Here is a 72089-nt window from a genome sequence, read left to right as displayed (position 1 = left end):
GCTAGTAGAGCCTGGTTGAAAAGGCGAGCATCTAAAATTCCTAGACCTCCTTTCTCCTTGTCTTGAGTTAGAAGAGACCATTTCCTCCAATAGACCACTTTACCAGTTTTATTTCCCAACCACCAAAACTTAGCCACAATGTTGTTATAATTTTCTTCAAAATGTTAACCGGACATTTGAAGGCTGATAGAACATAGGTTCCCAAGCTGGAGAGGACCGATTTTATTAAAGTTAACCTACCAGCATAAGAAAGGAAGAGAGCATTCCACGCAGTTAATCTATCTTTTACCCTGTCAATTAGAGTACCAAAAATCTGTTGCTTCGAGTTCCCAAAGTCAGCAGGGATGCCTATATAGATCCCAAAATTGTTGCTTTTTTTAATACCAAGAAGCTCACTGAATTTGGTGATAGTGTTATCCTCTAAATTTGGACTAGAGAGAAGTACTGGTTTTTCTTGGTTTATAATCTGACCTGAGGCTCTGCAGTAGATATCAAGTACCTTGCTCAAATTTTGCACACACTTTTCCTTGCTTTGAACAAAGAAGACCGAGTCGTCCGCGAAGAAAAGATGACTAATTCTTGGAGCTCTTTGAGCCACACTGATTCCTACAATGTTGCCAATATTTTCCTCTAAACCAATTAACCCAGACAAGCCTTCCATACATAAAATGAACAAATAAGGGAAAAGGGGGTCCCCATGCCGCAATCCACATCTTGGAGCAAATCTTTCCCCTATAGAACCATTTATGATCACAGAGAAGGAAGTCAAACTAACACAGTTCATGATTGTTTTTATCATCAGACCAAACTTGTAAAGCACTTTTTCTAGAAAATCCCATTTAATACGGTCATAAGATTTACTCATGTCCGTTTTAATGGCAAGTTTTCCTCTAACGCCTTTTTTTTGTTTTTCTAATGTTTTCTAACAACTCATGTGCAATCAGGATATTGTCAGAAATAGCCCTACCAGGTATAAAAGCATTTTGAAACTGACAAACCAGATCACTAATCACCTTTCTTAATTTGTTTGTAATGCATTTTGAGATGATTTTATAACTGACATTACACAATCCAATTGGCCTAAATTTATCCATGGTTTCAGGGTTATCGCATTTTGGAATCAAAGCTATGTTTGTGCAATTTAATTCTCTTAAGATGTTACCTGATTTTAGAGCCGATTGTACCGCATCTATTATATCATTTTGAATCCAGTTCCAATTTTTTTGATAGAAACCTGTTGGAATCCCATCCGGCTCCGGCGCTTTCCATGGTTTCATAGCAAAAAGAGCATTTTTAATCTCCTTCCTTGAATACGGTTTGGAAAGCATGTCTCTCTGATCCTCAGTGACCTTTCTTGTTATTCCCCTAACTCCTTGTTCGATTTCGCCCCTCCTTGTGCCATCACTAGAGGCTTCACTTCCCCCGTAAATGTTCTTGAATTGGTTTGCCGCTAACTCCACAATTTCATGTTCTTCAGTAACCCATTCTCCCTCCTCTCCCCTGATTGCCTCGATCTTATTTCTTTCCTTTCTTCCTTTGACATATTTGAAAAAAAAATCTGGAACATGTGTCGCCTGCATAGATCCAGCTTATTTTCGCTCTTTGCCTCCAATACACCGCAAGATTTGAAGAGTATTCCTCTATTTTTTTTGCTGATTTTCTTGAACTCCTCGGCATTACCTTCGTCTTCCATAATTAATTGAGCCTCTAATAAGTCTTTTTCGAATTTATCCCAGGTTCCATTCCACTCTTCCCTTTTATCAAGAGTCCATCTCTTGATTTCCTTTTCTGCCTGCTGAGTTCGTCGCACTAACTTGTACATGGGGGATCCATTTTGATTTACCTGCCATCCCCTTTGCGCTGCTTCAACGCATTCACCATAATTGAGGCTCCACTGTTCTAGTTTATAGTTGCTTCTTTTTTTCCTTTTTGAGTGTTCAGTGTTAAAAATAATTGGGGCATGATCCGAGATTTGAATGGGCTTGTGTATGATGTGTGCGTGTGGAAATTTATTTAGCCAACAAGGATTAGCGTAACCCTTGTCTAATTGTTCTAAAACTAGCTCGTTACCCTCTCTCCCATTAGACCAAGTGAACTTAGGCCCCTCATAAATAATATCATGTAAATGATTTGAGGCTTTCCATTCATTAAACAAATTTGCACCTCTTATGGGAGATATGTTATCCCCGGATTTGTCTAAATGTGTGTCTACTTGGTTGAAATCGCCTACTAAAGTGATTGGCAAATTAATGTTTGGATTGGTCCATTCATTGAGACAATCCCAAACCACCCCCCTTTGTGAGGTACTAGGTTCCCCGTACACCAAAATCAACCTCCATTTTCCATTAATAATATCGTTGACGTCTACAACAATGAATTTGACACAAACAAAAACTACATCAAATAAAAAGTTGTTTTTCCATCCTAGCCACAACCCACCACTAAGACCCCTAGGATTGACACCTTTGTAGAAGTTAAAACCTAGACTTCTAAGACGATTAAAGACTACATCCGAATTACTTTTAGTTTCCGATAGAAATATGAAATCCGGATCAAAAGACCCAAAAAGTCTTTTTAAAATGGGAATAATCGGGGTAGTTGGGCTTTTAATCCCCCGACAATTCCAAATTAGGCCGATCACTGTGCTGGAGGTGGTTTAATTGGGTCAACCACCGCAAGCCCGTCTCCTGTGTAAGACAAAACAATGTTAGCTTCAAAGGTAAACTTCAATTCTGGCCTAGGCCCAAATCGTGTTGAATTTGATAGTCCCTCTCCAGCATTGTTCCCATCAACACTGGTGCATTTCCCTTTTTTCTTTTTCCTTGCCATATGCGAGTCAGCGTCATCCTCTTCCTCCTCTATAAATTGGATTGAGACTAGATCGAGATCTGAAATTGCCTTGCGTTTCAGGGGGCAATTTCCTTGCTTAAATCTTCTCTTACTCTTCCCTTTCTTAAACCTCCTGCTTTTTTCTTTCCTTCCCCTTCGATCTCTTTCGCCCCATCTGGTGAAAATAAGAGAACTGTCCGACATTGTTTCTGATGTTTGTAACACTTCCACTTCCCTGTCTCCCCCAATTTCAACAGCAAGTTGTTCAATTCTTGGTTGAGGTTGGACCTGAGTATTAGCTAGAGCTTCCACGCTGTTTTCTTCCGGAAAATCTTCTTCCTCGATGTCAATTTGTTGCTCACCCAACCACGGGCTCATAGGATCTTCAGGTACTTGCCCGATCGGAAACCCATCTGTGTTATCCTCTCCTTGATAATCCATTGGATCGTGAAAAGGAGAATCCGGTTCTCTAATTTCAACTGCCCTGGGTTGATTTTGGAAGTCGAATTCTATGAAGAATCGTTGGTTAAAGTCGACGTCATCAATTCTTCTCCCCGCAATATCATCATTTAATTCAACCCTAGATTGGATTGCTGAGCTCATAAGGACATCAAATCTAAGACTTTCAATGTCAGATCCATACCTTGGAATAGTTCCTGTGACTCCCCTGTTCTGATTCGGATCCAAGTTTTCACCTTGGCCCAGGCCTACAGCTGCTGCGCTTCTGTAAGGATCGCCACCAGAAGCGATACTCTGGTCGTGGACTCTGCCTTCCACCCCTGCATCTGTCTGTGTGGCCGTCACCCCTGGTTCCTGAGCATTGCCCTGTTCCTCGATTTCCATATCGAACCCTGCCTGATGTTGGTTGTTTTGTGGCGGTGTGCCATCATAATTAACTACTGGTCCCCTGAACGGAACCCCTCCACCGCTAAACCTCTCCCCAGGTTTGACAGTCTGTCCCCCATTTTGAACTCCGAGGTCAAAATCGACCATTATATCCGAAGCTCTAAAATTAGGGGATGGGGGATGATCAGGGTCTTCCCCAAATTGTTCCCTAGGGGTTATGGTGCGTTCAGATGCTGGAGTAGCTCGCATGTCTAAATTAAACATGGAAAAGCCTTCGTCTGTTTCAAGGGTAGGAATACCCCTTGATTGATATTGCATTAATTTGTGATTAACATCTTGTTGGATGAGATCCTCGTGTCTTCTACACCTAGCGAGTTTATGACCAATTCTACCACATCTAACGCAATATTTAAAGAGATTTTCATACCTCAACTGGATCCAAATGACAGCGTCGTCATCTAGTTTAAGAAAGAATCCAGGGACTAAAGGCTCTCCGAGGTTGAGCAGGACTTCAATTCTTAAGTAGTCATTCCTTGGCACGAACTGAGGTTCGAAATCTATTTGGAAAGGCATTCCCAGCAATTCCCCAACAGTTTCCGCCATGTGGGAGTTGAGATATTCACATGGAAGCCCACAAATTCTAACCCAAAATTTAGCCTTTTTAAAGCGTACTGTGTGTGGCACTTGGTTGGGCCACCATGGCGCAATAACCATCAATGTACCGTCAGAACAAGCTTTTGTCTTGTACCAAAGGTCTTGTCTATCCTCATCATTAGTACATTTAAAGACATATAGATCATTCATTTTAAAAACGTCAATGTAACCCCTCGTTCTCCATCTTTGATTTATGAAATCACGAATGGCATTAGGGCTCAAAGTACGGTAATAGATATCCATACACGCATTTTTGCCAAAAAGCCCTGCTACCATTTATTATGTAAGGCTCTATTTCAGCCAAGGCTGCTGCCTGTAGACACCCATTTGTGTCTCCCCAAAATCAAACCCAGTGATGAGTACCTTTCACGTCGAATCATAATCGAATGAAGTGAAAGTGTGGAAAGTCTAGTGTTGCGGAAAGTTTTAATTTCTTTTCTCTTCTCTCTGTTTTTGAAAACTTATTTTAAGAAAACAGAAATCTAGTTTGGTTGGTCCATGATATGGGTCCAATAATAGTGTAGTTGGATGGGGCTTGCAAAGAGCTTTCCAACGATATATTATAAGCCCAATTCCGATGAATATTGAGGAAGTTATGGCCAATTTATTAAACTGGACCCGGTTTGAGCTTTATGTGCGGCCCAATGATCTTGGGCAGGGCCTAATATGATTTATCATTCCTAATGCAATTAGGAATGGTTTTAGTCTTCTAAAATCTTCTAGAATGTTCTTTTCATTCCTAATTCAATTAGCATTGATAAATTGACTTTTGACTTTACAGAGTTTTAATCAAAATCAAATAGCATTTTCGAGGAAATTATATGATTTTATCCTCCAGTACGGCAAACTTATCTGATTTTCAAAAACGCGTTGAAAATAGGCTTGGCGCCTGGAACCAGGTCTGGCGCCTGGCGCCAGTGTTCGTTGGTGCCCGGGGCCAGTTAGCCAGGGTTTGCGCCAACTCTGTTTTCTGTGCGTTAGACTCTGTTTTGTTTATTTTATCTTTTTGGCTGATTTTCTCTATAAATAACGTATTAAAAACTCCGTTTTCATTCACCAATTCTCACGAATTATCATCTACATTCACCTACAATCAGTTTTCATTCGCAATCTTTAATTCTCTAATTCTCTCTTAATCATTCACCAATTCTCATCAAGTTTTCTTAATTATTTTCTCTTTCTTTCTTTAAACTTAGTTTTTTCACATACAAAATTCCGCATTCACAAGATCTAGAAACACCTAGCCATATTCGAAGTTGCCTTCGCCCTAGACGTGAAAGGTTTGATATTTCTGAGGGTTTGGTCCCAAATCTCTATTTCAATTATTTAATTTGATTGTTTGATTTATTATTTTCCTTGAAGTTACTAACGTGTGTATTTTGTTATTAGAAAGAGGTACGAGACATCAAAGTAAGTACTTTAATGGTTTTAATTGATATTATGATGTAGAAATCATGTTTACATTGTTATTATGATATTCCTAGTATCATGTCTAGGGTAACTTTAATATTAAATATGATTGTTACGATGCTTCCTATGTTCTTCCTAATATTTATGATTGTTAGTATCATGTTAGGGTTAAAGATTTGATTTTTATTGCTTAGTGACATGCTAGGGTTTGTTATTAATCTTGTTAGTATCATGCCTAGGATCTTGCTATTATTATTATGCTTTAATATTAACATGAACATGATTATGATTATAATTGTTGTAATTTATGTTGATTATGAATATTATTATTATTATGTTGATGATGATTATTTTATTCATGATTATTATTGTTTAGATTATAATTTTATTATTCATGATATTATTTAGGGTTTTTCTAAGATATGCCCCTAAGGTAGTCGAGTTTCTAAGGTGTACCCATGCTTTTTCAAATTTCTAAGTTGTGCCCCTCAACTCACTACCATTAATAAATGGTGTCCTCCTTGGGACTTCCACGTCACCTAAAGTTAACTATAAATTTAATAAAAAGATGATAAAAGGTAAGGAAATGATACGAGAAAGAAATCTTAACCACAACAACCCTAATAACGAAAACTAAAGCCACGAAATCACGCTCTCAATTAAATTTTAAATAACTAATAAGGGTACATTTTAGTATTGATAAGAAGTTGAAGGGCACGGCTTAGAAACTTGAAAAAGCATGGGTACACCTTAGAAACTCAACTACCTTAGGGGTATAGCTAAGAAAAACCCTATTATTTATTATGTTGCTTGATACGTTATTTTTATTATTATTGCTTGATCACGCCTTTTATACATGTTTCAAGGAAATTGGTATTTGTAATCACGCTTAATAAGATAATTAATAATCTTGTTTAGGGTTAATTGTGATTATAATTCAAGTGATCGCCAATAATAGATTTATTTGTGCATTAATATTCAACCAACATAGATTAAACAGGTTTAGGGTTAATCCTATTGATTGCATGTTAATTGAAAAGTGCACATGAATACGATCAGGATAAAGTAGAGGCCTATTATTAGGGCAGGTTCAATCTCTTTTAGGTTGGATTTGTACCTTCATCCCCGAACCCTTATTTGGTTCTAGACCTTATGGAGTTGACGATCTCTTGGATCGTTAAGGGGTGTAACCTTCATCCTGTGAACGGTTTACAAGTTCTTAAAAAACTTGTTGGCGACTCTTTTGCTCTATCTTCTTCCCTTTTGGACGCCACCGTACTTTAGTGTATGATCACAGTAGGGTTCAAGCTAGGGGTTAACACTTGAAATATATTCCCTACACTGCCCTATTGATGTTTCTGGTGTAGTGGTTTCTTTCACTCATGTTGAGAGATATAGTGGAGGTTTGAAGTACAAGAAAGGATCAGAAGAATTGTTTAATAAATTAACGAGTTATCTTTTTGTTTAAGAAGTTCCATCATAAACATAATAAGAATGGTTTGATTAGAGATTACGATTAAGGTAGGAAATGAATTAGCTCTATATTGTGCTTGATATAAGGAAGACATTGTTGGGGTTAGCTACCTTGGTAAAGCCGGAAGGTTAGAACGCTGGTAGAATTTGTTATATACATCCGGGGTGCATCGTAGACCCAACTAACTCAAGGTTAGTTTTTGCTATTCATTTAATGATTAAATGAAAATAAATGATCAAAATGAGAAAAAAAAAATACTCATGGATGATGTACGGTGCGCCCGGATGTATATAAAAAATCTCCCGAACGACGAACGTTGGAGGTTCCATTCTCGACTAAGTTCAGGTATTGATCAAAACTCTCTAGTTGAATAATTGTTACTGCGAAATATGGTGGGCTATTTAGCTGAAAAGTTAATTTATTTTGATATATAAGTAGTAGAATTGTGATAACTAGTACCGTTAAAAGTATTAATTGATAAAACATTAGTTGATACCAGCAGAGGCGGAGGTACGGGAGGGGCCGGTGGAGGCCCGTCCTTCCCTGCCCATCATGGCAGCCTTGTGTTTTTAATTGTTGGCACCCATAAGTTTTATGGATAAATTTAAATGTTAGCTCAAAATAAAAGTAAAGTTAGGCTGCTTAGTTGGTTTGAGGAGGATATGATAATGTTTTGCTGGCATAAGATCAAGGGATCAATCCTTCATCAATAGTTTTTTTTTTTTTTTTTTTTTTTTTTTTACTATTTTAAATGTATATATTTTGATTTTAAGGTTTTTTTTTTACAAAAAATATATACATATGAAAATAATGTGATCTCTTCTACTTCTTCTCAAACCCATTTCTTTCCTATTTTTCCAACTAACTTTTTATTATAATATCATTTTTTTATTTGTATTTTTTTTCCTAAAAAACCTATATACATATAAGATGATCAAGTTTTGACATTCGTATTTAAAATTTCTAATAATTGCATTTTTTTTCCTAATAGCTCTTAATAGTTTTTTTTTATTCTTAAAAAAAATGTATATAAGAATAGAATCGGCCCCTCGGTTCCTAAATTCCTGGCGTCGTCCCTAGATACCTACGTAACGACTTATACTTCGTATTATATAAAGGATTCATTTGTATTATCAAAGAAATTCCAAATATATATATATATATATACCAAATAGGTGTGTGTTGGTATACCAACCTTTAGTGTTTAGGGTAAGCAAAATCCTCTATTTTTCTTGCATTCTTTGTTGGTAGAATTGCAAGAAGAGAACCTGCATTTGAATGCACTGTTTCTTATTACAGAGTCGTTAAAGCATTTTTTTTTGTTCCATCCGGTTCACCCTTTGGGCTAATCCGGATTCGGGGATCAGTTCTAGGTGGTTAGGTTCCAGTCCCCTCCCGATTGTTGTTGTGGGAGATCGAACACGGGTCCTCCCTACCAAGTCGTTAAAGCATATGACTCTATTGGTTGGGTTCCCAAACTTCTAGGATGCAGCTATACTTGTTAACCCCTAGGAGTGGAACGATGTCCAAGGTTCGTTTTTCAGCAATATGGTGCATTCAATTTATGATTTTTCTGTCTATCTTCCAACAACTTCCATCATGAGTTTCCTTCAGTGTCAGAGCCATTTTCGGGTTTCTTCAATGATTATGTCCTGCGCTCTTGGTCCATCTCGACTATTTTGGTTCATTTGGCTTCTCTTGGTCTACAATGTGGATGTGGTACGATACTCGTGGTTTTCTAAGCTCCACAGCTATGCTAATCCTATGATGCTCAACTTTTAAAGTATTTTGTTCTTTTTAGTAAGCCCTATTTGAGGATTTGTTTATTAGGTGTATTGATTAGTTCTTTTAGGTTGTAATTCTGCTTTTATTTATATAGTTCTCTTTGTCAAAAAAAGGAAAAAAAAACATGACATTAAAAACAATATTAACCTAAATTTGTTAGAAGTGTCAATTTACAGAGTCCGCGTTAGGCCCTGTTTGGTGGTAGCGTTTGAGGTAGCAGGTAGCTTTTTGACCAGTCAAATCACTAGTAGAAAAAATTTAAGAGTGTTTGGCAAAGTAGCGATTCCAGTAGCGCTTAGCAATATATGTAGCGTTTAGGTAGCGTTTTTCAAATGTTAAAAATAGTAGCAGATAACGTTTGTCAAATTTTTATTACTTTTAAAATAATATTTATATGAATTTTGATATATTTTAGTATTGCAACCGCTACTTTTGCCAAATACTCATACTATCAACTGTTACTTTGACAGCTAACCTCTATCCACCGCAATTTCTATGTTACTCCTGGAGTACCATGCACATAGTGCTCCAAGTTTATAAAACTTATGTTATTTCAATGCTAACTTTTTATTATTTTAGTTTATAATATCTATGTTATTTTAAAATAAGTATATGTTATTTTATACTTGCATATTTTTTATTATTATTATATTCAACATCGATTATTTCATTGTACACCAATTCTATAAAATTCATGTTATTTTGATATAAACTTCTTATTATTTTAATTTATATACATGTTATTTTTGGATAAGTACATGTTTTTTTTTTGAAGGAAAGGAAGGAAACATGTTATACATGCTATTGAAGTATATAAGTAAATAACATACTATTTTAGCAAAATAACACAACATTTAAAGAAAATAACATGAGGTTTAAGCAAAATAACTCTAACATAATTGGCATGGAGTACATGATCCACGAGTATGTAATTGTAATACCCCGTATTTTTATGTATTTTTATAAAATATTTAAGTGTTAATAAAATGTATTGTCAAGGGCTTAAGTATTTTAATTAAATATTTTAAAGGGTTAAAGTATTTTAAATATAAAGTTTTATAAAAGTAAAATATGTTTTGGGCCAAATATTTATTAATTATCAGACAATATAAATTATTCCTACATACTCTTATTGGAATAACCCATTCCAAAACCCATAATTTAAGCCATATCCCATAACTCAAGCCCACATTTTTATAAGCCCAAATTTAACCCTACACTCTCTACTCTATAAATACCCCATGAATCCCCAAAAATTTCCCACACAAAAAGGTTAGTCTTATTTTCTCTCTCCTTTGTTTTATTAATTTGTGTAATTATAATTATTGATTTATGGGTTTTGATTTTATTGTTTGAAATTAATTTAATTAGTATCAAATTGTATTTTGATGATTAAACTTTATAATTTTCAGATTTTGTAAATTTTATAACCTAGGGTTTTTAATTATTGAAAATCATGATTTCAGGGTTTTTATGAATAATTGATTTAGGGCTTTTATAGTAATGATGTTTTGAAATTTGATGATTATAACTACTTATTAGTTTAACTTAATTCCAGATTATTTTGAACACGTAAATTCATGTTTTAATTGTTAGATTTTCGTTCATTAATATTAATCCAGTTTTATTCCCGATCAGGTTCTAAAATCCTCCGATTTTGATAAAAAAAATTAAGGTTTTTCGTGTGGAAACAACGTTTTAAGAAAAACTCACTACCTTTGGTAGTGAGTTCCACCCTCCCGTGGCCAAATTCAGCCTCTAAATATGATTTTCGGGTAGCTTTTGATTTTTAACGAATTTTTTTTATGCTTTAAATTTTATCCTTGAGTTTAAAAGGGGTAAGAGATAATTTAATGTTTCTATGGATAATTTAAGTATAAAAAAGTATTTTGATGAAGTTTTAAAGGGTTTTTGATTAGTTTAAAATGTTGGAATTTTATTTAAAGTAGTATAATTGTGATTTTTAATAAAAGGGTGTAATTATCCATTAAAAAGGAGTTTAATTAAGGGTTTTAAAATAATTTTTAGATTATTTTAAGTAGTCTAAAGTAAATTTAAGTTGCTGGAAATTGTGTATACAAGGAGAATTAATATAGTATTATTGTCCCTTTATGTAGGAGACTTGGTTCAAGAATTGTTGTAGAGTACTCGGTTATTTTAAGAGCTTATTTGAGGTACGTACATAGCATATTTTGATGATGTAGAATCATGCTAGGCTTGATTTCAGTCAATTACAAGTAGTATCATGCTAAGGTTTATGTATGGAATTGTGAATTAATGGTGTTGGTGATTGAATTGTGAAGCATGAATTATTTGTGATGGTTTATGGATTGGAAAATTATATTTTGGGCATGTTGTGTTTGAACCACACTTTTATTTATGGCATGTTAGAATGCATGATTAATTAAACTACATGTTTAATTATGTTAGAAATATTGAAAAGGAATTTTATTATGGTTCAAATAATTTTTATTGATGCTTTAAGCATGAGGAAGGAGCTATATAAGTGTCTATGTACACGAGGAATAAATTGTATGTTGGTGTCTTTGTGCACTTAAGGTGTTTTTAACACCGAGGGATAGGATTTTTGGCGCTTTATGCGTTTAAGGTGTCTTTGACACTGAGGTAGAATTAAAAGGGGTTCAACATTAAATAATATGTGGTCACTAATTATTCAAAAATTAAATTGGTATGTTTGGTTGATTGAATAATTATTGTTGATTGATTTATTATGCTTTGAGAGTCATCACCAAGTCCAATAACATGTAAATAACGTAAAGTGAAAGAGATTACGCACCAAAACTCTTGGAACGTATATACCTTGAGTATGAACAATGAGGGGAGTTATGGGGTTTTATATTTAACCATAACTTCTAATGGAGTACTGGACGTTGTGCATTCCTTTTTATTTATTATTATGCGCAGGAATTCCGCCACCTTTGAGTGGTTTTGTCGCTGGCACGGTTAGCTCCCGTGTCAGTTAACCTCAATTTATTTAGGGGAGGTATAGTTGGAAACTCGTTTGATGCGTAATTAACGCTAAATGAATTATTTAGTGTCTAGTTAATGTGTCATGTTGATTGTTGTGTGTGCTTGTAAACAGGTGCAATGAGGTAAGTGTGTGTTGATAGGTGAAAGCATGTTAGTGTGTTTAATTACGCTTATGTACTTAGCTTTGTTGATTGTGTGTGTTTGTGTGTTTGGTCATGTCTTTACTTTGGCCCTACGACGACCCATTTTCTAATGGCGAGTAGTGGGGACAAGTAGAGAGGAGGTTTTCAGGCGATGAAGCATATTCATGGATGGGCATGAGTGAAGAGCGAATCATTCTAGTTTCTATAAGTATATGATGTGTTTAATGCTTTAATTATTTATGATATTATTATCATGCATGACTAACGCAAAAGTTTTAAAGTTGGTTTGGTTTTAATAAGGCCCTACAATGGTTCCAAGTTGTAGGATGGTTTTATTTTACTTCGTTTGATTTTGGTTTTGACTTTACTTTTGTTGGTTGACTTTTCAAGTTGACTTGTTTTGAATGGTTTTGAAATTAGTTTTCCGCTGTGTGTCTTTGATGGTTGCCTTAGCCGTTTTCACGGTGGCGGTAATATCTTAGATATTCCTATTTAAATTTTTATACAGGGCAAAACAGGTATTTTAAAAGAAAGGAATTTCTAGGGTGTTACAGTAATACTAATTGCTACCCACTACTACTTGACCTCTAAAAGTTACTCGCTACCGCTACTTTTGCTAAACATGACCTTAAGTAGAGGTTTGAGAAATCCTCCCTCTTGTTATGAAGTAGGCAAAACACCCGTGACATAGTTTAACCCGCCCTTAACAAGTAGTAGGCAAAACCCTTGGTGGGAAAGGGAAGAGGGATTTTCTCACCGCCTGTTTTTGAAATTTTAGGAAACAGGCGATTGTTCTTTCTACTTTTTCAAGAATAGAACATACCCAATCTCATCCTCTCTACACTGTCACTACCATCTTCAGGTTTTCTTCCAAGGTTACTCAAATTTCCATATACTTAGCTCTAAACTCACAGATTTTACAAAAACATTCGCGTAATCATTTTATCCTTATAATTTTCTTTTTGATTTACTGATTTGTTTGGTTAATTTTGTGGATTAATGTATTAATTTCTCAGAAATTGTGTAATTTTTCACCAAAATTGTGCATTGTATGATTTTGGTTTTGTTTGACTGCTTGCTACTGATTTGAATATGTCGAAATTATTCTCGTTATTTTTTTCCCCCTTTTTAATTGTTTTCACCCATGTTAGTATTATTTTATATACGAATTTCAATTATTTTTCGCTTGATAAACTTTTGGATGATTTCAATTTTGTAGGGTTTTGGGAACCTGTTTGATTCGGTGGTTGATTATTCATTGATATTGTTTAACAAACATGGTGAGTTTTCATTTTGCTGTACTTACAAATAGCTTGTACTCGTGATAATACACTGGATATGTACTTCGATAGGATCGGATTAGATATAGGTTGAATGTGGGGAATTATGAAAATTGGGAAACGAGATGCTTGTCAAGTTGCCAATACACTGCCCCATCTCCTTGTCATTATACTTTAATAATTAATATGGAGTAAGCAGCATCACGAATTCTTATTATTGTCATTGATTGTATCCTACACTCTTGCTGCAAATTATGGCAATGCCCCGAGCTTGAGCTATATCAATTTGTAGATGAAATGGATGCCTGTGCTGTGACCTACATCGCTACACGCTTTAAATTTTTGATAATTTTGGTACTAAAAGGTGCAAGAAACTTTTAACAAACTGGACTTGACTTCGGATTTTCCATGTCAAGATGTATTAATAGAAAGAAAGAAAGGAAAATTGAGGTTTGCAGAGCCTATCTATGCACTCATATTATCTGATCAGGGGAGTGAGGTAATTTTTCATAGATAATAAGAAAGAATGAAAAGTTAGAGATGGATCATGGGATGAGGGATAAGAATGTTCATATTGAGTTGAATCACTATTGATAATCCCTTAAAGCCTTACCCATTTTGCATTATAGATTTATAGTCTAGAAGTGTGAATTGTGTATTTAATCAGAACTGGGTTTTGCAATATTGCAATCATTATTTATTGTGCCTTGTTTTGTATTCTTTTCTTTACATTAGAGCTTGTTTCAATTTGTTTTGTTGATTAATTTTTTGTTTCAAGTTATAGAATCTGCCTACTTCTATAGAACTCTTATCGTTTATTTTCAAAATGATGGTGGTAGTCCAAGAAGAGAGGTCTTTCACTCGAAGAGAAGCGTGAGAAAATGCTTCAGATATTTTATGACTCGCAAGATTTCTTCCTTGTAAGTGCAAAGCCTCTTTTTGTATTATCTCTTACATCCTCTTTTATGATATTTGGATTCAAAACAATGCAAAAGTGTGGACTATTGTTATGCATATAACTAGGGTTATGTTAGCAGCCATAAAGAAGCAACTTAAGCATCTTACAATCCTCGCTCTTTAAGCTAGGCTCTATATTGTTGAGCTACTATTGTCTTCCTCAAGCTTAGTTATCTGTATGCTTTTCAGGATATTCTTCCATTATATTAACCTGCACTTTGAATGATTTTGCTGTTAATTCCAGCTTAAGGAACTTGAAAAGATGGGGCCAAAGAAAGGTGTCATTAGTCAATCAGTGAAGGATGTTATCCAAAGTCTTGTGGATGATGACCTTGTCTTGAAGGACAAGATTGGAAGTTCTGTAAGAATGTCTTAACTTGAAAGTAATTTACTTAAGGACTCAGAATAATAACAGGACTTGCCATGCTTTGACACCGAATAGCAATATCATGCTTGACTTAGTTTTATTTTATTATTTTTTTTTCCTGGCTACATTAAACCATGATTGGCTGACCATCTTTCTTTTGCTAGATTTACTTTTGGAGTCTTCCTAGCACTGCTGGGAATCAGGTAATCTTTAGTAGTGCATTTTACAATGGATCTTAAGTTGAACTTTTAGAAATTTAGGGAACATGTAACTTGGTTCAACAATTTAATCTGAATTTATGGTTTGACAGCTTAGGAATGTGTCTCGTAAACTAGAATCTGATCTTCATGCCAGCAAGAAACGCTATGGTGAATTGATGGAACAATGCGCTTCCCTGAAGAAAGGACGTGAAGAATCTGTCAGTCATTAGCTTTATCATTGAGCTGTAATAATGTTTTGGCTGTATTAATGACATTAATGCCTTATTATGTGATTTGAATTTTCAAGGATGAGAGAGAGGAGGCTTTAAGCGAGTTAAAATCTGTTCAGCTGAAGCACAATGAACTGAAGGTTGGTTTTTCCTAATTTGTCACAGTGCATTGGTAAAATGAAGTATCTTTTTTTGAGAGTTTGATAACACTACTTGATTATTATTTTCAATAGGAGGAACTGGCTCAGTATGCAGATAATGATCCTGCTGCTTTTGAGACAATGAGTAAAAAATATTTATTCTTCTCTATGTTCAATTGTGTAGTTCTGAAGAGAATACTCTTGCTCTATATATTTTGTCTTCTGATCCTTCTGGTGAATCAGTTTTCTGAGGTCCATTTAGAAATGACTAATGTCTGAATTGTCAATATGACCTGTGGCAGAAAAAGCTATAGAAGTTTCATATTCAGCTGCCAACAGATGGACAGGTTAGAACCCATTATTTTCCTTTATAATGCTATTGATAGATTGTACTAGTTGCTGCCTCCTGTGCTTAAAACCCCTCTCATAAACAATGCACAGATAATATATTCACGTTGCGGCAATGGTGTGCAAACAATTTTCCACAGGCTAAAGAACAACTTGAACACATGTACCAGGAGGTATATCTTTTTAATATACTCAGTTTTTGACTACCTGCATTTAATAGTATTACATTGATTGCCTGTGACATTTCATCTTAGCTACTTTGTACTTGCATCTTCTAAAGTAGTTTTTACTATTACGGAAATACTCTTGTCTCTAGTTCTTTCAATAATTTTAAAGAATATTTAGACTGATAATCTGAACTTGCTGCAGATTTTCTTTTTTCTTGGTTGTGTCATCCAGAATCCTATATTTGACCTCAATGTGGCTATATTTTTCAATTGCTTATTTGCTTTCATGAACATTATACCGCTTAAAATGCATTGGCACGGTGTGCCTAAAATGTCAGTCCTTATGTAGCCAATCTGAGGCTATAAAAGTATAAATTATAGGATTTTTGCCTGTCGTTTTTACGGCCTTGTTCTACATATAATATTCTATGATGCTTTTCATTGTGCTGCAGGCTGGAATAACAGATGATTTTGACTATATAGAGTTACCAAATCTTTCTTCACTAGGAGCTCCAGATAACTAGTTAGAAGGTGAATTTATCTTGATGTTGCCTGATATAGAATCCTATAGATGCATTTTTTTTTTGTAACAAGGGCATAAACCGCTTAATTAAGCATTTTGGTCAGTATGTATACTTTTTACTATTTGTTTCAGTGATTTGATTTTTTGGCACTCATGCTCATATATTAATGCGCTCTTCTTTCAATTTTAATACTCCGTATTATAGGTATTTGTTTGCTTCTCCTTTGTTTGCTAGTGGGTTGGGATTATGGGTGAAGGGGAACAGAGAAAAAGAGAGAAAGGGGGGGGGGGGAGCGGAAGGTGTCTATAGTCTGGGCAGACTCATAGTTATGTAAAAGGGGAAGCAAATTTTGAGATTAAATCTTTCTGGTAAATGATCTCATTTGGAAAAAAAAAGTGAAGGTACTCAAATCCAAACGATATTATTGTTGCATTTGCCTTTCTGGTTGCGCATTGCTTTGTTGTACTGTATTTAATTACCAGATGCATCTACAAATGTCAATGCTCATCACAATATTTCTTCTATTTGACTACAGTAATTTCTATTTTTTTTGTCATCAAACATGCCATATCAAACTTTTGGTGCAGATCGTGCAGCTTCTTTGCCATCTTTTTTATTTTCTTGTGGCTTGGGCTTATGGAGTTATGGTAGCTGATGCAAGATTGCTTATGTAGCTATATTAATTGATGTCATCAATGTCTCCTCATCTGTTTGTCTGTTTCAAAGCTTGTCTTCCTCAGTTTTCCTGAAATTTTATGATCGTCAATGTCTGGTGTTAACCGAAATTCTGTGTTTCATTGCTGACAATGAGTTTACTTTTTTGCATGCAGACTGGAAAGCATAATTTTTGCTGGTGGCTAGTTGAGCAATTTCCTTTGAATAACCAGACTTGAATGTAATGTGTATCTCAGTATCTGCTTGTGTTTGCGGTTGAACAATTTGCTGTGAAAACTGCTTAGCTCTATCCATTTCCCTAGAACTAGCAAACATTGTTTAGCTTATAGTCTTTGTCAATATCATTTGACATACATATTGACAAATGTACATATTTCGCTTGTAATGGGTCGTAGCATACTAGCATGTACTTCCTACTTGCCCTTTTCTATCCTTCCCGTTTATTCTTGTATGTAATGATCTCATGGAAGTCCTATCACTCGTATGAAATACTTCATAGCATTTAGCACCGATTTGTCATATTGCTAAATCTTTTCATTAAATTTGGAGTGTTATTTAATCTTTATTTAGGTCTCGTTTGGTTGACATGGGAAATAAATTTTCACGGGAAGTTGTATTTCATGGGAAATTATTTCCTAAATGGAATTTCTATAAGTTGTTTGGTTGTGTAATAGAAAGTTGTAATTTCTATGAATTTTGAATGACCAAGGGGGTTAGATAATTTATTTCATATATTTTGTGGGAACTGGATATTCTTATGAATTCCAATTTCCCCTTTTTTGTTTGTATTGTGTCAACCAAATAACTACCTAAATTACAAAATCTCATGAATTTTCACTTCTCTCATTTTATTTTGTCAACCAAACAACCTTTTACTGTAGTATTTTAAGATAATACTAGTTTAAATCCCGTGCAACGCACGGTTTTTACTTAATCAAATTATGAATCAGTGAATTATAATGTTAATACAACAATAATTTTTTTTTTCCAAAAAAAAAACAATATTTTTAATTGAAACAAATACTTGAATTTCTTTTCAAAAAAAACAAAACAAAACAAAAAAACTTGAATTAATATTATATTGTTATCAAAAGTTATTGATTATTAAACATTAAAAAAAAAACCACAAAAATTTAATGATTATAGCGTTTTATATGAGAATGCAATTTATAATTATAACCCGTGCAATGTAATTATATACCCATATGTCCCTATTTTGTTGGCATGTTTTGACCGGCACAATATTTTATAGCATACTATAACTGGCACAATGTTTTACAAATTTAATTGACTAATTTTTATGAAAATTAATAATCATGATTTTTTAATTTTGTTTTATATTTATGTTTATAGTTGTTGGATTGTAATTGTTTTATCAAATCCTGGTTATAGCAAAAAAAAAACTTTCAAAGAAAAAATACATTGTAGAATGATACGAAGTACGGGAGTAATACATTTTATTATTCTAATATATTACCTTATTATGTGTTTGTTTATTATAGAAAAATACATATTATAAAAAATACGAAAGATATGCATACAGAATATATTTCGTATATAGTTGCCAAATTGAAAGTTAAATATCATAGGATATATAAAATATTAATGAAGATTTTGTACAAAAAAAGAAAAAAAAATGGAAAGAAAAAAGTGGCGGGAAAATTTTTAATCGGAACATGACAAGTGTTATGTCAGATTCGCTTTTAGTATTATGTAATTGAATCCCGTGCAACGCACGGTTTTTACTTAATCAAATTATGAATTAGTGAATTATAATGTTAATCCAACAATAATTTTTTTTTTTCCAAAAAAAAAAACAATATTTTTAATTGAAACAAATACTTGAATTTCTTTTCAAAAAAAACAAAACAAAACAAAAAAAACTTGAATTAATATTATATTGTTATCAAAAGTTATTGATTATTAAACATTAAAAAAAAACCACAAAAATTTAATGATTATAGTGTTTTGACCGGCATAATATTTTATAGCATACTATAACTGGCACAATGTTTTACAAATTTAATTGACTAATTTTTATGAAAATTAATAATCATGATTTTTTAATTTTGTTTTATATTTATGTTTATAGTTGTTGAATTGTAATTGTTTTATCAAATCCTGGTTATAGCAAAAAAAAACTTTCAAAGAAAAAATACGTTGTAGAATGATACGAAGTACGGGAGTAGTACATTTTATTATTCTAATATATTACCTTATTATGTGTTTGTTTATTATAGAAAAATACCTATTATAAAAAATACGAAAGATATGCATATAGAATATATTTCGTATATAGTTGCCAAATTTAAAGTTAAATATCATAGGATATATAAAATAATATTAATGAAGATTTTATACAAAAAAGAAAAAAAATGGAAAGAAAAAAGTGGCGGGAAAATTTTTAATCGGAACATGACAAGTGTTATGTCAGATTCGCTTTTAGTATTATGTAATTGATTCTTGAGTTTGTTTTTAAAATCTTGCAAGAATTTTCAAAAGGAAACAAAAAGAAGAGGGAGAATTCTCTAAAAAAAAAAAAGGAGAGGGAGAAAAAAATAATGAGAGACTTCTTCAACTAATAAATATAAGGGTGTATTCTTTTCACCTTATTGAACCTGAAGTTATCTAAACTGAACTTATTAAACTTATTGGAACATGTTATACCTGATTGAACGGACCTTATTGGACCTTATTATTAGAACTTATTAACTTATTGGAATTAATTAGATTTTTGTAATTAAACCTTATTTAACTTATTGGAACTTATTACGAGATCTTTTTGAACATATAATACCTTATTGAATTTATTAGCCCTTAAACTGATCTAAGCCTATTAGACCTGAAATTTATTTATACTACCTCCGTCCCCGAAAGAACGATCCATTTAGCCTAATTTTAGTCCCAAAAAGAATGACCTATTTGCATTAAAACACCCACCAATTTGCAACAATATTTGTACAAAATTAGCTTCCCCATATAAAAATTTGATTTTCCATATAATTTTATTACTCTCTCTCTATTTTTTTACAAACCCCATGTAAATTTATCTTTCAATATACTTTTACTTTTTTTTATTTAACTTTCTTAATACCCGCGTAATCAACCCAAATGGGTTGTTCTTTCGGGGACGGAGGGAGTATATATATATATATATATATATATAAAAGGTGAAGAGAATAAAGCTAAATGTCATACGAAGTATAAATTTTGTACGGAGTAAAAAACAAGTCAAGAGTGAAATTTAGAATAAGTTAATATTACTATTAATCCATGAGAAATAATTGTTCACCAAAAAAAAAAAAGTACGAAGTACTCAATTCCCAAACCACTTTTTAATAAATTCCATAAATATTGTCCACGTAAGCGAGAGGCAAAAAACCCGGTTTTTTTTATTGGTTCAGAGAAAACCGCTATTTGAAATGGCGGTTTTCAAAACTGAAGGCCACTACTTGAAGTAGCGGTTTTCGAAACTGAAAAACCGCTACTTGAAGTGGCGGTTTTCAAAACTGAAGGCCGCTACTTCAAGTAGCGGTTTTCAAACTGAAAAACCGCTTGGGTTCGTTTGGCATTGTTGCGGTTTTCAGTTTTTTGGTTTTTTGTATTTTAAAAGTGTATGATATATGTCATATAATAAATAAAAAATTAGTCAAACTTATTAAAATCATGCTAATTTTGAAAACTGACAACTGAAAAGTGAAAACACCTTTTTCTTGTTTCTTGTTTTTTGTTTTTTGTTTTCAAAAAAACTGAAAATTAAAAACAAAAAACAATACCAAACAAGCCCGAAGTGGCGGTTTTCAAAACTGAAGGCCGCTACGTAATTCAAGTAGCAGTTTCTATTGTAACTTAAAAAAAATAAAGCAATAGCATCCTGCAACCTGATTTTTTCAACAAACAAATAATCAAAAAAACAAAAAAGATCACATAAGTATAATACTTCAAGATTGATACTTGGAAGAAAAGAAAATTGGACCCAATTAAGATCGATAATACTCCAAATCAAACAAAAACAAAACTTAAAAAAAAAGGGTAAATTCAGTTAAAACTTAATTTGATTAGATCTAGATTACATAATTACAAAAATTGAAAAAATTAACAAGTGAATTGAAAAAAAAAAAATATGAATTTAGCGCTTATATTGACAATTAGATTGAAATTACTACCTCCGGTCCAAATTACTTACAACTTTGAAATATTTTATATCTCACAAATAATACCCCAAAGTTGTGAATAATTTGGACCAGAGGTAGTAGGTATAAATTATACTATTAACCCTCCATCCCTTAATTACAACATCAACGGTGAAAAGTATTGACGATGGCGGCCGCAGCTATTCTCCAACATCAAACGGGGCTTTGAGCGGCGGCATCAACAGGAACTTGAACGATTATTCTTATTCTCACTGTCTCAAGTTTGAATTCTAGAAAAAAAATCCATCTCTTATTGGCGGTTTGCTAAGATAAAAACCCGATTAATCTTAATTAACCAACACTTCAAATAGCGGTTTTCACAAAAAATCGTAAAAAAAAAAAAAAAAAAAAAAGCTTGAATCGGTGACGTGAACAGTAAAGTGGGAATTTATAAAAAAAATGACAACATTTGTGGAATTGTAACTTTTGGTAGCATTATTTAGGGAAAGAGCTCTAGAGAACTTACTACGGAGGATATTACGGAGTATGAAGAATTCTACATGGAATGTCAATAAAATAGAAAGACACACCTCGTAATTCGACCATTTGAATAATCCGTAATTAATATCCTAATTGCAAAACTTATCAAATAAGTCAGCAAATATCTACACATGTTTATAATTTTAGAATACTCCATGATTCCTAATATCCTATTGCATTTTGTTTCAAAATGTATAGTTTCAAAATATTAGTGTATTATTTAACTTTCAATCATTCATATTTCCTTCGTTTTTTAAAGTGTCTCATTTAGTCTTTTACAATATTCACATATATCAATTTGATTGGGTGATTACTAGAATCATTTTTTTTTTTTTTTTTTTTTTTTGACAAAGGATAAAAGGACAGAACCTAAAACAAATTACTGCTAAAGCAAATGAGATGGACAGCAGCTTCCCCTGCAATTTGGTGCGCCCTGTGAACGCGTGCCCGATCAGCTTTATAAATACTACACTGGTGGAAGGTAGACCCTACACGTTGGATTCGTTGCACCAGCCATAAATACCGAATATCCCCTCGTCCATCGCCGCGCAGAAGAGTGACAAGATTGTAAGAATCTGTAAACAGATGAAACGATTGAATGCCTACATTTGAAGCCCATTGCAAGGCATAGTAACAGGCTAAGGCTTCCGAGTGAAGAGAAGAGGAGCAAAACTCAAAATTACTCCCACCAACAATCCTATCATCCAGAGGATCTGTATTGTCGAGACACCAACCCATTCCTGCTTGTTGTGTGTCTTTGAACCAAGAACCATCTACCTGAATCGTTAAGAATGATGAGCCTGAGTGGTTGTGCCCTAAATGGGCTACATGAAACCCAGGCGGGGGCAAACCAGGGAGATCAGCAGGAGAGAGAGAAAGCTCCCTCCCTGTGTCCCCGTCCATATAGATAGTATGAGAGTGAAGAATATCCACTAGTTGCAGATCAAAGGGTCTTGTGACAGAAGTGTCAGGATTGAAAACCCTGTTATTTCTAAATAACCAAAGACCCCATTGATAGGTTGTCGTACACCTGTCAAAAATAAATTCCTAACAAACCAACTAACAATGTAGTAGGGTAAGTAGGGTCGAATCCACAGAGAGATGGCTATTTAATATAGCTTTCAAGGTATGGAGAAACTAAACTATGTCACGAAATTGGGATAGAAAAATAGTCTAAATTAAAATAGAAATAAAACAATTAATAAAAAGACCTAGGGTTATAGTTCACCATGTTTATAGCTCTAAATCTATCAAATATCAATAACAATTCAATCAATCAATTATCTAGAGCAATTGCTAAGCCTACGGTCGGGTCTTAACGCTCTCAATTCAACATATGCAGTACGGTCGCTAACATAATCAGAATTGCTAATTGTAGGGAAGCCTCTAAAAGTAAGATCTTTCGATTCATACTCTTATTAACAATAATTAATCAAACAATTGATCAGGTTGCAAGATTAACAACAAAACACTATCAATTAGAGAAATCAATTGTCAAAATATTAAAATTATCAATCAAGATTCATCATATAAACATGGATTCCCAAACCCTAGAAATAAACTACTCAAACATGGAAGAAATAATTAAAACTGGATCTAAGGAATAAAACATAATTAAAAATAAGAAATAGAAATAAAATACCTCAATGAATTGAAATAATAAACCCAAGAATCATCCATGGAAGAATCCATGAAGATGCCATGAGAAACTAGGGTTTGAGAGAAAACTGAAAAGAACGTAAAATAATAAAAAGCATAAAAAAAAGGCATAAGGGAAAAATAATATCCCTTGAGTATTTATAATATTCTAAAGATAATTAAAATAAAATAAAATCAGAAAAATAGCAATTACAATAGTCGTGATATGATTGATCGATTGAAAGAGTTATAATCGATGTAGGATTTCTCGTGGCTTGCGCGCACACCCCACCCATTGGGCGATGGATGGCCGATGGTCAGAACGACACCCAACCAGCAGCTCACGCTCGAGCGTACATCACGTCCATCGCCCGATGACTGGGTGAGGGGTTGGCAGCTTCGCAGGATTGACTTCAAAGGGATGTATCTCGCGTTCTAGGAACTGTATAGGGGCGTGTGACCTATCAATGGAAATCTCTTCAAGTCTAGTTTCCAAAGCAATTTGAATCACCTCAATCCAATCTGTAGAACTCAAGTTATGATCAAAAGAGTGAATAAGAGTCAGTTTTACCACTTTGTAAAACATCGTTTAACTTCGTTTCTAACTCAAATTCAATTCCGAAAAGTGCGTAACGATCATTGTGGATGCTATTTTCATTTCTCATGCATAAAATACTCATAGTCAACATCCACAAACATGAGATCTTCGATTAATAAGCTCAATTCATCGACTTTTCATCTAAATATCATCCGAATCAACTCCAAACACTTCGAAAGCGTCCAAATGACTATAAAATCACCTGAAACATCAAGACAAACACAAACGGAGCGTAATAGAGCACAAAACAAACAACTTATGCATTTTACGTCCTAAAAAGCAAGAAAAGACCTAAAAAGCTACTATAAACTTAGCATAAACGTGCCTATAAACTCTATATAAATATGATTTATCACCTATAGAGTACCAACAAAGGTGCTAATACTGGGACTGAAAAGTCCATCCTGACTAATGAAAAGTCGGATATAGTCTTGGATCCAATCTGAAAGAGAAAGGTGTCCATGTAATTCTGAATGGATGCCCACGGCACCACTCCTCCAAGCTGTTATTGCAATAGTGCAATCTCGGAACAGATGGTTGAAATCTTCCTGCTGTGTACTGCATTGATCACAGGACACATCCTGTATGGGAACCCCCTTGCGTTGAAGCTCACTTTTGACCGCTAGACCGTTGTGGAATAACTTCCATAAAAATAGTTTCCACTTTGGCTGTAACTGCAGGGACCAAAGGATTTTCCAAAACGGACTTACTGAATAAGAAGTAAGCGGCTGAGTGAGCATTGCATAACCTGTCTTAACCGAGTAATTCCCTGACATAGTGCTTGCCCAAAAGCGGAAGTCCTCCTTCTGCAAAGTTGGAAATTCCATGGCAAGAATTGTGGAAGCATCCGCCGGTATAAAACACTGATGTACTTTGTCCACATCCCAAGTGAGGGTCTGAGGATGAATGAATAAATTAACTGTCCAATCCTTCGCAGTGGCGAGGAGGACCCCTGGGTGGAAGGTAGGCAATTTACCATTTACCCAATTTGAACTTCCAGCTAGAATGGAATTTCCATTGCCGACCTTCCAATTGCACCCCGTTGACAAAAGAGAATCTGCATGAAGTAGACCGCGAAGACCGTAGGACTGTCGACCTGAGTAGCGTCTTTCCTGAGAAGGAGTTGGCGACAAGAAGCGAGCACGAGCAGAATAAACTTTGGAGATGAGCAGCTGAGGGTGGGTAACAATTCTCCAAACTTGATTCATAAGAAGAGATTTATTTAGAGTTGAGATACACCGAATTCCTAACCCACCCATTCCTTGAGGAAGATGCATCTTCCTTTTCCCTACCCAATGCAATTCCCTGAATTCCGGAGTGGGACCAGAAAAATTTTAATAATAAGCAATCGATTTTCCCAGTAATTGAGGTTGGGATTTCAAAGCATGAGAGGAGATGAGAAGCCATGGCCACCGAGATGGAGTTAATGAAGATTAACTTTTGTGACTGCGAGAGTCTGACAGCATTGAGCGTCGTTACGCGACCAACAATTTTGTCGACAAGAAATTGGAAACAATCTTTTTTCTTTGCCATGAAATCAATGGGGGATCCCAGATGATGATCAAACCCTTGAACTTGTGTCATACGGAAAATCGCTTTAAATTCATCCTGAGCCAGCGTAGTAGTGTTAGGACTGAATTTAATCAGAGACTTATTGAGATTCAGCTGTTGACCCGAAATCTTAGTATAGCGACGAATAATCTCTATAATATTCGTACAAGAAGGAGCAGACGCTCTGAAGAAGACCATCGCATCGTCAGCAAAGAAAAGGTGGGAGATAACAGGACTTGACCTAGAGATATTTATTCCTTGAAACAAATGCAAATCCTGACCCAAGTGTAGCATTCTGGAAAGAACATCCATGCAGAAAAGAAAGAGGTAAGGGGATAACGGATCCCCCTGACGGAGGCCACAGTTAGGCTTAAAAGCCTCAGAAGTATTACCATTGATTAGAGATTTATAGGAGACTGTGGAAATGCACTGGTGAATCATTTGGAGCCATCTGGCTGGGAACCCATAGGCTTGAAGCACCCGTAAAAGGAAACTCCAGTGAACTCTGTCATAGGCTTTACTCATATCGATCTTGAGTGCAGCAAGCCAATTAGTACCAGTCTTGGAAGAATTGATTTTCTCCATTAATTCATGGGACATTAGAATATTATCTAAAATAACCCTCCCTTGGACAAAGGCATGTTGAGAATCCGAGATTAACCCAGGCAAATACGGACGGATTCTAGCAACCAAGCACTTAGAAGCACATTTGTAGATTGTATTACAAAGGCTAATAGGCCGAAGGTGGGAGACCTCCAAAGGAGTAGCAATCTTTGGAATCATGACCAGGAGTGAATGATTCCATTCTTTAAGAAGGAACCCCGACAGAAAGAAACTCTGTACAGCTGCAACCACCAAAGCACCCACCGTGTGCCAATGAACTTTGAAAAATTCTGCCGTAACTCCATCTGGACCTGCGGACTTACAATTTCCCAAATCAAACATTGCATCTTGAATCTCAGTTGCGTTAAAAGGTCGTTCTAGATTACTAGTCTGCGAAGAAGTAAGAGAAGGGAGGTGCAATTCCTGAAGAACAGTGTCAATCTCCAGATCATAAAGAGGAATAGCATTACATTTGAAAGTCTCCTTTAGAGAGCGAACTACGATGTTCTGGACCTCCTGATGACCATGCTGCACAAGACCTTGGTCGTCAACCAGGGAACAAATAACATTCTTCTTCTGACGATACTTAACTTTTGAGAACAAGAGTTTAGAAGAGCAGTCTCCTTTGAGAATCCAGTCCTTTTTGCATCGCTGTCTCCAGAATTGGAGTTGTAATAAAATATTTTCCTTAGAGGTAACTATATTCGATAAGTAGTTCGAAGCATCCGAGATAGAATGCAGTGTCTCCCCTTCAATCGACAGATCCTGAGAGAATTTTTTCCAGTCAACACCCCAGAATTTCTTATTATTAAGACATCAGTTTCGAATTAAGGATCGAACATAGCTCAGTTTTTTGGAAAGAGAAAACATGGGAGAGCCTGTATTATCGAGTAGCCAAGTGTGGCTGACAAAGTCATGGACCTGTTGAAAATTAAGGCACCAATTATCCAATTGGTAAGGCCTATTTGAGATATGTTGAAAAACAGAGTCCTCAAAAATGATAGCAGCATGGTCCGAAACAAGAATAGGTTGGTTGAGCAACCTACTTTCCGGGTAGTTTGTAAACCAGGTGGAAGTCATGTAGGAGCGATCCAGACGTTGGAGAATGAGTTGACCCCCCTTGCGATTATTAGTCCAAGTAAACGGAGGGCCTTTGAATGGCGTGGAGAAAAGGCTTGATTTTAGAAGAAAATCAATAAAGGATTCCCACCCTCTAATAACAGCAGAACCACCTAATCTATCAGAGTGATGTTCGATTTGATTAATATCTCCAATAATCAAAGTATTAAGTGCTATGGCTAATAAGTCTAAAATTAAACCCAAACTTGGGGTCGATATTCTAGTACTGGATCTCCATAAACAAACATCACACACTTATCTATTTCATTAGGAGTCTTTACATTACAAAGGATAACATTAGAGGAGCAAAAAACATAAGAGACAGCTTCCGAGCCGTACGCAAAAACAACTAGACCACCACTAGTACCTAAGGCATCCGAGCCCTTCACAAAACTAGGATTAGAACAACCTAGCAAACTAGAAACAACCGACACAGACACTTTAGTTTCACTAAGAAACAAAAAGTTAGGCTTGTACTCATGTAACAACCAAAAAACATAAGGGAGCTTGGGTGAGTTATTGTCATTTAGACCCCGACAATTCCAAGATGTAACAATCATAGGCACCTTGGGAGTTGTGAAGGGCCAGCCGCCAAACCAAAATTCACACAAGTAGCAGAAGACATAGAACCCGCAAATGACGTAGCATTCGAGCTAGTAGCATTACCAAAGGAAGCAGCAAGACCCTCCATTTTTTGGTATTTAAGAGTGGAAGAAAGCCAAGCATCTGTAACCTTCCTTTTGCAGCTAGAACGAACCGTGCCTGCCTTATTGAATTCGGCATTCAAAAAGGACGATGAAGATGAGCCATAGAAGCCCAAGTGCTCAGCAGCCGAGACATCCGAGTAACATTTTTCTTGTGGCACAGAAAGTGTAGGCGAAGGAGGAAAAAACAAATAGTCGCCCTTGCTGTATAAATTAAGAGCTTTTATTTTCCTTGTTTTTTGATACCAAGTGGAGCCTGCATATCCGAAAAAGGGGAGCTGATCGTAGGACCTGCACCGAGTAAAAGGGCCTTGGCGACTTCGCTTTTTATCACAGCCCGTCTAATTTGAATGCGGGAACTGTGTTGCTTGAGCTGTGGGCTTAAAGGCCTGCCCTGCATGGACTTGGTAAGTAGAAGTAACACAATGTGAGTCCACATGTTCATTAATTGATAGCGTTGCAAAGAGACTCGACACATCTAAGTCCATGGGAATAGAAAAATCAGAGGCTGCAGTTGAGATATCAAAGCTAAAATTCGAAGGAATATCAGAGCTTGCATTCGAGCTTTCAGACAATAAGCTATCTTCCAATGGAGCAGACATACGAAAACCCCCACCTGACTGAGCAGCTGCACGGTGAAAGGTATAAGGCTCGTAAGGGTCACCAGAAGGAATAGGAATCCTTCCCTGATGTGCAGCTGCGTTAGCAGCAGCGAGTGCAGCAACTAACTCATCCCGATTCTCTTCAATGAACCTTGTTGAACTCGGGTTATGGTAAGAATCCAGGGTTGTATGATCTGTTTCAGAAGAAGCCGAATTATGAATCCCCTTAGAAGAAGCAGAATCATAAGTCGTTGAATCCGAATTAGAAGAAGAATGCACATAATTCGAATGAGATAAGTAACCATTTTCATAGACTCCATTTATTGGAATAAACTCAGGGTCTATGTTTTCATTGTTATCCCCTGTAGGAGCCGCTGCTTGCACATGCCCATTTGGCATCCCATTACCCCCTGCTCCTAACGACCCAGAATCAGAGTTATCAGGCTCAGAACCATTATCCGAATCTTGATTGTCATCACCATTTTGATCATCATCAGGAGGTTCCTGATCGTCTTCATTCTCATCATTATCCTCATTATAATTTCCATGGGGATTATTATCATCATCATTATCATTCTCTTCATCATTATCATTCTCATTAAGTGCATGAGCAGAACCCGAAGAGTCTTCATCATCAAACTCAAAATCTTGCGCTAAAATCAGCAGATTAACTCTTGTGTTTCGATTGGTGAAAACATCATGAGTACCCTCAATCATGTTTGTGTAAAAAGGCCTGAGATTTTGATTGTAAAGCACCGTTAATCCCAGCGCCTCGAAAGCTTCTAAACGGGAATTAATTCTTCTAATCCGAGCTATGACAGAAATCAGAAAAATGACCAACCAGCCCGCATTTTTTACAGAACATAAAAACTCCCTCATAGCGAAAATACACCCATAATGGCGCACCATCACCTGGAACAAAGCAGCCAGGAATTAACGGTTTAGAAAGGTCGACCATAATCTGACCCCACAATTCAGGCTCGGCAGGAAGGCCATCACCATCATATTCAAGCGTTTCGACTAACCCTACAAGCTTAAGGGTTTCAACAGCCCACTCCGGGTCTAGAAGCCCTAAAGGAAGCCCATAAACTCGAATCCACAGCCTAGTAATGTCAAAATTCACATTGGCAGGGACGGTGTACCTATTACATCTACGAGTATTGCAAATACGGCCATCCAAGACGAAGGTGTGTTGCTCAAGAAGTGCTTCTACGTCGGCTAAATTTGAACATGCAAAAACATAATAACAACCAGTGCGATGAACAACAATATTACCTCGTGAGAGCCATTGAGAATCGACCATCTGTTGGATAAGCGCCCTACAAGGAGGAGTGGGACTAAAGAATCTTCCAATAACCGCTTTGTTCTAGTCAATATTCATAATATAATTCTCCAACGGTTGATTTAAATAAACCCCAGATTGGTACACGGTCCAATGATTATTATGCGCCATAATGAACTCAACCACCAAGAACAAGGTAATTAAGAGAGTAGGGTAAAAGAACAGAGTAAAAAAACAGAGCAGTAAAGAGTGGCAATAAATGTTAAGCAGTAGAAAGAGAATAGGAAGAAGAAGTCACTAGTAGAAAAATAGTAATAGGCACCCCCTATATGGCACCGGTTTAGGCCAAACCGGTGCCAAAAATCGGCCCAAAGTTGGGTGGTTATGCCCCGAGCAGTTATCCACTACTAAAATCATAGGCAACCCCCATGACGTGTTGTAATATGTTGAACAGAGTATAAGGGAATCAGCGCGTGCGGGAGACAAGTTCATATTCGCCCCATGTTATAGAGAGTAAGTCTAACCATGTCAAATTCAATCGATTTGGCCTCATTATATGTTGACTCCTAAATATTAATTACCTTGTCTATTGTGAACTTATGTAGGGAGCATTGGAGCCTCATGGTGATTTGTAATTCCACTAACACAATTTATCACCTTGATTCAGCTCGATCATCGGAGAAGTGGCTCGTGAAGTCTATATTGCAAAAGTAAATATATATAGCGACCTAGTGATGATTATTGCTAATAATAACTAATTTAGTAATCATACGACTAATCAAATTTGAATGTACTTTTTTATACTACAGTGTTATGAATAAGCTACATTGTCGTGCTCCAAAGGGTCCAACATGGAAGACACCGTTGGTAATTTACATGATATTGTGATTATCTTGAAAATCTATGGTAGTAAATATTTGCTCATTTCCTTTGCATGTTTCACTGATGTGATTTGTTTGTCATATGCTAGTGCGCACAACAAGAGAATGGACTTGATTGTGCTTTGTATGTGATGAGATTCATGCTTGACATTGTGACTCATTGTACGGACACTCAACAGCTTGATGAGGTAAGTCCTAAAACTTATTGAAATGCTATATTGATGTGATTTCACGCCTTAGACACCTAATATTACCCAACAATGGCATGTTATGAGAAACAAAAAAGCTATTTCACAAGAAAGGTAGAAAATGGGCTGAATAGAAGTCATATGGGCCATATTAGGGCCATTTTGCGTTAATATGCTCTTTTGATGTGATTTCTTTCCTTATACACATATAACTAGATAATATTGACATGTTATGAGATAAATAAAGTTCATTTAATAAGAAATGTAGGAAATGGGCAAAGTAAGGTCATGTAGGCCATATTCGGGCCATTTTGAGTAAAAATCGTCATAAACCTTAATAAAATGCTCTCCTATACAATTTTAGGGCTTACACACATACAACTACCCAACATTGACATGTTATGAGAAAGAAATAGTTCATTTGATAAGTAATGTAGAAAATGGGCTACATAGAAGTCATATAAGCCCTATTTGGGCCATGTTGAGTAAAATGCGTTGTTAAACTTCTTGAAATGCTATATTGATGAGATTTCTAGCCTTAGACACCTAATATTATCCAACAATGACATGTTATGAGAAACAAAAAGGCTATTTCACAAGAAAGGTAGAAAATGGGCTGAATAGAAGTCATATGGGCCATATTAGGGCCATTTTGTGTTAATATGCTCTTTTGATGTGATTTCTTTCCTTATACACCTATAACTAGATAATATTGACATGTTATGAGATAAATAAAGTTCATTTAATAAGAAATGTAGGAAATGGGCAAAGTAAGGTCATATAGGCCATATTCGGGCCATTTTGAGTAAAAAGCGTCATAAACCTTAATAAAATGCTCTCCTATACAATTTTAGGGCTTACACACATACAACTACCCAACATTGACATGTTATGAGAAAGAAATAGTTCATTTGATAAGTAATGTAGAAAATGGGCTACATAGAAGTCATATAAGCCCTATTTGGGCCATGTTGAGTAAAATGCGTTGTTAAACTTCTTGAAATGCTATATTGATGTGATTTCTAGCCTTAGACACCTAATATTATCCAACAATGACATGTTATGAGAAACAAAAAGACTATTTCACAAGAAAGGTAGAAAATGGGTTGAATAGAAGTCATATGGGCCATATTGAGACTATTTTGTGTTAATACAATTATCCAATATTGACATGTTATGAGAAAGAAATAGTTCATTTGATAAGTAATGTAGGAAATGGGATATATAGAAGTCATATAGGTAATATTTGATAAAATACATATTGTTTGCCTAATTAATTATTTTTAAAATAATTTTTTTGTATTTCAAGTTTTGCAAGGTCCAAAAGGATGGTCCGTTGACAATCAAGGAGCTTAATGAAGTTCGTGACATGTTGGCGTCTTTTATCATCTTCAACATGTAAATGGCATTGTAATTGTAAATTATTTATGTTAACTTTTGAACTATATAACTTATTATTCATTATATATGTACGTACTTACTATTATTTGTATATTTAAGCAACTTTTTTTTTTTTTTTGTATTGCGTTTGGGATATTTATATCTATATATATAATTGAATTCTTGTTTTTAATATTATTTTTGTATCTTATTGTAATAATTAATAATATTATTATTATTAGTTATTATAATAATAATATTATTAATTATTATATTTAATATAATTGCTGGAATTACAGGTTATTATTATTGCTGGAAACATGTTTTTTTTTTAAATATTATTGCACGATGGACAAAAAAAAAACAAAAAAATAATAATTTAGTGAATAGGCACCGGTTAGGCAGCAACCGGTGCCTAAAATATCTACCACCAAAAGAAAATTTGGCGGGAGAGCAGTTTTAGGCACCGGTTAACTGGTGCCTATTTTACCCTATAGCACCGGTTAACCGGTGCCTATTCTACTCTATGGCACCGGTTTTGAACCGGTGCCAAAAACTGGGTTTTTGGCTCCTCTCACATAGGCAGCGGTTCAAATCGGTGCCTTAGACCGGGTTTGAACCGCTGCCTAATGCCTTTTTTCACCTAGTGAGTAAAGGAATACTGAAAAATATTTTTAAAAAGAATCCCAAATTTAACTGAGATTGACACAAATACACTAAGCTTACTCTTACAGTTGCATGATTTCCACGTGTAGAGCTTAGGAACACAAAGAACAGGCCACGTATAAGAAGAGGCCTCAAGAACAAACCTTTGAGAGCAAGGAAAAATCCCAGAGAGATAAAAAGAGAATAAAATAAACCAAAAACCAGATTGGTTAGAAGTAAAATGGGGCCCTAACACCAAAAATCAGCTTGACTATAGAAAAAGAAACCTTAAAAAGAAGGAATTTGGAGGAAATACTCAAGAACAAGAGGTGTATCCTAGAAAACTAGGAACCGACAAGGTAATTGTTGAGAGAGTTTTAACCTGCTTGCTTGAGTTAGGGTTTTTTTTGTGGCGTTTAACCTTTTTACTAGAATCATTTCAATGTATAGTTTTTAAATATCAATTTCTCATACTTAAAAATATTAATTATTTTAAAATTATTGGTAAAAGTCCACTTGACAAATATGCTGGTTAAATTAATCAAATGCATATGTGTTGGCGAAATTGAGACACTAGAAAAAAATAGGAGTAATACTTTATGAATTATACAAAAAAATTTCCTTTCAAAAATTAAAATAAAAAATTGCACAAATAAATTAACAAAAAACAAAAATACAACGAGTGAGTCAAGGAAAATGATTAAGCAAATATGCTATACGGTTTCAGACAGGCTGTTTCAGAATTATTAGTTTTCAAACCAGAAGAAATCGAACATAATTTCCCCTCATTCCCATACTACCCTTCTCATGTTTCCCAAACTCCATACCAAGCCCGTAATTAAACCCATTTTTCAAGGGTAAAACCGTCAAAACACCCAAATTCCATACCCCCACTACCTCCTTCAAAACAATCATCAACTCGAAAAAACACCTTCATCTCTTTCTCTCTCCTCAAAATCAGATCTAAAACTCAAACCCTAGAAAAAAATTCATCCCCAAATTTAGCAATGGGGGATTTCAATCTAGCATTGCTTCTCGTCGCCATTATCGTAACTGTGTTAGTCTTCGTCTTCAATGTCTACCTTTTGATCAATTACCAGCACCCTGATGATGTTAATCAAGCTTACTTCCCTAAATTCGTCGTCGTTTTGGGGCTTTCTGTTGCTGTTATCTCCATTCTTATGCTTCCTGCTGACGTCGCTAATCGGCATGCTTGTCGTCATGCTCTCTACAATGGCGCTTGTCATTTGACGTTGCCGATGAAGCAGCTTTGGCTTGCTATTTATATTATCGACGCTATTCTTGTTTTCTTTGTGATTCCCTTTGCTATGTTTTACTATGAGGGAGACCAGGACAAGTATGGTACATTGCTCTGCTGATTTATTGAGTTTTTGGTTATGAATTTGAATTTTGTTTGATGATGTTGATGGGTCTGATTTGGGGTTTTTGTTGTTGTGGTTGCAGGAGTATTGGAAAGCGGGTTAAAAGCGCGGCGATCTGGGTGGGTGTTACTGCCGTCGTGTGCGGTCTTACATTAGGAATTCTATATGGTGAGGCATTACTTGAATTTGATCCTAAGTATTGACTATTTTGTTGCCTGTTTGCAATTGTATATTTTCAATGTGATGTGAGAGGAGTTGCTTTTATGCTGTGCTTGGAATGAGGGAAATGAATTGGGGGTGTCGGGAATTGACATTTGAGGGTAAAATCAGGGGTGGTTGGTGTGTGGAGGAACTATTGTGATCCTGCATTTATCTTGCGATGAATGTCTTAGATTTGGATGTGATCCTATATTATGTATGTGTGTTGGATTTGGACGCTGTATCTTAGTCCGGCACTCTTGGCATGTCTGAGTAACATAGAATCTTGGAGGAAGTAGGAGAACCTAATCACCTATCACCACTGTCCCTCCATAGTTTATTTACTAGTTTAGCATTATACCCTTGTTGATTTTCCTCATTTAAAGCATGGTCAGTGGATATCAAAGAGAGTCTCCATGTTATATAGAAGTGAGGTAGTGTATATCCAACCAAGTCTCTGTCTTTTGTCCCTTATAAAAAAGAAATAGCACCTCCAATATGGCCCCGTGGATCTAATAGCCCGTGGTCAACTGAATTGAGCAGCGATGTAAACATTAATCCTATAAAATATATTAGATTCTTCCCATCTCACATTGGCTATTGTAGTGGCTGTTTTATAGTCAGGAATTGGAAGCCACTTAGATTATTATTTTCTCAGGAACTGAGAACTGAAAATTATCATCTAAACTATAGGACTTTGGGGTATCTTGGTTGGGAACCACTGAACCAGCCACTTGGTCTAGAAACAACATCCCGTTTCCCTTATGATTTAGGATGTTTCTCCTTAATGGGAATGCTTACCCTTTATTGTCCTTTTAGATCTCTACTCATCAAAACATATTACTTGTAAAGTAAAAGGGTTAATATCCCTAGAAAAGGGAGAGGGATTTTGTGGACATGGAGCATTGTTTGTAGGCTCATAAACATTTAAGTGTTTCTTCTCATTTCTGTAATTTGTCATTGAATCTGGTTGTTTCCATCCTTGTTGCCTGCATGACTGCAATTTTTTTTTCCCAACTCCCCTTTTATAAATTTATATCTATCAATGTAGATGCCAGGTCAAAGACTATTTGGTCAAGTTCTCTGTTTTTGGTTACTGATCTAACTTTTTGTTGGGTGGTTCTGCCATGTGTGACTATATGAGGAGCAATTGGTGCAGTTCTTTCCGATTCTTCCTCATTTGTGGATTTGATCTGTGGTGAAAAATGTCTATGACACTTTTGACTGCGAATAAGATCTCAAAGGCAGGAGAGATCCTGGAAAAATTAGATTTACATTAATGTCCATAGGATGTGTATGTAGCCTTTTTACTAGTACAAGGGTGAGGCCCCCTACCGCCCTTTGTGTGGTCCCTAATTGGAACTTTATAGACTTTGCATAATGTTTAAGTTGCTCTATGCATGAGCCATAGGCCTACAAGCTAGAAAAAGAGATTTGGATAGATGGGAGATAGTTGATGCTAGTTTTGGGTTGTGTTGGTGGGAATGGTCTTAGGTAAACAACCCATTATGGCTTGGTCCCTTATTTGTACTAATTTGCTTGTTTGTACCCATTGGGTACCAAGAAAACCTATTTCTTTTTAGTTAAAACGTTTTTTTAATCATGTTTATCAATTATTATCTCTAATCATTGAAAAGTAATAATTACTAAAAAGTAGGATTATTAAAAAGTATAATTTATCAAAAGTAGATATTAATAAATTGTATATTGAATGATTCAAACAAGATTCCATATGCCTATATATTATCATAACTATAATCGCACAATCTAGTCAAATTAAAGTTTGTAAATAATGCCAAAAATCAAAATATGTCAACTTAAAAAGAACGGAGGAAGTATATTGGCGAGCCTTGAATTTTGATTGATACAAATAAAAATATATATTGGTATTTAGTTGGGTACTATGTTTTATGTTAGTATTAAAAAGGACCAATAAAAGGTTTTTGCTTCTTCAAAATGGGTGCGAGCTATTATTGACCAAGCCAACCACACAAATAGTGGACAACTGAGGGTGTAGATGTGGGTAGGTGATATTGTGGGAATGGTGATGGGTTTAGGTGTGGGGCCTTTGGGTTTATATTAGAGATTTTTTATTATTAATTCTTTCTTCTAGGCAAAGGAGTAAGAGTCTTATAACTCATTAAAGGAAACACCTTTGACAAGTGGTGGGTTGGGTTAAAGTTCTACAGTTGCCACCTCATATTTGACTCCATAACTATTCCAAATTAACTGCGGGCTGAGAATACTTTTCTAAATGGGTATTTTTTTCACTGAGGTGTTGATGCAAGAGAATCTTTGAACTTCTTGACAATTATTTTTGCGCCCTTTTGGGCTGAAGTTTTGGAGGGCTCTTGTGAATTTTAATTGTTGTAACTTGTAAGTTTGCCCTGTAAATATTTATTTGTTGAACAATACAGAAAAAAAGCTGTGCATAGTTATTATGTTTGGTCTGTTGATTTATTTTTAGAACCTAAATATTATAAAACTCAATCTGTTGCTCAATTGATTTGTAAAATTTAATCCTAAAGTCCTTATTGTACTTTCAAATTAGAACTGAAGAACAAACCTCCTATCATTATGTCATTATGATTTAGACTAGTATGAATATGTTGTTTCAATCTATGTTCGTGGAAAGGTTTTTTTTTTTTTTAGTTTATCCATTATCGGCATCTGACTTCAGTCTTAATGTCTCAGGTGTTGTTGGTAAGGTGGACTTTACTGTTCGACATCTTTCTTCTAGCACAACTACATTTCCCGGCTCATGGAATGGAATTGTTTCTAGTTCCTCCCCATGTATTGGTAATTCGCGGCAGGTTAGGAACATAACTTTTTCAAGTATCTCTTGAGCTTTTATGTGCTGGTAATTCTAGTAACCCCCCCCCCCCCAAAATAAAAAATCTGGAAAAAATTAAGTAAAAATACGTATGGTCAAATGCATGGACACTATCTGTTTTGACATACACGTGTCATTATTTCATAAAAAAATTTTCCCACTAAAAAGTTTGTTACTTTTTTTTTTATTTATTTTTTTTTATTGAAAGAAGTTTGTTAAGTTTTAGCCTTATATTTAGGGAAGGAAATTAAAAGGTGTTGTAAAGAATAAAAAATGTTACGTGATATCACATAATACTACTTTTATTTGAGAATAAGTGCATACTAAAAATATTATTGCACCATACTCCTTCAATTTCTTCTCTAGATCACATTGCTCTTAATATATATATATATAATGTTTATTATACATTTTTTATGTTTTTTTTTTTTACTAACAATGATTTCGTTTTATAACGTTTTTAATAAACGAATAATGAAAGTATTATTATACTGTAAAACTGTGCAGAGCACGGGCTCTAAACTAGTATGTTTCTGATTACTTTCCTCTATGTTTACTTGTTTTTTATTCAGTGCTCTGCATATTCTGCTAGCCCTTCATCAGAGACTACATGGACTATGCGTACAACCTTCCCAGAATACGTTGTTGCTCTTGCAACTGTTGCAGGATCTGTTCTTTTCACGGTATGTTCTTCCTTTTTCAAATGCCATTATATATTAGTGTTCTTGATAGTTCCTCACTCTTGTTATCCCCTAAGACCATTAATAGTGAATGACTTATTTCTGACTGTCTTCAGTTTTTTAGGGAATTCCTTTCTTTGAAATTTCTTAGGGATGGTATTTTGCTGAAATACTTTGATCTTATCTTCCTATTCTGTCCTACTGTCTTCTTGAGGCGTCACTTACTTACATTGATGTGTTACTTATAATTTTAAAATTAAGTCTGAATGACTTTGACTGAACCTTGTTTTCTTAATTAGATATTTGGTGGTGCTGGTATTGCTTGTCTACCTTTGGGGCTCATATTTGCATTCTTTAGGCGTCCGAAAGCTGTTATAACTCGCTCACAGTATATTAAGGTATTCTCTTTGGTCACCTAATTTTGAAAACATGTTGAGAATTTTATGACCCTATTGCAAATTGTTTCTATATGTGCCATTCCATCTTTGTGTGCTTCTCATGTCCTGCTGATGTCTATTAGGAAGCTACTGAGCTTGGTAAAAAGGCAAGAGAATTGAAGAAAACTGCCGATGCTCTTCATCAGGAGGAAAGAAGTGGCAGCAAGGGAAGGAAATGGCGTAAAAATGTGAAAGCAGTTGAGAAGGTAAGGTAGCTGTTGTTTTGGATTAACTTCAGTAATCTTTCTTCATGATTTCATGCTTTTTTCCAAATTACGCTCCACATCATATCTACTTGATGTTTGTCTTTAGCAATTGCTTTTGGGGAGTGAGGGAACTTAGTCGTTTTTAAGGCATGATGGAACTGGGGAAATAGCTTAAGTTTCTCATATTTTTGCCAAGTCGTGTAGAATTGTACAAGTAGTATATAAAGCTTTCAAATACACCTCATTTCATATAGTTTTGAAATTGCTCCTTTAAATTTGTCTTTATATCCAAACATTCTAGATGTGAGTGCACTGGTGCGGAATTGCATTTTGATAAATACATGTCTCAACATTGGATTGGAAATGAGGCAAAGATGGCTGCTTTCATTAATGGGTTAAAGGGTAAAGTGATTTTTAAAAGAAAGTGCTGTTCACCCCTCTCTTTTTGGAATGAAAGAAGTCATGATCACACCAAGAGGTTTATGTTGTTCTATGTAGTTCTAATGTTAAAAGTGTTTTGGTTTTTGTTAATTGTAAACTCTAATTAAATTGTTTTTCTTTGTAGGAGTTGCTATTACTGGAAGAGGATATGAATGCTTTGGAAGAAATGTATCCTCAAGGGGACAAGGTGGGGTTTGTTACTTTGAATTGTTAGTGTCCATATCGTTGATGATTGTTTTCTTTTTCTTTACTATGTGTCTTACTAGTACATCCTTATGGTTCATTCAGGCTGAGACTGCTTGGGCTTTTACTGTATTGGGATACTTGGCGAAGCTTATATTGGGAATCTTAGGGTGAGTGGATTTTATTGAAATTAAATACTGCGTCTTGAGTTGATTTACTCTGGTGTTGTTGGACGCTATTCTCTCTCATGGCTGCTTTCCTCTTTTTTGGGGTGATGCGGGGGTTTGTTTGTGGTGGTTAGCTTGCATCTGGTTCAGATAAATGAAGTTAAGGAGCCTCAATTTGATTACTGAAAATCCTGTTTCCTCTTAACTCTGGCTCTGATGAAGAATTTGATTAGGTTACATATAAATTTTAGTTCAGAAATGCATTCTCTTTTAGTAAACAGACTAAATGCCTAGTAAGATAGCATTTTCTTTGTAAAATTTCTATTCAGACTTCAGAGTTAGGTATGTGGTTTCTCATGGAGGTGTTAAGGTAAGTAATAAACCAATAATCAGTACTACTACAATAAGCCAAAATAAGAACATTATCCTTTGATATCACTGATAAATGTCTTCATGTATGCTTATATCACAGTTCTGCCTATCCTGTTAGTCTTGCATTGATGTTGAAATGAGGCAGACTGATGTTCCTTCCTCTTCATTTGTTGACTCTTTGTCTTACTGGAAAGTATTCGTCCTTTTGTCATATACTTGCTGGTTTTTCATAAGGTTGGGTTCATAACTTCATATTGGCCTTTTTAGTCTGCCAGTGGTGCTCTCATTGCTGTCTCTTAATTTTTTAAGTTATAGGTTGTCCCCTATCGGGATATTGTGTTTGTTATTTTGTAGGAAAGGGGAATTGGTTATGGCAAAGTAGCTTTATAAAAGCAGGGGGAGTGAGGGGAAGTTGTATATACTTTTTCACCTGAGTGGTTGCTATATGTTGTATTAGTTTGGATTTGGGAATCGTTTCTTTGGGGTTTTCCAGCAGTAAGGTTATTGAAACCAATAATATTCCTTTTTTTTTTTTTTTTGCATTCATTTGTTTTTAGCAACTGTAAAGGAGACATTGTCAGCACATTTTATGTCTTTAGAAGAGGGTTAGCTAAAGATGAATAAGACCATAAACTGATGGAAGAGTAATATGGTAAACCGCGTTACTTGGAATCTGTGAAGCTCGGACTCGACCAACCACCCAGCTGTACCTGTGTCGACACGGAGTGACCTGGGTGCGGACACAGAATCCGAGTTGGACCCTTGGGTGAAAAAGTGGACTCGTCAATCATGAACCCTAGATCTAAAATAGAAGGGTGGATTCACCAAACCAAGAGCCTAAATCTTAGGGTTTTTGCTCTAAAGTGAAAAACGAGCAGCCTGACACCAAGAAGTTGCCGGATTTCTTTGCCGGTGACGGGAAACTGGTTCTTTGAGTCTTCGACTATTCAACTGCAATTTCTGTTTTCTTTTGATTATTTTTTTTAATGGGGGTGGGGTAGGGTGTCTTGAAAATTGAAGTAGTGAAATACTCGGTATAGTGTGGGGGTAGGTGGGAGACTCAAATGATTCATTTTTTTTTTTTCTTTTTCTTTTTTGTTACTTTTATTTTTTTTAAAAGCTGAAGAATACATACTACTCTTTACTTTTACTTTGACCTATTTTTACTTACCTTAAACTCTGTAATTTTTTTAATTGCCGTGTCCCCGAGTCCAAATTCAAAATATTTTGGACTCTTTTAAAACGTGTTCCCGGATCCTTAATTTTATAATATTCCGAATCGGACACTTGGACCCATATCCGAGTCTGACACCCGCACCCGAGTCCGAGCTTCCTAGCTTGGACTCGGGTACCCATGTTTGACATGGGTATGTGTCCAAGTGCCTTACTCAACTATTTTATGAAAATTTTCCACGGTTTTTAACTAAAGTGAAGTGTCTAAGTGTCCTACCCACGCTCTAGTGTCTAGGTGAATTGAAGAATCTGAGTAACATAGTCAACATGTATACGAATGGATTATGGTTAGACTGTAATTTTGCCAACTTAATCCTACTGAAATATAACTTCAGATTGCTATCTTTTCGATCCTAGCTTTCTAAGTATGGTGGAATGCAAGTGGAGAGCTGTTAGGAGTTAGATATACGTCCTTTATCTTTTTTTTGGTTTTTCTTTTTGGCAACATTTCTCATATCATGATTGCCAATGCGTTATTTTAATCACAAACTAGTGTGTGTCCCGGGCGATGCCCCGGTTTGCTAGTTTGTATTTTGTACCTCTTTAATTTGATAATTATGCCCAATGATGTTACTATTTTATTAACCTCATATGTATTTAGTTTTTAATCTGGTGAACAATAAATAAATTAAATAACCTCTAATTTGAAAGGAATATATAACGGTAATTATGTAGAATTTAAAACACTAATAAAAGTTGGTTAAGATGGTAAGTGTATAACCTTTATTTGTTGCAGGTTGCGGATTCGAATCTAGATCAATCCATAATTTATTTATTTTGTTAAATGAAGTTGCAAGCTTACGTGTCACATGTACTTTGAATAGTGACGTGTCATATATGTTGATGAGTGCCACGTGGCACCGTTCCTTTAGGAATGCCTTTTAATATATAGTACAGATATATAATAACTAATAATTAAAAAATTATAAAAACTAGATATACTATATTATAAACCGAGACAAATCTAACAAGATCCGACATGACTATGTTTTTTTTTAACCATGAATCATCAAAGCTAGTCAAAGTAGAGTATGTGATTATTGCACAAGTCTAAGTGCTGTTACCTGTTAGGAAATAAATGTAGTAAGTATTATATATGATACGTATTAGGTTACTTCCTCTTTGCTTCTTTGGAATTATCAAGGAAGTTTCTTTCTGCATCAAACTGTTGCTTATTTATTATTATTGGATCTGTATTCATTTGTCAAATTGGATACATTTACATAACATATTGTCTGTCATGTGATTGACATGGTCAAGTTCGTTAATTTTTTCTGCTTTTTGTTTCAGGTTGATTGTTTCAGTGGCTTGGATTGCACATATTTTAATATATCTGATAATTAGGCCTCCTCTATCTCCTTTCTTGAATTATATCTTCATCAAGTTGGATGATGTTTGGGGTGAGTTTCTTGGTGACACCACTGTTTTTATTACTTTTTTTTTGAAAGGACAGTTTTTATTACTTTTTGTTTATTTGATTGTTATCTAAAATTCTTATTTTGTTGCTTTCCAGGACTGCTCGGTACAGTGGCATTTGCATTCTTCTGTTTCTATCTTCTTGTGGCAGTTGTTGCCGGAGCAACTATGCTTGGTCTAAAATTAGTTTTCATCACCATCCATCCCATGAAGTAATAATGAACTCTAATGCACTTGTTATATTCACTGAGTTTTGGAATTTTATTGTAATTTACATGATTGACTTGGTTACAGGTGGGGAGCGACTCTCATGAATTCCTTTTTGTTCAATGTTGGTTTGATTCTTCTTTGCTCTATCAGGTTTGAATCTTGGCTTTGATATACTTGTTATCATTTCAATGTCAGTTTTGGCACCATGGTGCTGTAATGAAAATATTGGATTAGATGAGACCAGCCCATATTCTCTTAACCTTATTTTTGCTAAACTAAAATTATTTTTTGTTTTCTAACGATTCTCTATTATTTGTATATTTGTTCTTTAAATTTACTGATTTTTTCTAATTAAACTGTTTATTTTATTTTAAACCGAACTTTATTTTACTGAACTGAAATTAAGTTTACTGAATACTATTTGAAGAAGTTGAAGAAAACATGCCTGGAAACTGGATTCTGATTTTATTGCATAGAGGTGTTGTAAATCACTGTTTTCAGATATGTGCCAAGAATGTGTTTGCTGCTCTGATTTAACTGTACTTTATCTCTCAAAGTGTGCTGCTTTTCATCCGTTTTCTCCCCCAACTAAGACCACTAGCAGGCTTGGATCCCATACCTCTGCATAGGCCTATTGGGGCATTGGTTGACATTTGTTTACTCTTTATGTTGGTAGGATGGGGAAGAACCTATGAATATTGCATATTCTACATACTCATCCGCCAGTCATTTTTCAATCCTTTATCTTTGTTTCTCTTTTTTCTACCTTCCTGCCTCTTTCTACTCGTTTTTACTTCTAGTTGAGCATCTGTCATTGTTAATCATTTGAATGCTATTATCTTTGATTCAACTTGTGAGCATGGTCTCTTTTCTTTGGTTTCAGTGTGATCCAATTCTGCGCCACTGCATTTGCATATTATGCCCAAGCAACTGCTGCTGGTGAAATATTTGGCCACACGTTGCAATCTCTTCGTGGCATCAAATATTTATACAAGTCCGTTTACTCAATCCTTGTTTAATACTCGGTAATGTATTGTTTATGGTTTGTAAATGCTGACCTTGTCTGTTATCTACAGGTATAATGTGTTTCAGATTGCTTTTGTTGCATTAGCTGTATTGACATTCCTCTACTATGCGGCCTTTGTAAGCTCATGAAACTTTCTTTATTCCCCGTGGTTTTAGGCAAATTCTAGTTCTATTATTTAATTTTATTTAAAATTTTGAAATAAGTTCTTCTTAGGGGTCTTAAGCTGACTTCTTGTTGTATGTGCTTCAGGGTTGGCGGAGGAAGAAAACTTCTGGCAGGATACAGATCTCCTCTTGATAATGTATATCAGCCACTTGAAGGTCTTGAAGTTGCAAAGAACTTAGTTTGTTCTTGTTCAGGAGTGCTTTGGCGTACGGTGTCACAAGACTCTGAATCTGGTTGTGGTTTGAGCAAGTTGAGAGTGATGCTGCATTATGGCCAACTATATTTACTCTTTATTCTCATTGTACGTATTTTTCTTGTTTGATTTGTGTAAAACCAACTCTAGGACTTGTAGAGAAATTTTTTGGGGCACAGTGAGGCTGGGTGTGGGGTTGGTCGGGAGGGTACAAGCGTCATGCTGTTGTAATATAATTGTATGGGAGAGTGTACGATCGTCTAGTTGCAATGTGACTTGTCCTTTTAGATTCATTTGTTGATGATTTTATCCACTACATTTTGTATTATTTGTCCACAAACGCTGATTAATGGTCAATGCAATTACTAACAATTTTTTAAATTGTGCATAGCTTTCAAAAGACCTCTATTGAAACAACCTAAAATGAAGAAAAGATGCTTGTAATTCGATCATTTGGTTGTCTTAGTTCTCAATCCAGCCAGTTTTTACCTTGTAGTTATAGATTTATAGATAACACCATAAGTAGTTTCAGAATCACAAATCACATAAGTTTCCCATGTCATAACTATCGCTTGATTTTGTAATATTACGGTATGATTTTTACAAGATAAAAGCTTGAGTGCTCAGCTTTGCTATAGAAGTGAAACTAATTGGAAAGTCAGAATGGGAAGTCTTTGTAGCTACCTCTATACAGGCCGAGGAACTTGGTTGCTCAGGAGGGCGGATCCCCATTAAGGGTGAAGAGCAGCCAAACTTGATTATGAAACTGTAAACAGGTTTACTTCCATCACCCCTTTAGAGTCCAAAGAAAGTAAAGAATTGTCTCAAAGAGGTGAGACATTGGTGTTTACGTAAAAATAGGTTACAATTCGGTATTGATTGGCAAGATCTAAAATAATCGCTAGAGGAATACCAAGCCTGTGATTTTTTGCTTGATAATGCAAACGTGAGGATAGAAATTGAAAAAAGGAAAGTTTTGAAAGCTGGAGCAGCTTTAAGGTGGTAGTATTGGAGACAAAGAGCTAAGTCGAGGTGGGATGCTTTTGGAGACAAATCTACGACCTTTTTCTACAAGAGTGTTAAAGAAATAAATTTGAAAGCTGATATAAGGTACAAATTTTTACCTAGACTCTAGGGTAGGTAGAAGTCCCTACACCCCCTCCCCACTGTATAACCCTATACTCTTCCCCACTACATCCCTCCCATCCTTTATCCACCTCTTACAAATTATTGCAACTATCACCGCATCTTATCCCCAAATTATATATCTATCTATCTTTATCAACTCTAACTATAGCATAGTCCGTCCATTTCTGGCGATTTCACCGCCATTCTCTTCTTCTCCGGCGATATTCTATAACTCGTCCCGTCTGCACTATGAGCTCCGGTAAAAGCTCAAAATTGATCACTTTAAAACACTCGATTTGTATAAAGAATCTCGGATCTTCGAAATTAAATTTAGTGGCAGTTTCAGTCGTGCTTCTAGTGGCAACAGTTGTGGTTATGGTGGTAGTCGTGGTTATGCGGCGGTAAGCGTATTGAAAGCAGAGAATTAAAAGAAGGTTTTGATTACATGGAGTGATGGAGTAAAAGTAGATGTGGAAGATGAAATTCCATCGCATCATGACAGGGTAAAAATAATTACCTAAATCACTAACTAAAGTAGATAGGGAAGTAGGGTCGATCTCCACAGGGAAACAAGTCTTTTTACTCCTAATTAATTATTATAATCTAAATTATTTAAGTAACCAATATTTATAATTAAGTAAGAAACTAAACTACTAAGGTTGAGAATAGGAAGAAAACAATATATGAAAGGATCTAGGGCATAGGTTCACCAATAAATAATACTCCAGGGTAAACATAGTAATCAATCATTGACATTGCATAAATAACATGATTAACAGGCTCTCGCAATTTATTAATCAACATAGATCTAACAGGCTCTCGCAATTTACTAGATCTAAGTTCTTATTGAAAAAAAAGCCTTTAATATCAAATTAACATCTGCTCGATTCATCAATTTAATATTGCTATACTTTTACAAGCCGCAATTGTAAAACATTAAAACAATTCAATAAGAAATTATCATGCAATACCAATAATCAATAATAGTCAATCATCAATGCATCAATTAACCAGATTGTAAAGGGCTTTCGCTACTTATTACAATCACAGAATTAATCTACCGGTATTAAATCTCATCTCTCGATTCTGTTTTATCACCTTGAATTTCAGACATTTGTACTAAATTTTAAGTAATTTTGAACAATTTTTTGCTGTAAATGCTTCTTATTGTTTTGAATTTTATGAGAGAGAAAATGGAAGAATGTTTGAGAGGAAGGTTTTAGAGAGAGAAAATGCTGGGTTTTTTTTTTTTTTAATATATATATAACGTGGGGTAGAGGCGGTTACTGTGCGGTTAGTTTTTTACTGCGGTTATTGTGGGGTTAGTGGGGTTCCTGGGTTGCGTGAAACGCAGCGTATGGGGGGGGGGTGTAGGTAGTGGAAGCTACACTAGGGAGTTGGTGTTAAAATTTTTACACTAGTCCCCTGTGTAGCTTCCTCTACCTGCACCCCCCCTCCCCACGGCGTCGTTTTGCTGTGTTTCGACTTTGATGATTCTTTTTTTTTCTTTCCCTTTTTTTTTCCTGCCATTTTTGGCTAGTTTTTTTAATTTTTTTTTTATTTCTTTTCTTTTTACTCAAGCTATGTATATATATATCATTTTAAACATTTATTTTCTCTCTCTTCAATTGATTTTGTTCTTATTTTTTCTCTCTCTTCAATTTTATTTCATCTAATTGATGCGTTTTTCGTGATGGATGATTCTTCTACTATTGATTTTGATCGAGATTGTGAAGCTGTTCTTCCATCTGGTGTTCCATTGGTTGATTCATTTGTTCATCAATGTGAGTAATTATGATCCTAATTTTATTTTTTTTATTTTTTTTTGTGTTTATGTTATGCTCTGTTTTATTACTTTATTTTTTATAATTTCTGGATTTGTTTGTATTTTGATGCTCTTTTATTCTGTAATTGATGAATGTTTCCTGTAATTTTGATTTTGTAATTGATTTCGATTTTGTAATTGATTTTTATATCGTAATTTATAATTTCTGCATGTTCATTGTGATTTTGATTATTCATCAACGAATTCTGATTTGTTTGTATTTTGATGTTCAGTATTTCGCTAATAATTTTGATTTGTTTATCGATTTGATTTTTTGCATGTTAAGAATCGTAGTACATTTTAGTACATTTTGTTTTGCTAGATCTTAATTTAATTTGTTTTTATGTTGTAATGTGTTTTAATTTGTTCAATTTGTTAAACATTTTATAGGTTTTTTTGATCAAATGTATTATTCTAAATAATCATTTTTATATTATCATTTGTTACTGAGTTACTGACATATTTTCATATTGTTCATTTTAAATTGATAAATGATCATTTGTGTACATGATCATTTTTAATTATATTAGATTTTAAATTTATTTATAGTTGATTATTTGTTGTTTTGTTATTGTACATTTTATTTTTTGATGTTGATCATAATTTTATTTCACATATTTATGTAGTGGGAAAAAAGGATGGTATTGTATATCAAGAGGCAGAGAAGTCTGAATTATTGTATAAAGAATTTAAATCTGAAGACGAAGCTTATGAAATGTATAATGAGTACGCTTTTAGGAAGGGTTTTGGAGTTCGAGTTGGGAAGTATAAGTGGAGAAGAGATGGCTCATTATTGAAGAAACGATTTCTTTGTGCTAATGAGGGTTATAAGGATGATAAGTGTAGGAATCGTAGGGCTTATAAGAAGCTTGATTGTCGATCTGGTTGTAATGCCTTTATACAGTTTTTTGTTGATCATGATGGTGTTTGGACATGTTCAAGACATGAAATGGTTCATAATCATGATATGATTCCTGTTGAAAAGAGGCATTTAATAAGGTCTCAAAGGAGTGTTAATGATGAACAACTTCGATTTATTTCTACATTGAAAATGAGTGGAGTAAAAGTTGCTGATTCTTTGAGGGCTTTAAAAAAGGAGGTTGGTGGGTCTCCTAACCTTACTTTTACGGCTTCGGATGTGTATAATGCATTATCATGTGATAAAGCTGCCAAACTTGATGGATGTGATAGCAATCAGTTGATTAAGTATTTTGCAAAGAGACATGTAGATGAGGCAGATTTTTATTATGATTTTGAGCAAGATGATAGTGGTGCCTTGGTTAGCTTTTTTTGGCGCGATGGAAGAATGCTCAGAGATTATCATTACTTTGGAGATTAATTGGTCTTTGATACAACATATAAAACTAATAAATATGGAATGATTTGTGCTCCTTTTGTTGGGATGAACCATCATGGTAAAAATGTGATGTTTGGTATGGGTTTTATTCTTAATGAGCGCACTGATTCTTTTGATTGGTTATTTGATACATTTCTTTATTCAATGGGAAAGAAAAGTCCCATTACTATTATGACTGATCAAACACAAGCCATTGCTGCGGGTATAAGAAACACCTTTTTTAAAATTCCGGTTGAATTCTGATGTGTGGGGCCCTCCTAACGGCTAATAACGACTAGTTCTTGCTTCCAAATTGAAATCCCCCCCCCCCTGATTTTTACCTATAAAACATATTCCCTACCCTAATTTATGATTTCTACTGCAAATTCTTCCCAAATTCCACAAATTCAGCCACTTTGTAATTGTATACGCATCCTCAACAAAGCAAGAAGGTGAATTCGCATCAGGTAAATTCAATTACTCTTTAAATTTAGGGTTCTTATTGTACTTAAATTGGGGAAAACTGGTTTATTAGTTAATTAGGGTTCTTATTCTTCGCAAATTAGGGTTCTTATACTTCGCAAGTTAGGGTTCTTATCTTATTGTAATTGGGAAAATTGGGTCAATAGTTAATTAGGGTTCTTGTTCTTCACCCATTTTATCATTTTGCTGTCAATTATTTGCTGCTTATTGTGGTGAAATTGTGTTTGCAATTAGTTTACTTACGTAGTGTTAGGATGGATTTGAACATGTTGTAAGCTTGTATGTTTACTTGTTTTGGCAGAAATGGAAGAGAATAAGGTGGTTTTGAGATTTAAGTACTTGAGTGTTGTTATTGACCTTGAATATGAGATTGGCAAAAGTAACTTACAAGATACATCAATAGAATTTGAAGATCAACTTCGTGATATGGATGGTCCAATAGAAGGATCAATTGACCTCTTGTACCCCATATTCCAGTATATTTATAAAGGAAAGTATAGGACTTTAGAAGATGATGGAGATGTGTTCAAGATGATTAGGAGGTTACCTAATCAGGACATATACACTATACATGTTGGAAGCACAGATGACCTAGGTTTCTTGGCTGACTGTATCCTTGAGCATAAGATGAAGCAAAATGGGACTTGGCCACCCCTTGGTTATCCCCATTTTGGTGGCCAACCACCATAGTGAATAAGTGTGTCTGAGTAATTAGTTTGTAATTGGTTGTTTGTTGGTATTGTTGCTTTATGTAACATGTTTGCTAATTTCAGGTTTCATGATGTCTTGGAATAACACATCTCCCTCAAATTAGAAGAAATGCAACTGTGGCTTACCTTTTGCAAAGTTGACATCTTGGACCAGGGAGAACCCAGGCAGGATATTCAAGGCTTGCAAATTTTATGATCCTAACACTGAAACTAGGGGTTGTAAGTGTTTTGAATGGATTGACAGTGATGGGACTGAGTGGCAAAGAGATGTGATTAACCAACTTGTGCTTGACAAAAAGTTGATGAAGGGTGAAGTCAACACACTGAAAGTTCATGTGGATGAGCTCACTGCCCAAAGGAGATGCTTACTAAATGTGGTTGATACTTTGGGATTGAAATGCAAGGCACTAAGTGGTGACAGGAAGAAGATGATCAACATCAATGGGTGTTCTGACAGCAAGCTTATGGTTGTTGTAGTCCTTATGTGTTTAGTGTTTTTAGTTTTAGGTTGTGTTGTATTAAATAAGGTTGTTTAAGGGGGAGGTGGAGTGAATGCTGCTTGTAATGCTATTTTTATTTAGTAATGAATGAAATAAGTACTTTTGGTTTCAACTTTGTGCATTATCCCCTGGTTATCCAAGATAACCTTGTGCTTTCTTATGAATTGTGTTTTGAATTAGACAAGCAAACATTTACACACTGATAACAAAAATTTTGACTTAAAGAACACAAATAACACAAAACAATAGCATATATTAATCTTGCAAGTGCATTCAGCAACTAATCATTCACCAATGGATAATAGAACCCAAAAGATTGTAACAAAAGCATTCATCATTGTTTAACTACTTAAAAAAGGGTCATGCACCTGATCAACTACACAAAACAAGGGCATGCACCTTACATAAACTGTTACTTAACATTGTTCAACTTAATTAGTCTAAGTAATTTATTCCTTAACTCCTCTAACAGGATACAACTTAGTTCTTGGTGGTCTAGAAACTGGTGCAGGGGTTATGGCAGCTGTTGTAGTCGAAGCCTGGCTTTGTTGAGTCTGCTAGTGATCATGTCCTTATGCCTGATGCTGACTGATCTGCTCACTGTGATGCTGAGCCTGCTGCTGACTCTGCTGCTCAGTATGCTGTTGACTCTGTTGCTGCTTCTTCCTCTACTCTTCTTGAGGGAACTTCTTGCTGGAAATACTGTTTAGTCCAAGTGTACCACAAAGAGTAGTCTGCAAAACAGGACAGAAAACATTTAGGGCTTTAAACCATGAAAATCACTTTTGTCAAAAATCAAGCATAATTACCTTTCTTAATGCCCTTTCCGCTTTCTTCTTTATTTGATCATTGACCCACTCAGTGTTCAAATGTGGTCTACCTCCTGCTTTCTTAGGGGATGATACATCCACTGGTGTCAAAGTTGGGTTTTTGCATGTCTTTGCATAGTGACCAAGCTGGCCACAATTCTTATATGTTGCCCTTCTTTTGACTGGTTTCTGTCCTTGCTGGTTCTGCCCTACAACTTCCCCCTGTTCCAACTTCCTTTTCTTAGACTTAGGCCTCCCAAGCTGTACTTTCATTGCTGGTGGTAGTGGCTGCCTTAGCTTTACCTTCTCCCAATGGTTTGGACCAGGCATAAGAGCTACCTCATATCTGTATGCTAAAATGTATGTGGAAACAGAATAAGCATTGTCCACATAATCCTCAGGGTCTGCTCTTTTGTCCATGATGCATGCATATGCATGGACACAATGGATTCTAGTGAGGTCCCAATGGTAGCAAGTGCATGTTCCCTTGCTTAGATCTACTGTAACTATGTCTGAATTAAGCTCAACCTCATAGGTGTCACCTCTAGAAACTTGCATAATGCAATGCCTTGCTGCTGGTCTATTCTTTGGAATGCTTTTTTGACATAGGAACCACCTTTCCCTCCATTTTATGATAACTTTCCCATTTTTCATTGTTTCTTTTCATCATATACCTCCTTAGCCACTCCATCTGAGTCAAAATGGGCTTATCCCTAGCTTCTTTGATTACAACATTAAAAGTCTCACATACATTGTTAAGCAACATGTTTGACTTTGGGAAAGAACTAAAAGCATGTCTAGACCAATGCTCAGGTGGGATGTCAGCTAGGTATTCAAATGCATCCTTAGATAAGAACCTTATTGACTCCATTGCCACTTCAAAATCAAACTACAAAAAGGAGAACAACACATACACAAATAGATTCAGCAACACACTCACACTCATTCAAAACAATGCACAGGGTTATCTTGGATAATGCACATGATTATCTTGGATAATGCACAGGCACACAGTCACACACACTGAAACACAGTCAGAAACACTCAAACACACTGTTTAGAATTCCATGTGCACTGACACCTCCTCCTACACTAAATGGTTAACTTGCTGCTATCATTTTGCAAATACCAATATTCATACCTATTCTCCACCGCATGAATCCTTAATGCTTTCCTAATCAGTTTATTGTTGAGGAACTTCTGCCCTTTCAGCAAAACAATTGGTTTCTTAAAGTTTATTGAGGCATGAAACCATGGATACTTGTCTTCCTCATCATCAGATTACCTAGGACTATCCAACTCCTCAGAATCGGAAGTGAACTCTCTCTGTAGAGTCACTTCTTTGCTCAGCAATTCACTTTCAAGGGAAAAGTCATTGGTCTGCACCTCATCATCTCTCTTGTCTTGCACACACTCTAAACTTGCATTGACATGATGAATTATGCTCTTAACAGTGTTGTCCAAATCTTCTCCAAGCTCAGCATCCTCATCTAACCCTTTATCTTCCCTTATATCCCAATCAGGATCAGTGTCATTGCTGTTAGAGATGGAGTTGCCATATCCAGCTTCTGGATCCAACTCAACCTCTGTCTCTGTCTTTTTCTTCCCCCTACCCTTTGCTTTACACTTTGCCTTTCCCTTTCCCTTCAATGTATTTCTCCCATATGGACCTTCCTGTTCCCCTTGCTTCTTCTTCCCTTTCACACTCTCAGAGAACAACCTTTTTCTTGATGATTTCTTCCCTTTCACACTCACAGTTAGACCTCCCTATTTATTCTGCTGCTCAACCTTATCTTTTTATGTATTTTCCACATTGACCTTAAACCTAGGGCTTAGCCTAACTTTTGTGGGCTTAACAGTTTTGCTTTGAGTGTTTTGGGTGGGTTGTACAGTGCTGGGTTGTTGGCTAGTACAATAAAAAACAACAAACCCATTCTTAGTCTTTGTCTCCAAAAAGCCCTTTACATCATCTTCACTCAGAATCTCCTTTTTTCCATTTGACCAAGTCTTCCCCTTTTGTTTGTACAAAATATTCCACATGTTAGGCACTTCTAAATCTAGCTTCACAATCTCCTAAATGCAAGATTCCCTTACAAACTCCACTGACATATCACTCACTTTGCACTTACACCTCCAATATTCCCAATCACCCTCATAGCCACACAAAGTCTTCCCCCTTATTTTTTTTTGTCCACAAAAACACCACCTAATCTAACCTTTACATCAACTAATTCAACAAAAGCAGCAATCTGTACATGTAACAGCAAAATTTAAAATTTACACAATATTTCATTTCTTTAATAAACCAATATACATAGCAGCAATTAACAAATCCCCTAATTCACTGTCCTACACACATCCATACTTAAACAATTCACCAACAATTAAAGCATAATTGACCTCTATTAAATAATTCATTACAGTACAAACTGAACCCTAAATTTCAACAAAATTGCAATTCTACCATCACCAACCAAAAGCTAACAAAATTAAAGGCAAGGACCAAAATTGCTTACCTCAGACGTCACCATTGCACTCAGCAATTATCAGGTGAATGAACTCAGCAAGTGGTCCCCATAAAACGCCCTAAAAATGCCGACTTTTGCAGTCAACTTCCAAGCAAAACCCCAATTACACAGCAGTATCTTCTTGCTGAACTAAAAATAACTATTTTAGGGTTCTAATCTGCAATTTAGGATTCTAATTTGAAGAGTGGGTGAGAATTTATGGAGATAGGTGGATTTTGCAGAGAGAATTGAATGAGAGATTGGGGAGAGAGTACACTCAATAGCTTAGAATAGAGAAATCGAAAAAAAAAGAAAAAAAAAAGGAGGGAAGTAACGACTGTGGGCCTCACACATCAGAATTCAACCGGAATTTAAAAAAAGGTAGTAATCTGCGTAATTAATTAATTTAATGGGTGGTATTTTAAAATAAAATTTTTAACGGGTGGTTATTTACAAAATGAATCTATTTTTGGGTGGTAATTTTAAAAATTTCCCAAAATTAAAACCCCCACCTGAAAAAGCCCCAAATTTTCTCCCCCTTCCCTGGCGGAGTAGCACCACCAGCCAACCCACCGAGAAAGCCCCATCATTCCCCTTTGACGCTAGCAGCCCTTACCACTTCTGTCGCCGTCGACGATAGCAGCCCCTACCTTCCGTCCCAATCAACCATAACAATCCCCACTCCTTCTCCATCAACAATAGCAGAACCCACCCGTTCCTGTCGACGAACATCCTCTTAACTCTAAAATTTTAAAATCTTGTTAGTGGATCCCTCACACATGATTGCAACATCCTCTTAATATGTGAGAGTGTCTGATTAAGGGTTAATTAAAATGAATGTGTCGCTTAAAAATTCCTAATTAAACTTCTTTTGTGTTTGTTTTTTATAATTATGTTATGATTAATTGTAACTTAAGAATTTAAACACTTTTGATAATTATCTAGACAGTTATTAGTGTTGTTTATCTTATTGGTTTGTGATACATGTAAATTGTAAACGTAGGTAAGACAAAAGTAAGATATCTCACAAGAAGTTTGAGCACCCCAAACATGGTTCCCTTGAGTGAGGTTTGGTGTTCGCATGGTGTGGGTCAGCTTGGGTTTCGAGATCCGATGAGGTATGGGTCAAGTGAAAGAAGGTAGGGTGGGGTTGGGTTTTTGTGGTAGAAGGGTGTAGTGGGCGGACCAGGTGAGGTAAGGTGGGTTAGGTGGTGGTGTGGTGGTTATTGTAAGGTGGTGCGCAGGTTGTGGTAAGGTAGTGGTCATGGACTCATGGTGAACAACCATGAAAGAGGTGGAGGATGGATAGAGGAGAGAGATTAAAAAAAATTAACCTGATATACAAGTTGTAGGTAAAAAGGCTTATTTTAATCGGACGAGGGTCAAAGGTGGGATTGTTTCTAGATTTCGAAAATGTGGGATTGTTTTGAGCATAATTGGTAAAGGTGGAATTATTAGTTTCCATTTTTCTTTTATTTTATACTCCTTCCATCTTAGAATATTTGAGACGTTGGACTTTTTTCACTATTCTTGTATTTACTTTGACCATAATTTTTTAATTACTAATATAATTAAAACATATTTTGTCAAAAATATGTTGTTAGGTAGGTATTAATATAAAGTTTCATAATATAATTTTAAAAATAATTTTCATCATTACTTAGTTATATAAAAATAAAGTCAAACTAGATTGACATGTGGGCAAAGTTAACTATGTCAGATATTCTGGGACACAGGGAGCATAATGATAACTTAAATATTGTTAAAGTAACTTTAGCATGCCTTACAATAAGTTAATGAAAATCCATAATATTTAAGCTTTTGTAATATCCTTATTGACTTGATCGACTGGACTCAATCTACGTTTCGATTGTTTCTAAGCATAGATAAGAAAAAACATTATTCACAAACTCAATCCAACCAACACGGGTGATGCTTAGCCCAGCAATGTGCTGGACCAACACACCAATGTTATGAATATTAAATGCTTTTGGTGGGCCCCTATCTTGTATTGGTGTGTATTTTGTACTTATGAACTTGTATGCCCCAAATGTATACATTGTTGGCGCGCTTTCAAGATCGTTACAACAAGTTGGTCCGTTATTTTGCAAATGGGGTTGATTTAATTCATGCAGAGACATAGATGAGAATCCAGGGTTCTTCATCTCATCTTGTTTAGCTGAGCTACCCCATTTTCATTCCCATTTTCATCTTCATTCCCCATCTTCATTCTCGTTGAATCCTCATCTTCTTCAGCCCCCCATTACTTTCTCCTAATTTGTTGTATGAATAATAAAGGGTTTTTGGGGTTAAAGATGAAGGGATAAATTGGATAATTGGGGTAAAAGCGCGTCAATTGTGGTTTTTGGAATTAGATATGTTAAGTGACTCTGTTCTTGGGATTAACTTGATTATTCGATTGGTGTATTTTTGGAATTGAGGTTTGCTCTGGAACATATATTTGTTAATCTAGCATGTTTTGGGGTAAAAGCGCGTCAATTGTGAGCGGAGACATTTACAATTGTTATTTTGGATCTGGAACATATATTTTTTAATCTAGCATGTTTCACAAATGACAATATTAATTATCACAAATGACAAAACTGTTTATGACAGTGGACAATATTGTTTATTGCTAAAATGATTGGTTAGCTAAAGTTATAGGTTAGGTTAGGTAATTAATTGTACATACAAATGCCATTAAAGTTTGAAATAAAACAATATTATTTATGAAAGTAGACAATATTGTTTAGCTAAAATTATTGCTTAGAGAAAATTATAGGTTAGGTAGTTGGCATTAATTGTAGAATATAATATATTGAAATCTCATGAAAGTTTGAAATAAGAGTAGGATTGCTTTTAAAAACTTACAAACATGGCTTGTTATGATCACATGTGATAGAGTACTTGTTATAGATTAAATGTGATAGATAAATTGTTAAATGTGATAGATTAATTGTTAAAGATTGATTGTTTGTCACACATATTGTTAACTTATGGAAAAATAATTTATTGAAGGTTGAGGCAGTGATGTTAAGTTCAGAGGTTGCAGAAGATATTTGTGTATCATTGTCTCATAGTGATGAAGGTGGTGTAATGGATTTGATAAACTTTGAGGAAGGGTCTATTGTTGATATTGGTGAATTATGTCCATATGAAGGTGGAGTGGGGATGGATAGTGATGGTGGTGATGGAGGTAATATGGTGAATCTGAACATAATTAAAATAGACCCACCTGAAGTGGGAATACTAATTTACGTCATATTATATTTGAGCTAAGAACCAACTAATCATGATATTTGATTCATGGGAATAAGCTGATATGTACTATAATGCATTTGGAAAGCAAGAAGAGTTTGGTGTGGTTCTTACCAAAATGCATATAAAACTCTGAAAGATGGTCACAAGGTTAAAAGGGCTATTACATGTAAGTGTGAGTATGCAGGTTTTTCAGACACCGACCCGAAGGAGGGTTGGTGGGAAAAGATTACCTAAGGAGTTGGAAGGGGAGCCGTTTGCAACAAAGAAGTAGAAAAAATGTGGTTGCGAAGCCGGGGATGTATGCTGGTTTAAAGAATCATGGTAAGTGGGAGATAGTAATAAGAGTGGAGTTGAAGCATAAACCCCATCAGGTATCACCTTTAAAATCAATGCTAGTGACAAAATACAGGTTGAAGGAGTTAGAAAAGATGCGGTATGTGAGGCGTAAGCTTTATTTTAGGGACGGTGTGGGGCTCCCCTCTGCTACTATGCACAAGTGGTTGGCTAGTGAGAGAAATGGAGTTGAGAATATGCCCTTTACTAAGAAGGACGTGAATAATTTGATGTCTAATAGAGAAGAAGCTAAAATTGAAGAATGGGGACAACAATGCTATGATGAATTATTTCCTAATGATGCAAAACGATAATAAGAACTTCTACCACATATATCGGTTGGATGCCAATGGGGTATTTCAAGATGTGCTTTGGGTTGATGTGCGTAGCAAAACTGCATATGAGGATTTCGGGGATGTAATGTGCTTTGATACGACTTTTTTGATGAATAAGTACGACTTGCCCTTTGCAAATATTGTTGGAGTAAATCATCATAGGCAAACAATATTACTTGAATGCGCACTCATATCCCACGAGGACACTGAAAATTTTACATATGTATTATTTTGTTATTGTTTAATTTTGGTTATGTTGATCTTGATTAGTTTGTTTGTTGGTCTGTTTATCTCTTAACTAATTGAACCATTCTTTAAATTAAGAAATGAGGTAACCATGTCAATATTTTTTTATCCTATTCAACCATTTAGTTATTTGCTTAAGATAAGTAATAATTACACTTAAGTCAAATGAATGTATAATTTTAAATTATTATAAACAAAGAGAATGACACTACGTTTGTTGGTTTGATAATGAAATTTGGCAAATTGTTTATATTAAATTGTAATTTTATGATTCTGTAATTCTTGATATATATATTTTGTCATATTAACGTTTATATTGTTATGTTGATATATACACTCATATATATATGACAAGATTTTGCATTTTATTTATTTATAGTATATGTCAACAGGTGGTTGTTCAACACTTGGCTAGATGTTGTTGGTGGTAAACCTCCCGTTGCTATCTTGACAGATCAAGATCCTGCTATGCGCAAAGCTTTGAAAGCAATGATGCCACAAACAAGGCATAGGTGGCAGGGGCGTAACCAGAATTTTTTTGAAGGGGTGGCCGGCCTAATTGATAATGTAAAAAAAATACCTCGACAAGTCTTAAATGCATATGTAATTGGGTAAAAAAAAAAACCAATAAAAACCATTAAAATAAAAGGTATGTAAAAATTTGAATTACAAAAAAAATAAAAAACTAATCACTTAACACGAGCTCTCCTAGGTTTCATAGAATAAAAGTCATCTATTATTGACTTTATTTCAAATTTTCCAGCAATCTCCTTCTCGATATACACTAGTAAGTTATTGGAAAGAAAGTCATCTTCCATTTTTTTTCGAAGACTAGTTTTCACAATTTTCATTGCCGAGAAAGCTCTTTCTGTAGTTGTTGTGCTAACCGGAAGAGTCAAAATAAGTCGAATCAATCTATCAACTAATGGATAAGCAACTGATTTCCTAGTATCCAACAAACTTCTACACAAATCGGTAATGGTACTCAAGACCTTCATATTCGGGTGATTAGGAACATCACAATAAAATTGTTGAAGTCGATACTTCAAATGTGCTTTTTCATACTCTGAAAATTCCTCCAAGGAGACAAATGTTTTCCGCATTAAAGTGTTTATATCCATCAATAGGACTCAAAGACGCACTTAAAGTGAGTAGCGCTGATGTTCGTTCACTAAAGAGACTATTTAGATATTGCAATTGTTGATCTACAGCTGCATTAAACACATCCACCCGATAACGATGCTCCACTATTATGGTGTATTTGCTGCGCCGAGATCGAATTATTTCAGAATAAGCAACTTTCATATCTAGTACTTGAGTATCATGTTTAAGGCAGAATGATTGTACTTTTTGTAAAAGAGATTCCCAACCGTTATCTCTATAATTTTGAATCAAGGATTTTATACCAACAACTAAATGCATAGCATTTAAAATGTCTTGTGATTTATGCTGCAAAGCTCGACAAAGACCATCTGTATATCCCATACGATCTTCCATAAGGAGTAAAATAAATACAAAATCAAATGCTACCAACTTTTGTAGAGCAGATTGTGCATCCCCGCGTTTAGAATATGATACCCGATGATCAATGCCTATTTTTTCAAGGACTGAGCGAGTTGCATTGTACATTTTTAATAGACTATAAATTGACTTATAATGAGAGCTCCATCTAGTATCCCCAGGACGTTGCAACGTGCCAATTTGGTTCAATCCTTTCGCTGTTTCAATTTCCTCAATCTCAATCAAATTATCCAATTCAGCTATTTGGCTAGCTTGTAACTCATCATGACATTTAGAAGCTAAGAAGAGCTAACAGTGTTAACAATAAAAATTAAATCTTTAAAAAAATCATGTACATAGTAAGCATAGCGACATTCTTCCATGAACAAAGCCTTTAAGCAATTCCATTCTCCTCGCATATTACTAGCACCATCATAACCTTGTCCTATAAGGTTTTGAATGCTCAACTCATGGTTAGATAAAACCATAGAAATTTCTTCTCTAAGAGTCTTAGAGGTAGTATCTTTGACATGTACTAGCTCAAAAAACCGCTCTCTTAAATAACCATCTTTGTCGGCAAACCTTAAAACAATAGCCATTTGTTCTCTTTTAGATATGTCTCGAGATCCATCAACAATAATATAATACTTTGAATCACCAATTTCCTCACGAATTTCTTTTTGCACTTTGTTAGCAAATACCTGTAGAATCTCTTTCTGAATTGCAGGAGATGTATATTTAGCATTTTGTGGGGGCATTGTCCATCACAACATTACATACATCTTTATTATACGATGCTAAGAGTTTTAACATCTCTAGAAAGTTTCCTTGATTTTTTGACTTTGCGCTTTCATCATGTCATCTGAATGCACAATTTTGAAATGTAATCCACCGCACCACTTCAATTGAAGTTTTTATTCTTAAACGATTATCTTCAATCATTTGTGGATTAGGTATTTCGAATGCCTGATCAATGTGACCTTTAGTTTTCTTCAAATTCTCCCAACATAAAGCTGAATATCCATGTGTTGAATTGGTATCTTCCCCATATGAGATAATAAAGAACACTCTTTACCCCCAACCTTCTTCCAATGTCTGAATCCTTGAACTGTAAAAACATTTGATCCGAATTTTCCTAATGGGTCTTTTGAGAAAAGGAAACATGGAAAACAATAAGTTGCATCGGTTGTAGGAGAATACTCTAGCCAAGGAAATTTTTTAAACCAATTAAATTGTAATCGACGTGGGTGATCTATCGGACCCGAAGAAGGGTATTGAGATAAGTGAAATTGATAAGGCCCGTAATGTACGTATGCATTGACAATATCTTCCTGCTCCTTTGAAGGGTAACTATCAATTGATTTACGTAGAGCTGAATCACGCATCAAAACTGTACTTCCAATATTAAATGTAGGTTGAACTGTAGATGGATTTGTTGATTGTTCCTTATGGGTCTCCGGATTTATATCAACATTCGTTTCGACAGTCACGTTAGGGGATGTGTCTTCAATGTTTAATTCGGAAGGAGGTTTTGCTTTCGAAAAATAAGAGTCAATTGTTATCCTCTTCATATTTCAACCTAGAAATTCATTTCATACTAAAATAATACATAGTATAATTGAGTTATAATAGTTATTTATACAATCTTATTTTAATTACTTAAGTTTGATTATGTAAAACTAATACATGTAGTTAAAAATTAAATAATAAAATTTCAACAATAAAACACAAAAAATAAACAAAAGAAAAAAAAGAAACCGAAAACATACCTGGACGAAGCACAAATCTGAAGAATTGAAGGATGTATGTATATTGTGAAGTATCCAATGGGTAAATAATTGTTTTAATAATTGTAAAAAATACCTACCCTATATGCATATATATATAGAGAAAAGTACTTTCACTTTTTGATGTTTGATAGGAAAGTAACAAAATAATATTTAAGGAGTATAAAAAAGTGAAGTCAAAGATTCTTTCCTTTTTTTGGTTGTGTGATTAGCCGACTAATGTGGGGGGTGTTTTTTTTTGTTTTTCTTTTTTGTTTTTCTTTTCTTTTTTTAAAATTTGGGCTCAACATTATTTTTTTTTAGCCAAGGGGGTGGCCATGGCCCACCCCGACCCCCCTAATTCCTCCCCTGATAGGTGGTGTTTGTGGCACATCACAGGGAAATTTGGTAGCAAACTAGGCAAGTGTCAAGGGTATCATGACTTCAAGGATGAGTTGAAAAATGGTATCATGACTTCAGAGCAACTTTTGGCTAGTTGGTTTGTATTTAGAGAGAGAAATGTGGATTCCAGCTGCGATGAACCATTTATTTTGGGCTGGAATGAGGACGACCTAGAGGTTTGAAAGCATTCACAATTTTTTTGATGAATTTTTTGATAAAATCCTAGGACTCTGTGATTTTGCGAAGAAGTATGTTGCTGCAATGGAACAACGTATCCAATCGGAAAGGTTGGCAGATGCTAATTCGGCTATTTACCTTCGTGGATTAGTCACAGATTTTAGGATTGAGGAGATCTACAGGAATTTATACACAGATGTAAAGTTTATAGAGGTCCAAAGGGAGTGTCAACAGATGATGTACTGCAATGGCAGCAACATGAGAGAGATATCAAAAGGTTACTTTGAGCACTTGATAGACGACAGAGTTTATGTTTGGAGTGAGTTTGATAAGAAGGAAAAGCCGATTGGCAAGTTCCGTACTTATTGTGTTCAATTTTTTAGTGAAAACAAAAGTGTTGAATGTGAATGCAAGTTATTTGAATGTTGTGGGATTTTATGTAGATATTGCATCAAGGTGTTAGAGTTGTAACAAATTTTTGATGTGCCTAGTATGTAATATTGGATAAGTGGCGTAAAGATATTTTTCGAAAGCATATTAGGGTAAAAGTTACGTTTTATGATCCAACAAAAACTGTTGACTTAGTTCGTTATGACAAGATGATGGTTGTCTTTGAACCTATTTCAAATCTAGCAAGTGACAATGATGAAACAATGATGATGGTAATTGAGGGTTTCAAAAAACAGGAGATGAAAGTGAAGAAGAAAACTGCTCCTACCCTTCCTATGAGTAGTGTTGGGGAGACAGGGTTTAAATCCACTCTTCCTAGTGTGAATAACACTATGAGGGCTTTAACATTTGAAACTCCATCATTAGTTGGTAAGAGTGGGGTTGAAGGTGTTGTTGTTCACGGCGGGAAAAAGGTTCAACAACTTGGACATCAAGATATTGTTATTGGGTTAATTAAGGATCCTCCTAGCAAGAGCGGTGTAGGTATAATTTGTTGTACTAGGTTTATGACGACATTTGAGAAGGTGACAAGACAAAAGGAGTTGCGAAAGAAAAAATATAAAGAAACAAAGGCTCGTGAAGAAAGAGAAAAACAAAAGGCAAGTGACAAACAAAAGAGCGATGAGTGCATTGTTAATTCAACTGATCTTGTGTGTACTCAGGTATAATTCAAAACCTATAGTTTTATACAGGTATGTCAATTACAATTACTTAAATTTACACTTTATCTTGGTAATAAATCATACTTAAGGGGTGAAATGTATTTGGTAAGCTACCTGTTTATATGTTGCCCAAATTGTTACAGTTACATTTGTCTAAGTTCATCCTTAATTGTTGTAGAGAACATGCTTTTTGTTCATGATGAGTTCATCGAAAGAAATTATTCAAATAACGAAGGCATCTAGTCTGTAGATACAGAGAAATGGTCTACAGTGGGGCTGAACTTGGAAAACCACAATTTAATAATTTGTATTTGCTGAACTTGTTGTAATCATTGTAATGTTAATGATGGTTGTAGTCAGTTAGAATTTGTTCTTGTGATTGTTAAATACTGCTTTAATTGGACAGATTGTTTAGTTAGATCATTGCATGCAATTTTTTAAGGTCCCAATATTTTGTAAAAATATGACAATATATAACAGCAATATGATAATATGTGTAGACACCCATTTGTGTCTCCCCAAAACCAAACCCCGTGATGAGTACCTTTCACGTCGAATCATAATCGAATGAAGTGAAAGTGTGGAAAGTCTAGTGTTGCAGATAGTTTTAAGTTCTTTTCTCTTCTCTCTATTTTTGAAAACTTATTTTAAGAAAACAGCCAATCCAGTTTGGTTGGTCCATGATATGGGTCCAATAGTAGTGTAGTTGGATGGGGCTTGCAAAAACCTTTCCAACGATATATTATAAGCCCAATTCCGATGAATATTGAGGAAGTTATGGCCAATTTACCAAACTGGGCCTGGTTTGAGCTTTATGTGCGGCCCAATGATCTAGGGGAGGGCCTAATATGATTTATCATTCCTAATGCAATTAGGAATGGTTTTAGTCTTCTAGAAGGTTCTTTTCATTCCTAACTCAATTAGCATTGATAAATTGACTTTTGTTGACTTTTCAGAGTTTTAACTAAAATCAAATAGCATTTTCGAGGAAATTATATGATTTTATCCTCCAGTACGACAAACTTATCTGATTTTCGAAAACGCGTTTAAAACAGGCCTGGTGCCTGACTCTAGGCATTGGCGCCTGACACCATCCATTGACGCCTGGCGCCAATAAGCTGGTGATGGCGCCAACTCTGTTTTAGGTGCGCCAATCTCGTTTTGCGTGCGCCAAGTGCTCTGTTTTGATATTTTATCTTTTTGGCTGATTTCTCTATAAATAACGTATTAAAAAATCCGTTTTGATTCATCGATTATCATCATCATTCACCAATTCTCACCAGTTATCATCAACAATCAGTTTTAATTAGTATTGACCTACAATCAGTTTTCATTCAATTGATTCTCTCTTAATTCATTCATCTCTTTCTTTCTTTTTCTAAACTTGCTTTTCAAATACAAAATTCCGCATTCATTAGATCTAGAAACACCTAGCCATATTCGAAGTTGCCTTCGCCCTAGACGTGAAAGGTTTAATTTCTGAGGGTTTGGTCTTAAATCTCTCTTTCAATTATTTAATTTAATTGTTTGTTTATTATTTTCCCTGAAGTTACTAACGTGTGTAATTTGTTATTAGAAAGAGGTACGAGGCATCCAAGTAAGTACTTTAATGGTTTTTATCGATATTATGTAGAAATCATGCTTAGGTTGTTATTATGATATTCCTAGTATCATGTCTAGGGTAGCTTTAATATCAAGTATGATTAAAAGTATGATGCTTCCTATGTTCTTCCTAATATTTATGATTGTTAGTATCATGTTAGGGCTAAAGATTTGATTTTTATTGCTTAGTGACATGCTAGGGTTTGTTATTAATATTGTTAGTATCATGCCCAGGATCTTGCTATTATTATTATGCTTTAATGTTAACATGAACATGATTATGATTATAATTGTTATAATTTATGATGATTATGAATATTATTATTATTATTATTATTTTGATGATGATATTTATTATTATGATTATTATGCTCCTTGATTATTTATAATTATTGCTTGATCACGCCTTTTATGCATGTTTAAAGGGAATTGGTACTTGTAATCATGCTTAATAAGATAATTAATAATCTTGTTTAGGGTTAATGTGATTATAATTTCAAGTGATCACCAATAATAAATTTATTTGTGCATTAAATTCAACCAACATAGATTAAACATGTTTAGGGTAATCCTATTGATTGCATGTTAATTGAAAAGCGCACATGAATACGATCAGAATAAAGTAGAGGCCTATTATTAGGGCAGGTTCAATCTCTTTTAGGTTGGATTTGTACCTTCATCCCCGAATCCTTATTTGGTTCTAGACCTTATGGAGTTGACAATCTCTTGGATCGTTAAGGGGTGTAACCTTCACCTAGTGAGCGGTTTACAAGTTCCTTAAAAAACTTGTTGGCGACTCTTTTGCTCTATCTTCTTCCCTTTTGGACGCCACCGTACTTTAGTGTATGATCACAGTGGGGTTCAAGCTAGTGGGATTAAAAGCTTGAAAATATTCCCTACAATATGTGAAGGCCTTTTTTGAAGCTCCCAATTGCAATAGTTCTTAAAAACATGACAATACTACAATTGCAATATAACAATATTGAAAGTCATTGCAATATGGTTTGGCTAACCATTTTGGCCCAACTCCAACTTTGGCCCAACTCCTATTTTGGCCTAACTTTGTAATAATTATAAATTACACATTACATTACTGTTTAAATAATGACAATTACTAAATAGACACTTGTAGTGTAAGTCAGTAAAAGTTGCAAGGTCCAGGATATAGGGATAGGGTAAACATAGTTATCTAATTTATTTTATATTGTCATATTAACATTTTTATTGTTATGTTGATATATACACTGTCATAATTCACTAGTGTTTTAGAATATGGGGTTTAGGGTTAACACAAGGTTTAGGGTTCACAGATGGTTTGGGGTTTAGGGTATTGTGTTTTGGGATATTGAATAGGGCTATAAGTGTATTGTCATTGAGTTTTGTGTTAATTTCGTACTTTTATTTCTTAATGTCTAATATTGACATCAACAACATAAATTGATGTTGGCAATTATTTATCATATTTTCATGCCAAAATTGGCATCAACACTGAACTTTGGCTTGGGTGCACTCAGCACCCTGAACTAAGAAAAATAGCCAAAACACCCTAAATTATTACCATGGGTGCACTTAGCACCACACAAGAAATTTTCCGGCCAAAAGTGGCCAGATTTCGACGATTTTTTTTTAATAAAAAAATGTTTTTATTTTATAAAATTTTTTTTATTTATTTTATTATTATTATTATTATTATTATTGTTATTATTATTATCATTATCATTATTATTATTATTATTATTATTATTATTATTATTATCATTATTATTATTATTATTATTATTATTATTATTATTATTATTATTATTATTATTATTTTTATTATTATTATTATTATTATTATTATTATTATTATTATTATTATTATTACGAAAATACCTCGATTTCCTCGACACGCAAAACGAGGTATTTCCATTACTTTTTTGCGAATTCCCAGCTTAATTTGGAGCCATTAAGGGTAAAAATGACACCCGAAACCTTACCCGAACAATGTCCGTCACAAAAAATAACAATACACAAATCGAGATATTCCTCGACACGCAAAGCGAGGTATTTTGCCTATTTTCATTTATGAAAGAATAGTTTACTAACTAAAAGTAGGATTAGTTGAGTTTCATTTAATAAGGTTGTTAAATACATTTCACTTTATAGTAGGATAGTAATTGAGCTCAATTCCAATAAGGATTGTAATTAGGATATAACTTTCAATAACATTATTTGACTATAATGAGGAATGTTAATAGTGTCTAAATTGATTTTTCAAGGATTAAATTTGATTTTCTATTAAATTGTTAATAGTGCTTAACTACTATATTTAGGATTATTAGGATTGTTTAGTATTGTTAATTGACATTTGGATTTTAAAGGATTCAATTAGAATAAAAGGGACTTAAAAAGGATTCAATTAGGATTAAAGGCTTCTTTAAAGAATTCAATTAGGTTTAAGGGTGTAGGGAATATTTCAAGCATTACCCCTAGCTTGAACCCCACTGTGATCATACACTAAAGTACGGTGGCGTCCAAAGGGAAGGAAGCTAGAGCAAAAGAGTCGCCAACAAGTTTTAGGAACTTGTAAACCGTTCACGAAGTGAAGGTTACACCCCTTAACGATCCAGGAGATCGTCAACTCCAATAGGTCTGGAACCATGACTGGTAGTTCGGGGATGAAGGTACAAATCCAACCTAAAAGAGATTGAACATGCCCTAATTATAGGCCTCTACTTTATTCTGATCGTATTCATGTGCGCTTTCTGACTAACATGCAATCAATAGGTTTACCCTAAACCTGTTTAATCTATGTTGGTTGAATATTAATGCACAAATAAACCTATTATTGGCGATCACTTGAATCATAATCAAATTAACCCTAAACAAGACTATTAATTATCTTATTAAGCGTGATTACAAGTACCAATTCTCTTTAAACATGCATAAAAGGTGTGATCAAACAATAACAATAAATAATATCAAGCAACATCATAATAATATTCAAAATAATAATAATTAAAATAATCATGAATCATGTTAAAGCATAATAATAGCAAGATCCTAGGCATGATACTAACAAGATTAATAAAAAAACCCTAGCATGTCACTAAATAATAAAGATCAAATATATAGCCCTAACATGATACTAGCATGCTATTAGGAAAGACAATAAAAGGCATCATAGAAATCATAATTGACATTATATTCTTTACCCTAAACATGATACTAGGAACTTATTGTTGTCATTCTAAACATCAAATTAAGAAAAGCATCCTAACATGATACTAGGAATCAATAAAATAATCTAATCATGATTTCTATATCATAATAACAATGCAGACAATTAAAGCACTTACTTAGATGCCTCATATCTGTTTCTAATAACAAAATACACACGTTAGTAACTTCAAGAAAAATAATAAATCAAACAATTAAATTAAATAATTGAAAGAAAGATTAAAGAAAGTTTAGACTAGCTAGATTTGGGACCAAACCCTCAGAAATCAAACCTTTCATGTCTAGGGCGAAGGCAACTTCGAACAATGCTAGGTATGTCTAGTGCTAATGTATGAGGAATTGTATTTGTAAAAGGCTAGGCTTAGAAAAGAGGGAGAGAAAATCAAGAAATTCTTGATGAGAGTTGGTGAGAGAGAATTAGAAGAATTGATGATTGAAAACGGAGATTTTAGGAGGCTATTTATAGAGATAATCAGCCGGGTGGATAGAAAAACGAATCAGAGTTTCAATGATAATAAAACACTATTGACGCCAGACAGTGAACATTAGCGCCAGGCGTTGAAGGTTAGCGCCAGGCGCTAATAGCCGTTTTCACGCGTTTTCTTAATTTTGATAAAATTTAGCAGTACAGAAGGGCAAAATCGTATTTTTATTTAAAAACACTTCTTTTATTCTGATTAAAACTCTAAAAAGTCAACCGAAGTCAATTTATCAATGCTAATTAAATTAGGAATGAAAAGAACCTTCTACAAGAATCTAGAAGACTAAAATCAATTCTAATTGCATTAGAAATGATAAATCAATATTAGGCCCACCTCTAGATCATTGGGCCGCACATAAAAATCAAACCGGGCCAGTTTAGTAATTTGGCCATAACTTCCTCATTATTCATCGGAATTGGGCTTATAATATATCGTTGGAAAGGTCTTTTCAAACCCCATCCAACTACACTATTATTGGACCCTTTCCATGGACCAAACCAAACTGGATTGGTTGTTTTCTTTAAATAGGTTTTCAAAAACAGAGAGAAAGAAAAGAATTAAAAACTATCCGCAACACTAGACTTTCCACACTTTCACTTCATTCGATTATGATTCGGCGTGAAAGGTAATCATCACTGGGTTTGGTTTTGGGGAGACACAAATGGGTGTTTACAGAAGCCCGCACTTTGACTGAGTTTTGAGAAACGCACGTTTCGAAAACAAAAGTCAAAGTATCGATAGGGACGGAGAATGACTCAGAACGTTTTGCGATCCTAAAACACTCTTGTAACGTCGATACCTGCAAACTAGCGTTAGTTTAAACAGATAAAAGAGTTAAGAAACGTGTATCTTGCACCGTCGAGCACACGTCTCTCAGGGTAACCGATTTGTTGCATTTGCTGTTGTGACAACCTTCCACAATCTAGGGAATGCTATCGAAGATAACTTCTCTTGAAATCACCTCCAGTTGTTTGTGACAACCCTCCACAAGCTAGGGAACGCCGCCGATCAATGTTGCTACATCTTGAGCCTTTTTCTTGAATTATAGTGACAACCTTCCCAATGATAGCAAAAGTCGTCGAAAACCGCCTCATCACGAACCGTCCTTCTCAAATCTTGGTGACAACCTCCACAATCTTAGCGAATGTCGTCGAAAACCGCCCATCTCGTGCCATCTTCTCAAATCTTTGGTGACAACTTCCACAATCTTAGCGAATGCCGTCGAAAACCGCCCATCTCGTGCTATCTTCTCAAATCTTTTGGTGTTAACTTCCACAATCTTAGAGAATGTCGTCGAAGACCGCCCATCTCGTGCTATCTTCTCAAATCTTTGGTGACAACCTCCACAATCTTAGCGAATGTCGTCGAAAATAACTTTACTTGAAGTCATCCTCAGTTGTTGCGATAATATTCCGAAGAAAATCACCAAAGACCAACACTTGTCAATCTTTAAAGCTCACTTGAACTTTGCTTTGGCCAGTGCGTCGGCGCTTTTGCTGCTCGTGAACCAGTACGTCGGTGCTTTGAATTGTGAACCTGTATGTCGGTGCTTCTGAACCAGTATGTCGGTGCCTTTGAATTGTGAAACTGTATGTCAGTGCTTCTGAACCAGTATGTCGGTGTTTTCTGAACTAGTATGTTGGTGCCTTTGTTGCTTATGAACCATTACATCGGTGCCTTTGCTGAGCCAATGCTTAGGCGCTTAAAGCTAAGTGAGATGATCATTCATCATGTCGATCACTTATTGCGATTGTAATCAAGCCGAGTACTTAATCATGTCAAATTGCTTATAAGGGCTAACTGGCATACCAAGGAACCCGAAATTGCTGAAAGAGGTTGAAATAACTGATCTGAGTGGTTGAGCGTTCTGTCGCCGCTGCAATGCCTCTGGCGCTGTGATCTGTTTCCAGACGCTAGATGTTGTCGTCTGGCGCTGAAGTAGGGTCTTCCCTATTTTGCTCTTGCTGCCGCTGGGATGCACTTGTATTTATCTTTGACTATAGGACTTTGCTAATCTCTTTAATTATTTTAGGGTTGACCTAAGTTTTAATGTCGCTTGACTCATTGACTTGACACGACTCAAGGTATAAACTTGACTTAATGTGATTGACTCGAGGTTGACTCGACTCGAAGTGAAACGACACGTGTGACTCACGACCCGTGTGTGCGTTGTATTGTGATCGTGCGACTCGAAAATGCAAAAAAGCAAAAAAATTCTGTCATTTTTGTGGAGGGTACCAACTTTCTCCCGAAAAAGAAAGATGCGAAAAAAAAATCGAAGTTAAGTTTTTTGAAGATGCATGTTAAATGAGCTTAGTCAAATGTTATTTGATACTATCTCTCAAGGTGCAAAGGTTAATTCATCTAGGCTATCCTAGTTGACTCAATGATGAAAGTATTTGGGTAACTTAGGCACGAAGGCTAAGCACTTCATACTTCGATGAAATGATGATTATGATTGATGAGTGATGTTGATATGACAAGGAATGGTTCAACATTGTGTTAAGATTTCATGAAAAAGGGTTCCTAAGGGAAGTATATTTGGTCATGTATTTGTGCAGTATGTGAAAGTGACACTAAGGTAAGGCCGCAATGGCTAAGTGTGTGGAAAGATATTATTTTTAGAAGAGTCAAAAGATGGTGACTCTTAGGCTAAGGTAAGCTAATGATGTAGGGATCAAGCCCCCAAGTCTAGCTCTAAGTAGATAGGGATGAGCATTGGAGATCCCTTGATATGATCATGGTGTGTGGATGTGAATGTGAATGCATTTTTATTACGGCTGCACCTCGATGTGAGGTTGCCTACGTATCCGTTAGGAATCAGGCCGAACGTAGCTCTAGCCGAACCTCGCACAAGTGTATGTATACCTCAAAAAGGTCTTTTAAAGGGTTGTAACGTGGTTAGGCTAAAGATTGAAGAAGAAGGGGATAAAAGGCTCAAGATCCTAGATAAGCCCCCAAGGTGTGCAACCTTGCTTTTGAATCTTTATATTTTTATGCTTGAGGCTTTTAACTATTTTTTTTAGCTCTCTATTCTCTTTTGCCTTAGCATCTATTTTATTTTTATAAGTGGGCAATCTCGATCATGCGGTCTATCACTCACTTGGCATTCATGTTTCTGAGGCACGGTACCGAGCACTCGATAAGAGATGCAATCTGAGACGTGTTCATATCAAAGACATGTTCATGTCAAAGACATTGGAACACTTTCCCTTTTGTACACTTTTATTATTATTATTTTTTATTTATTGAATTACCTCAAGCTTTTGAAGTTACATAAGTTACACACCATCCCATCCCAAGGTTAGGTAGATGTAGGTTGAAAAACGAAAGGTCTATCGTTAGACGAAGCTCAAAGTGGTTTAGCAAAAAAGGATTGCATATTTGAAGGGTGAAAGGTGATATGATGTGGCTACAAGGGGTGCCTCAAATCATTGGTATACCTTGTGCTTAGTTTAACATGGATTTTTTACTTTTTATATTTATTTTTTTTAATGCAATGATCATATGCAAGGAAATAAATGCTCATTTTTATTAAAGGTGAAGAAATAATGATCCTACAAAATAAATCTAAGGAGAATAAAAAGGTGCCTATGCTAGATTTATTAGGGACAGGGTAAATAAAAGAAATAGAAAAGAGGAGGTCACGAAATCTTGTCGTTGAAGCTCGCCTCTGTCTTGTGTCTTTTGCTTCATCATTACTTCCTCTTCTTGCTAGCTGGAGGCATGGGAAGCTTTTTATTACCGATCAAATGTTGGATAGCCTCCTTTAGCTTCCAACAGCTCTCAGTAGCATGACCCCTACCTTGGTGATATTTGCAATGTGCGTCTGGATTCCAACTAGGCAATCTCTTTTCAGGTGCGGGATCTTGAATAGGTCCAATGGGAGTAATGAGTCCCTTGGAATGGAGTCGATCGAAGGCAGTATCGTAGCTCATCCCAATGGGGGTGAAGTCTTTCCTTAGTTGCTTCTTAGGTCCTTGGTTATCCACGGCTAAAACTTCACTGAAATCATAGGTACTAACAATGTTACTAGAGTGGGCGTTTTCAGAAGAAAAAGGATTGTCGTTTTTCTTTCCTTTCCAGCCACCGTGGTTACTATTGTTAGTAGCTTTTTGCTTTGCGAGGTCATCTTCGATCTTGATTCCGATGTCATAAACGGCCTTGAAAGTATTCAAATTATGTTGATATTTTAAATGCTTCAAATACTTTTCTTGGAGACTTTTGACAAACATCCTTACGGATTCTTTTTCGGTGGGCACCTCAATCATCTTAGCGGAAGTTTCTCTCCACTTATTGAAGAAAGAAGTAAAGCCTTCATTCTCT

At 35.1% G+C, this 72089-nt stretch overlaps 5 protein-coding genes across 7 annotated transcripts; 3 read left to right on the top strand and 2 right to left on the bottom strand.

Moving 5' to 3' along the window:
* The first annotated feature begins 12811 nt into the window (after positions 1-12811).
* Positions 12812-17562, top strand: LOC110710767 (meiotic nuclear division protein 1 homolog). Of its 3 annotated transcripts, none has more exons than XM_021889105.1 (12): positions 12812-12994; positions 13352-13412; positions 14252-14332; positions 14614-14730; positions 14901-14939; positions 15047-15154; positions 15244-15306; positions 15400-15451; positions 15609-15653; positions 15748-15827; positions 16274-16352; positions 17176-17562. In XM_021889105.1, exons 2-11 carry the CDS (start codon positions 13410-13412, stop codon positions 16343-16345), a joined length of 660 nt encoding a protein of 219 aa, XP_021744797.1. In that variant the 5' UTR covers positions 12812-12994; positions 13352-13409; the 3' UTR covers positions 16346-16352; positions 17176-17562. The 3 variants fall into 3 exon arrangements, with proteins under 3 accessions (XP_021744797.1, XP_021744796.1, XP_021744794.1); XM_021889104.1 differs by having other exon boundaries at positions 12812-13007; XM_021889102.1 differs by having other exon boundaries at positions 12812-13065.
* A 4500-nt stretch (positions 17563-22062) lies between these two features.
* LOC110710822 lies at positions 22063-27893 on the bottom strand. The gene is made up of 6 exons (XM_021889163.1): positions 27769-27893; positions 27430-27652; positions 25368-26848; positions 24297-25234; positions 23336-23420; positions 22063-22723 (listed from the first exon to the last, which is right to left on the bottom strand). The coding sequence occupies exons 1-6, from the start codon at positions 27891-27893 to the stop codon at positions 22063-22065; spliced, it is 3513 nt and encodes a 1170-aa protein (XP_021744855.1).
* Positions 27894-33427: 5534 nt separating this feature from the next.
* On the top strand, positions 33428-44408 carry LOC110710685 (LIMR family protein At3g08930). Its single transcript, XM_021889018.1, has 14 exons — positions 33428-34241; positions 34349-34434; positions 37159-37277; positions 37870-37980; positions 38277-38375; positions 38498-38620; positions 39186-39248; positions 39350-39414; positions 42307-42416; positions 42530-42644; positions 42727-42792; positions 43526-43636; positions 43719-43785; positions 43919-44408. The coding sequence occupies exons 1-14, from the start codon at positions 33892-33894 to the stop codon at positions 43964-43966; spliced, it is 1533 nt and encodes a 510-aa protein (XP_021744710.1). The 5' UTR covers positions 33428-33891; the 3' UTR covers positions 43967-44408.
* A 2440-nt stretch (positions 44409-46848) lies between these two features.
* On the top strand, positions 46849-48319 carry LOC110710820 (protein FAR1-RELATED SEQUENCE 5-like). Its single transcript, XM_021889162.1, has 2 exons — positions 46849-46939; positions 47607-48319. The coding sequence occupies exons 1-2, from the start codon at positions 46849-46851 to the stop codon at positions 48317-48319; spliced, it is 804 nt and encodes a 267-aa protein (XP_021744854.1).
* Positions 48320-58559: 10240 nt separating this feature from the next.
* On the bottom strand, positions 58560-59758 carry LOC110710819 (zinc finger MYM-type protein 1-like). Its single transcript, XM_021889161.1, has 2 exons — positions 59357-59758; positions 58560-59309 (listed from the first exon to the last, which is right to left on the bottom strand). The coding sequence occupies exons 1-2, from the start codon at positions 59756-59758 to the stop codon at positions 58560-58562; spliced, it is 1152 nt and encodes a 383-aa protein (XP_021744853.1).
* Positions 59759-72089: the final 12331 nt, after the last annotated feature.

This window comes from Chenopodium quinoa, unplaced genomic scaffold, assembly GCF_001683475.1.
Source record: "Chenopodium quinoa cultivar QQ74 unplaced genomic scaffold, ASM168347v1, whole genome shotgun sequence".
NCBI classification, from domain to species: Eukaryota; Viridiplantae; Streptophyta; class Magnoliopsida; order Caryophyllales; family Amaranthaceae; genus Chenopodium; species Chenopodium quinoa.
Note: the sequence above shows the minus strand (reverse complement) of the source record. Positions and strands in the feature narration are given on the sequence as shown.

What these genes read in the sequence shown, in the direction of transcription:
- LOC110710820 (XM_021889162.1), top strand. Translation starts at nt 46,849, where the DNA reads ATGGATGATTCTTCTACTATTGATTTTGATCGAGATTGTGAAGCTGTT. An exon ending in TGATTCATTTGTTCATCAAT is followed by an intron (nt 46,940 to 47,606) that starts GTGAGTAATTAT and finishes ATATTTATGTAG; the next exon opens with TGGGAAAAAAGGATGGTATT.
- LOC110710819 (XM_021889161.1), bottom strand. Translation starts at nt 59,758, where the DNA reads ATGCCCCCACAAAATGCTAAATATACATCTCCTGCAATTCAGAAAGAG. An exon ending in AATGTCGCTATGCTTACTAT is followed by an intron (nt 59,310 to 59,356) that starts GTACATGATTTT and finishes TAACACTGTTAG; the next exon opens with CTCTTCTTAGCTTCTAAATG.
- LOC110710822 (XM_021889163.1), bottom strand. Translation starts at nt 27,893, where the DNA reads ATGGAGGGTCTTGCTGCTTCCTTTGGTAATGCTACTAGCTCGAATGCT. An exon ending in GGCCCTTCACAACTCCCAAG is followed by an intron (nt 27,653 to 27,768) that starts GTGCCTATGATT and finishes TTTGTTTCTTAG; the next exon opens with TGAAACTAAAGTGTCTGTGT. An exon ending in CAGTATTAGCACCTTTGTTG is followed by an intron (nt 23,421 to 24,296) that starts GTACTCTATAGG and finishes CGTTCTTTTCAG; the next exon opens with TTTTCTCTCAAACCCTAGTT.
- LOC110710767 (XM_021889105.1), top strand. An exon ending in CTAGCACTGCTGGGAATCAG is followed by an intron (nt 14,940 to 15,046) that starts GTAATCTTTAGT and finishes ATGGTTTGACAG; the next exon opens with CTTAGGAATGTGTCTCGTAA. An exon ending in AGCTGCCAACAGATGGACAG is followed by an intron (nt 15,654 to 15,747) that starts GTTAGAACCCAT and finishes AACAATGCACAG; the next exon opens with ATAATATATTCACGTTGCGG.
- LOC110710685 (XM_021889018.1), top strand. Translation starts at nt 33,892, where the DNA reads ATGGGGGATTTCAATCTAGCATTGCTTCTCGTCGCCATTATCGTAACT. An exon ending in TGTATCCTCAAGGGGACAAG is followed by an intron (nt 39,249 to 39,349) that starts GTGGGGTTTGTT and finishes TGGTTCATTCAG; the next exon opens with GCTGAGACTGCTTGGGCTTT. An exon ending in ATCACCATCCATCCCATGAA is followed by an intron (nt 42,645 to 42,726) that starts GTAATAATGAAC and finishes ACTTGGTTACAG; the next exon opens with GTGGGGAGCGACTCTCATGA.